At 44.3% G+C, this 72,089-nt stretch overlaps 1 long non-coding RNA gene across 1 annotated transcript; it reads right to left on the bottom strand.

Moving 5' to 3' along the window:
• Positions 1–11,961: 11,961 nt before the first annotated feature.
• LOC135099478 (uncharacterized) lies at positions 11,962–56,493 on the bottom strand. The gene is made up of 2 exons (XR_010267990.1): positions 55,281–56,493; positions 11,962–12,645 (listed from the first exon to the last, which is right to left on the bottom strand). It is a non-coding gene; the product is annotated as an uncharacterized LOC135099478 (long non-coding RNA).
• Between the last annotated feature and the right edge of the window lie 15,596 nt (positions 56,494–72,089).

The raw sequence follows: 72,089 nt of genomic DNA, 5'->3' as shown, positions 1-72,089 counted from the left end.
TTTAATTACTTTTTTTTTCTATTAATTTCTGGTTTCAACGGCGGATTGACAGTCGATTAATATACTTCATAGGTTATGAGAGCAAAGACTTTCTTGTTACTTTTTTTTTTTTACTTTTATCTTTTTTATCTTTTTAATTTCTTTTACGTCATTATTTTTCATTTAGTGTCACGAATGTTCTTGTTCCTCGCTGAAGAATCACTCAGTTGTTTCGTTAATAACAGATAGATTAATATTTCTTTTTTTCTTTGCAAATTTTAAGCGCTTTATTTTTTTGTCATTAATTTCTGGATTTCACTCACCACCTTGTTCCTCAGTGGAATCACTTAGTGTTCTTGCTCCTTAATTAATGGATGAAAAACTTCTTCTTTTGGTCTAATTTCGGGTTTGGATTGACAAGCATGTTCCTCAGTAAAGAGCTCAGTGCTTAGGCTTCTTAATCCATAGTTAGAAAAGCTTACTTTGTTTTTGTACTTTTTTTCCCAATTTAATTCCTCGGTTGCACTGACTAGGATGGTCCTCCAGTGCGAGTGACTCAAAGGTGTTTTAGCGGACTTGCGACCCGTGATGGAGGCTCTGCGCAGCGCCTTTTCGATCCGCTTGCCTTTCTTCTGTTCTCTGTCTGAACGCAGCAACGAGCTCTTAAGGGGCAGGCCACCTCTCGGGCCCATTTCACTCGCGCGGGGCCTGAGGGTGGCGAAGCTGCCAGATTCCAGTACCTTCAAATCCCAAGATCAGGTTTATAATCAGTAGGTAGGCTGTAATGGGTGTCGATCTTACAGCGGACGGATTTCAGATTTATTTTGTTGTAGCGCTTTTTCTTCTCTCCTGACATTTGATTGTTTCTTTTTCAGCTGGCGGACATAACGGTAATGGCTACACGAGAACGTCTTCTTTCTTAACTCCAGTTCCTTCTTTACCTTCATTCTCGCCGTCATGTTCTTCACCGGTGTTGGTGGGGGAGGCCTTCCACCACCTCCACTTGCTGCTTACATTGGCCATCGCGGTGTTCTTGTGGCGGCAAGGTCATTACCTTCTTTTTCAAATGTTGATCCTTCCCTATATTCTTCCGCGTCGTCATTTTTTCCACCGGTGATGTTGTCTTCACATTGCCAAGCGACACACTCTCTCTCTTCTTTCTTAAAAGCATTGCTTTCCGTATCTTCTCTCTCCTTGTACTGTTCTTCACGATGACTTTGGTTAAAGACAAAAGTTTGGTTATAGAGGGAAGGTTAACTTTCTCAATAACGTCTTGTTTCTCAGCTTCCTTCTCAAAATTTTGTCCCTCTTTAATTTCCTTATCTGCATTGTCTTTCTCAGGAGAGGTACTTTTCACATCTTCAACAACCACTTCCTTCTTTCCAGTGTCATGCGCATCATAGTCTTCCGAAACACTAGTCTCCTTTCCTTCAAGAGTATTAGCTTCCTCGCCTTCATGATATTCATCGTCTTTTTCCTGAACTAGCTGCATTTCACTAATTTTTGCTGGTTTCATTTCCTTCTCGGTAACTTTTTGTTTCTCAGTATCTTCTTTCTCTTCCTCATCTGTCTTCTCTGTTTTTGTAGGGACGCTTTGCACATCTTCGGTGTCTCCTTCAGTCTCTTCAGACTCATTTTTATCATATTCTTCCCAAACTGCGCTCTTCTCTTCTGCTGGATTCTTTTCGACACTTTCCGCGTTTTCATTGTGTTTTTCGTGAACTAGCTGTACTTCACTCATTGTTCCTGATTCTTTCTTCATCTCTGTATGATTTTGTTCCTCTGTATCTCCTTTGTCTTTCTTATTAGTCGTATTTTCATCAGCATTATTCTTTGTCTCGCATGGAATGTCTTTCTTGTGTATTTCCTGAACCTGAACGATCTGTTTTTCTTTGTTTGTTTCTTTAGGCTTCATAGACGCCTGCTTATCGCGACGGACGGTACGAGGTGCGCTGCGCTGCTGTTGGCGTGCAGCAGGAGCGTCTTTGTTGAATGACCGCACGTTCTTGGTTTGCATGGGGATTACTGGCGGCAACTTTACAATTTCTGGAGTTGTTATGATGTTAACGGGTTTATCTTTCTTCTTAAAACTGTTGAACAAGGAAGTCGCGTAGTCGATCTTTACTTGGTTTTCGTCATCCCCGCGTTTAGCGCACTCGTACTTATCGTTCTCTTGTAACGGCTTATTTTTCTGTTTCTCAGCGGCATCGGTCTCGTCGCCGCCTGAAGCCGCTTGGTCCTTTTGAACAATTTTGAAGCTGGTTTCCGTGACATAAAGAACGAACTTTTCTGAATTTCGGTTCTCCATCTCTTGAAGGAAGGTTGCCAGGCGGCCAAAGAGGACAACCTTCTTTCCGCGCCGCTGCTTGATGGAGACCTTGACGGCCGTCTTGCCTGGCGTCCAGTATTCGCGGAAAACCATGCCGTCCATGTACATCACAGTCTCCAGAGACGTGTACTTCTGGAGACTGGGTTCTTCTTTATGCGGTTTGAAAAAGAATTTGGCTACCTTCTTGAAGCGAGGCCCTCGTGGCCAGCAACAGCAGAAGAAAGATTTCGCGTCGGGATCTCCCATGGATACTTTGACAGTGCGTGGGGGGCCGCGGAGAATGTCGCCATTCTCCACGACACACTCCCCACGCATGTATGTGCTGAAGGAGCGTCTACCATCCATCCTGTCTCCTGTCATCTGACAGACTGAATGTCCCACTAGGGTACACTAGTATTTAGGATAACTGAGGTGCTTGGAAAGTGCTTCACACTGGAGAGTTTGGAGTTGTGAAGAAAAGCACACAGTGTTGCCGCCTTGCAGAGCACCGTCTTTAGGGTTCACAGGCAGGGATGCACGTGCACCACGGATAGGGTGTTGGGGCTCGGGAGGTGATCCTGCACTGGCAACTGTGATCGGGCGCGACCAATAGGAAACTTGAGCTGCATTGCAACAGCCAATCACAAACCACCTTTTATTATTATTATTATTATTATTATTATTATTATTATTATTATTATTATTATTATATAATAATAATAATAATAATAATAATAATAATAATAATAATAATAATTATTATTATTATTATTATCCCTCCACCTCCATGACTGTTCATCCAAATTATTCTCTACCTGCAAATACCAAACTTGCGTCACCTAATCTGGACACGACCCGCTAACTCTTGCCTAACGGGAACCTCGCAGCAGGGGAGGGGGAGAGGAAGGGCAGAGGTTATTACAAGGCCTTGGAAACACACAGGGCGGGTCAGGTTAGGTATTATCTGCGCTCACTAAAGTTCACGTGAAGTCAAAGAAGTGTGTGTGTGTGTGTGTGTGTGTGTGTGTGTGTGTGTGTGTGTGTGTGATTTTTTTTTTTACTATTGTATGGTGTATTTTTAAGCCTCTCTCTCTCTCTCTCTCTCTCTCTCTCTCTCTCTCTCTCTCTCTCTCTCTCTCTCTCTCTCTCTCTCTCCCTAGCATTTAACGCAAGCGGATTCTCTTGTGTGAAATGTTGTATGGTTGTATGTTACGAGAATTTATTTACACACACACACACACACACACACACACACACACACACACACACACACACACACAGGAGGCACATATGGCGAGTCAACAACAAATATGCTAAAAAGAACAAAAACAATCATACAAACATTTATATTCGAAAAGGGAAAGCAATACAACTAAAAAAAAAAACAATACAAAGATAAATGTACAAAGACACACAGAAAACAGCAATGGAGAGACAACAGGTACGTAGGAGGACAAATTTGTATAGATGGGGAGATAAGAGGGGAGGGGAGAGGACAGGAGAGAAGAGGGGAAGAGAGGAAAGGAAAGGAGAGGAGAGGAGAGGAAAGGAGAGGAGAGGAGAAGAGAGGCTAAGAGAGAAGAGAAGCGAGTTAGGACTGAAGTGAAACGAAGTGAAATAAAATGAGAAGAGGGAGAGAAGAGAAGAAAGGACAAAAAGAGAGATAAAAATTAAAGTTGAAGAGAAATGAGGAGACAAGATAAAGGAAAAGAAATGGAGATGAAAGCAGCATAGGAGAAATGAGAAGAGAAGAGAGGAGAAATAAGAAAAGAAGAAAATACCAGAGAAAAGGAGAAAAAAAATCTGAAATGACGATACGTGAAAGAAGATAAGAGAAGAGACGAGATGATGAAACAAGCATAGGTAAAAATAGCAGAGATAAAGAAAGAGAAACAGAAGAGAACAAAGGACACTTACTATCAACACACACACACACACACACACACACACACACACACACACACATACACACACACACACACACACTTCCCCTTAGCCAGACGCAGAAGGGCGCGCGATATCAACTTGCCTAACCTGAACCTGAAGCTGCTGCTGTTACCGAGCCGCCGCAGGTGTGGTAATGACAGGTGTACTGGTGAGGGACGCGACACTGGCGAATCATTAGGTGGTGGCGCGGAATGTAGCGAGGTAGAGCAGCGGTAACAGTGCTTGAAGTCCAGTAAATGAGACGCCAGTGTGTGTGTGTGTGTGTGTGTGTGTGTGTGTTTAATGGGCCGTGAATAGTATGCATTCGTTCGTGTTGATTTGACTTTGTTAATTTGTAATGTGTGTTTCTTGTGTTTCGTGTGAATTCTAATTTGTTGTCGGTATCTATCTATTTATGTATCTACCTATCTATCTATTTATGTATCTACCTATCTATCTATCTATCTATCTATCAATCTATCTATCTATGAATCTGATAGAAAGCATTCATGTGTTGAGCAGAGAGAGAGAGAGAGAGAGAGAGAGAGAGAGAGAGAGAGAGAGAGAGAGAGAGAGAGAGTCTGTCGTCCCACATCTGCCTCTCATTCCAAAGTTATCTGCGTAAAGTTCTTTCATTAGGGTTTATTTTACGCCTCCGTGCTCCTTTTTCCTTCCATACAATGCGGCCGTGAAGAGGAGATAGAGAACATGAAGTGGAGGGAAGTCGATGAAAAAGGAAGAATAGAAAAAGTTAGGAGAGGAGAGGAGAGAAGAGAGGATAAGGAGGAGGAGGAAGAGGAGAAAGAGGATAAAGAAGGGAATATGAAGTGGTGTACTAGGAGTGAAGGAGAGAAAAATAAATAAAGAGCGAATAGAAGGTAGATGAAATGATAAAAGGAGGGAAAGGAATGTAATAATGATGAAGTTGATATTAGTGGTTGTGATGGTGATGATGGTAACTTGATAGACACTCGTGGTGGTGGTGTTAATGGTTGTGATGATGTATGTGGTGGTGTATTGCTGTTTGTGGTAAGTCTTCAGGTGGTGGTGGTGGTGGTGGTGGTGGTGGTGGTTCTGGTGTTGGTGGATGGTGACTGTTAAGAATAAAGAGACCAGAAATGAAATCCAAATATTTACGAACAATATTGGTACATTAGAGAGAGAGAGAGAGAGAGAGAGAGAGAGAGAGAGAGAGAGAGAGAGAGAGAGAGAGAGAGAGAGAGAGAGAGAGAGAGAGAGAGAGAGAGAGAGAAAAGTGGAGGGTAGGGTGCTATAATTGGCTTTCATTTCACTTCAAACACTCATTTACGCAAATGTCCGCCAATTAAAGAGGAGTCTCCCGCCACGACGCGTCCGGTGTTCATTATCACTGAGTAAAAACACCGCGTGGCTGGAAATCTATCACCTGGGCACAGTAAAAACACCGCGTGGCTGGAAATCTATCACCTGTGCACAGTAAAAACACCGCGTGGCTGGAAATCTATCACCTGTGCACAGTAAAAACACCGCGTGGCTGGAAATCTATCACCTGTGCACTGGAAAGACAAAGGTGCGAAAAAAAAAGTGCAAGAACCTGAAATGGAAGCAGTTATCGTACTTACAAGTTAATGAAACAAAAAAAAGATAAAATAAAAGACTATTCAGTTTCAATAAATGGAATATGAAGTTATGAAAAGAAAATAATAAATGATTGTCTAAAATTATTGCGCTACTTCTATAAAAATTAATTAAACAGAAAGGATGAAACAAAAAGACAATTCAGTTTCGGTAAATGGATACGAAGTCATAAAAAGAAAATGGTTAGCGATTGTGTAAACCATTGCTAAGGTAAGTTTACCACACCCCAATACAAATTAATCAAGCTGAGAAGGTAAAACAAAAGACGATTCAGTTTCTGTAAATCACATGTAAAATTCCGAAGAGAAAAAGGAATAAATAATAAAGTAATGATGCCGCTAAGATTGCCCAACTCCAATACAAATTAATCACACAAAAATATAAGAAAAGATTAAATTAAATGTGAAATTCTGAGAAGAAAATTAACAAATGATAGTCTAATAATACATTAATACGGTAAGAAATTATACATGGACTTGAAGGGGAACACTTAAAGAAAGATAGATAGGCAAGGCTTGGATAAAGCACCGAATACAACAATACGTATGGCGTCTCCTCGGTCATCCTTTCAAAACTGGAAACACTGATGACAACTGCGCAGTTTCATACACGACAAAAATGTTTTCGAATCATTAATCTCTCCTGCATTGCCTGATGAAGGGAGCTGCGGGAAAAACTGTACTGCAATACTTTTACGCATTTTACAATCGCATCTGTTCGGCATTTGAGGAGTACAAATATTGGCACAAAGCCTCTGCGGGGGGTACGTGTATGGATTAAAAAATAGATGCAATTGCAAAAATATTTGTAAATGGTGAAAAGAGCGCGTTTTCTTTCATGAATATACATATTTCAGACGGAAATATTTTGTAGATACGCTTTTAGTTGAAGGTAAAATCTGAAACTTACTTCAGTAACTGGCACGACTAAGGGATCAACACGCGCCGCATCACTGACAACAGCAGCAGCTATTCCCTCCTGTGACTCCCGGTGGGCCCCAACCCAGACGTCCTTGGCATTCCAAAAAGTGTCGGCAGAATATATGAACAGACCTCGAGGGCTTGTCTTTGGTCTTTAGTTGTCTCTTACGAATAATGAGCATGATCGAACCCCAGGGAAGAGTGGCACTTATACCTCGTGATTCATGTCCTGCACGCGAGCACGGGTTGGCGGCCTGAGGTATGCAGCATTACGTTATGATTGGTCGCACGGAATTGATAAGTTGCCTCTCCGCTAATATCTGTGATTATGCGAGGGCAAGCATTATCGAAGGGTTTATTTCTCTTCCCTAGGTTGTTCTTCAGTGTCTGTCACGCAACAGCAAGGCACGGCAAGGCACATAGACGGACTGAGTCTCCTGTTCTTTGTCATGTGGCACATATATCGACAACGCCAAGTGGTGCTGAGCGAAGAGTTTTTATCCTAACTCAGCACCGTAGCTTCCACGTGTGTACAGCCCCGAGACTAACATCTCTAAGAAGCTACGAACTGGACACCAATTGCTGGAAATCCGTCGACAAGTTAACAGGCCAAAGTCTCGTTCGTTATCTAAATTAACCACATAAATCGTTCCACTAACTAGAAACAGCCTTGCACCACCCAACAAATCGAGGAAGAGCTCTCAATCTGTTAGGGCCTGGCGCGGCTCTTCCTGGGTCTGTGAGGTGAATGCAGCCCAGTGGCCGCCCGAGTTACGTCCACACTGGAAGAATGGAACAGCAGCTGGTGCCGTCTTTAGTTATTACAGTGATTATACCCCCTGCGGCTACCCGAGTTACGTCCACAGAGGATGCATGGAGCAGCAGCTGGTGGCATATATAGTTATTACAGTGATTACACCCCCTGTGGAAGAATGAAGCCGCAGCTGGAGGTGTCTATAATTATTCTCCTTAAGGCAGGAATCCTCGCTCCCTCCTGACTGATAGAGGAACGACTGCGCTGAATATCTTAATGCACCTAAGGAAATTATGGGGATTTCAAGAAAATAAAAAAAAAAAAATCACGTTTGCGTGGCGTGTGCACATAAACACACACACACACACACACACGAGCAAGCACAGCAAGCACAGCCCAGCATACACGAACAGTCTCCCGCCGGCGGAACATGCAATCATCACGAGCGGACGGAGAGCAAAACCCCTTCCCTCCCCGCCTCGCCACGCCGTTTTTAAATATCCATCTGAATGTACATCACACCGGCAGCAGGACGCGCCAATATTCATGGCTACTGCAGTGACGGAGAGGCGTGCACCACCTCACGGAGACTGCGCCGCCACGACAACTGAATAAATAAGCAAATAAATATATACATAAATAATGAGACCTTGAGATTACGTATATAAATGCATAGTTTCCACCTGTTATCTTTATCTGTTCTTAGAGACGTAATATGCTCACTCATTTTTTATTCTTTATGATGTTTTTATTTATTTTTTTTAGACAGACACATATTCTCTCTCTCTCTCTCTCTCTCTCTCTCTCTCTCTCTCTCTCTCTCTCTCTTGCCCTCCCAATTCAATGATTTAATTTGAGCCAGGCCAAAATATCTCTCACAACAATTGCTGACAGACAGTTTTAGTTGATAGGTCCTGGCGGTCTCTGCTTCATACTTCCATAATTTTCTATTACCCAGCAGCCTCCTACCTGCCCTCCTCTCCCAGCTGGAAGTGACGCGAGTATTGTAGAATCAGTTCACAGAAGTCGCGGTGCCTTTCATTCAAGTAACTGTGCATTCTGTCCTCGTGGAAGTTGTAATATCATCCGTGTCTTGCCTTTATGTTTTCTGTTATTTTTCTTGTTATTTTTCACTTGTTCCTGTCTCATATTTCTTTTTTTCTATCTTAGCCACGTTTTCCTCTCTCTGGTCTTCGTCTGGTCATCTTTTTCTTAGGTTGTCTAGTGTCCGTCTTCTGCTTTTCATTCTCTTCTTTGTTTTATTTATAGTCCTCCTCCTCCTTATGTTTGGGTTTTGTATGGTTGTCTTCTTGTTCTTTGTTAAGTTGTGTTCCTTCTTGGGTCCTCGTCCTTCATCTTCGCCTTGTTTATTATCTTTCTCCTCCTGTTTAAGTTTCGTCTGGTTTTCCTCTTGTTCCTTGGTTACTACGAGTAATTTTCGTCTCCTACCTTTCATTCTCCTGTGCTTTATTTAGTCTTACTGCTGCTCACTAGTGCCAGGAATCCCTCTCTACCTCTGACTCAAGGATCGAGACGCGGCAGACGAACATTTTCCACAAAGGAGATTAACAAACAAGAAACACGCCTATGAGAAGGAAAATTGGCCAACAAACTAGATTAGAATGGAAAATTGAACAGTGAAAAAGAAAAAAAGACATGGGGAGAGAGAAAGACAACGAGACAGAGAGGAAAGGGAGGGAGATGGGGAGGAAGAGAACGAGGAAAGGAGGGAGGAAGGAAGCTGATTGCGGTCTGCTGCATCAAAAGCTCTCAATTTGTCATCCTCAATGGGATAATACCCGAGTTTAATTGTTTCCCTCTCGGCACGAATGCTGTAGACAGGGCGGCATGCTGCTCTCGTAGGGAATGGCAGCGGAATGGGAGAGGACGGGGAGTGGGGGGGACAGACTGCTTGGGTTGACTAGAAAATGGAGGAGTGTGGAGTGCAAGGTGGAGTTTGGCAGGGAGTGGAATGTTAGTGGGGAGAAAGTAAGAAGGACAGGAGGTTAAGGGAGTGGAATGTTAGTGGGGAGAAAGTAAGAAGGACAGGAGGTTAAGATCTTTGCTGCAAAGGGTGGAAGTGAAAAAGGTGATAGGGTGTGGAATGCAAGGTGGAATTTGCATTTACGGAGCAGATTTAGGTGGATAGATGGAAAGAAGACTGATGGTGTGGAGTAGAAGTGGAGGTGGGGAGATGAGAGTGAAGGGAAGATGAAGTGAAGTGAAGCGACGATGGGGAGATAGTAGATTGATTGATACAGGAGGAGGAGGTGCAGCGTGGAGTGCATGGCAGGGGTGTAATGGGGAGGAGGCAGACAGCTGGAAGGAGAAGGCAGAGTGTGGGGAGGAGGAGGGTCTGGGAAGAGAAATGTAGGCTGAGCATAGTGGTCGGGTAATGGTAAATACATGCACGAACTGTCCTCGTCTCCCCGAAATTGCCCTAATGACCCACTTACTGCCACACAAGCCGCTGCTCATCTCTTCTTATTTCTTGCCTTTTACGCACGCCAAGGAATGCACACCACGAACATTCCACATGAATTTTACACGCGATAAAATAAGATCTTTGGGTCAGCGTGCTAACTATGGGGGATCCCTGTCAGAGAATATATATATATATATATATATATATATATATATATATATATATATATATATATATATATATATATATATATATATATATATATATATATATATATATATATATATATATATATATATATACCTGATAAATACAAGAATATACTCGTATATACCATGAGCATGCACGAGTTCATATTATGGTCGCATTTTGAAGTGTTTTACGACATATGGAAACCGTACACACAAACACACACACACACACACACACACAGAGGAGGACATCAATGCATAATGCAACATATATATTTTTTCTCCTTTATATATAAATATTTTTGCAATCGTTGTTTTGCATTACATGTATTTCACCGACCTTGAACAAATCACAATGTCGGAGCTTAATTATTGCATTTTTACAATAGATTGCAATCGCTGGTATCATTATCATTATTATTATTATTATTATTATTATTATTATTATTATTATCATTATTATTATTATCATCATCATCATCACCATTACCATTATTTTCGCAAACAAGATACCAGTAACTATGAAGGTCGTTTAAGTTACGTTATGGGCACGGCAACAAAACACACACACACACACACACACACGTCCAGGTACTATTTCGGTGTATTGGTGTGCTCTGATGTGGCCTAATTAAACCTACGCGGGGAGCCGAATGATCACGTCTCGAAAATGGACACTGCACATCATTACTATCTATTCACGTCAAAGCAAGTCCGTCAAACTCTCAAGATTTGTTCAAAGGTTATTCGATACACTGGTGAAGCGCTTCGTTAATCATCACCATTAAAACTACAAGATTCTACAGCAGGAAAATGGTCTTCAATGCTTAGAGAGGGAGGGATTAGACAGCGCTCGCTACACTGGTACACCGCCTTAGAAGTACTGTGTTACATTGTCGATACATTTGCACAATTCTTGGCTTATATCACGTGCCTATTCTTTGCGTGTCCGATATGAATTAAGATTATCAAAGTTCCTATAGACATGCACATATAAAGAACGTCTGGCCTTATAGAATGATACGGCTGGGTAAGTTCAGAGGCCGGCCACTGGTTTAATGCATCATATATATGTAAATTGCCTATACTGGGAAATTGATGTACAAATGCACCACTACATCATGCCGCCAGTCCCGCCAGCGACCCCGAGCTGCCAGGATGGTGTTCGTGTGGCGAGGCGAGGCAATTTGTTGAAGGCTACACTGATTAGTTTCTACGTTAAATATCACTTTCATTCACCATACTCTTACTCTCATTTCACTATCCTTTCCATGTTCTTCCCGCTAATTCAATAATCGTATCAATAATGCGAGAAAGGAAATGAATTATACATGTTTATCTATCGTGACTGCATTCCAGAGCTTCAAAGATTCCACTCCAAGTGAATCATCTCATTCACTTCACGCTTCTAGAAACATGAAGCGTCTGTGTATCTATGAATACGAGAAAGAAGTGCAACATTTATCACTATATTCATGATGACTTCATTCCGGAGCTTCAACGATTCGACTTCAAGTGAGTCAGCTTCGCATTCCTCCAAAGCTCTGCAGCTTATGAATTGGGGTGGTGGAGACGTGTGGCATCATCGGTGGCTACTCCTGCAGGATGAAGCGTACACCGAGTCGCTGATATACAGAACAGCCAGCAAAGCTTTCTAACTGAACTGACCTCCAAGCAGTAATCGTTGCATGAATGAAAGAGTCCTTAAATATTATGTAATAAACTTATTACTCACATAGTTGCCACGTGTCTCCATACGCTCTCTCTCTCTCTCTCTCTCTCTCTCTCTCTCTCTCTCTCTGAGCAACATGACGTGTCACATATTATAAGATGCGAAAACATATCTTATACTGAGTAAAAACCTTATATAAACATCTACAAAGGGAGAGGAGGAGACGGTGAAGAGAGAGGATTACGTGAAGGAGTGGGAGAAGGGGAGGGGAGGAGGCGAGGGGGAGGAAGACATTGAGGGAGGAGCATAAGATGGAAGCGCGGGAAAATTTATCCTCGACAAAGTGGTATGATTCATTGCCTTCTACATAATATATCGTGTGTACTTCACCAGTAAGGCTTACTGTGGTGCGCGAAGACCGTGTTTGCAGTGTGAGAGAGGATACAAAGGAGGCACAGCTGATATGTAAGCAGCTGATACAGTCATGGCGGGGTGGCGGGGTAGGGAAGGGAATTTCCTGCTACAAGGGCAAGTCTAGTCACTTCATATAAACACTAACCTCCTTTTGTTGCAATGACCACGTGAGGTGTTGGGAGAAGCCAGTGCCTGCCTCAGTACAGAGTTGTGTTCGCTGTGTCAAGGGTTGTGATGTCTTCCTCAGCGCTTCCGCAATGCTCCTAGTGTCCTGAGGCGGCAGCAATCCCATGTTTACTTTTAGTTTGCTCTTCTCTCGTCCAGCAGCTCACACACCTCTACATCAGAGGCCACACTGTCACCATACCCACGCACTGCACGCCGCTGCATGCCCTGGCCCATGACGTCAAGTTTGCTGCTGGCGGAGTGATACACCTCCCTGACGGTGAGAAGGTGCCACCTCATCATTAATTTCCTGCATTATTTTAACCTTGTATGTAATTTTTTTTAAGTCTTGATGGTTTGTGATGAAAGTTAGTGTTGTAATAGTATGATTTATGGTTTTAAAAGTACAATGGATGTACGTATAGTTTAGCAACAGCACCAACGCCTCATCTTAAATACTACCGCCCTCCGCCCCTCCCTCACTCCCTTCCTCCTCTCGGCTCTGCGTCCGTCCTTGTGTAGTTTTCGTGGCCTTCGTGATGAAGTATAGAAGGTTTTGATAACATTACTCAAGGTTTTAATCATAATAGATCTCAGTACACTTTAAAAATCATTGTCTTTTTATGTATTGTTATGTAGAACTAGCGCTCCCTCCCTCTTTCTGTCCAACCCACTCTCCTTTCGTGTCTTCCACGGTGTCTCCCTTTCGTCCACCTTTCCACCACCACATATCCGGCCATCTCCGCACACCATAACGAATCTGACAACGGTATATCTGTGAGCAAGATTTTTTATTCACAGTAAAATATTTTCTAAAGTCAGAGAATCCGTGAAACTACGCGCATTGCATCCTGAATAGTTTAGTAGATACGTATTTGAGGGAAGTCTTTTTGAAATACATGTAATACTCAAGTGAATGTAGATGGACGAACCTTGAAAAATGTATATATTTGTAAGAAACTCGATATTAAATATTGATATGTTTGACTATTTCAAACTTAAAGAGGACGAACTCTGGTATCACTTAGGTTAGAAAGGCAAGTACTCAGCCGCTACCAGCGCCACCTCAGCCTCACTATAACTAAATTCGGGAGTTGGAAGCAATGCGTGAAGGAAAACTTCTATAACCATGTCGTGTTGCCCGCGTCATCTCCGCCACAAGTGTCTAAAGGGATGCCACTCAATGACCGAGAGGAAGACGTAACGAAATGTAAAGGCGGCAGCTAAACTCTGCAAAAATAATGTTCGCAACTTTTCGTCACGACGCACCGCCGGAGGAGCGTCTCAGAATTAAAAAGTTTAGGTATTAAAGTTCAAAAGTGGTGACGGGCGGTAGTCCCTCGCGACTGAGAGAGAGAGATTATTATTATTATAGTTTATTGACAGAATTTTGCGATTACAAGGAGCTTAAAGTAAAAATCATTTCACTAAAATCATTATATCATATAAAAAAGAGCTACAAATAAAAATCCTGTCCAGATAAAATTAACCAATTCACATTGCAAAAAACAAACTTTCTCCAAACTTAACTCCTAAAAAAAATTCAAACTCCCTTTCTTTTAAAAAACAAGAACATTTTAGCCGTAAAGCTTTAACACATCGCAAACATAATCACATAAAGTGCCTAATAAAAAATTCAAACTCCCTTTCTTTTAAAAAAACAAGAACATTTTAGCCGTAAAGCTTTAACACATCGCAAACATAATCACATAAAGTACCTAATTTACCCTTATACTTCATTAAACTGGTAAAACTACTAAAATCCAACATATTATATCTAGCCCTACAGTCCCTTGACAAAGAACAATTTAACAAAACATGAGACTCATCTTGTACTGCATTACTATCACACATACACAGTCGCAACTCTGCTGGTATTCCATTCCTTCTACCTGTCTCAATTTTTAAATCATGTGACATTAGTCGAAGCCTCGTAAGGGCCTGCCTTTTGTAGTCCGGGACAAACTCATTGCTGACATAAACTGGATGTACTGATAGTTCAGGGTTAATTACTGATCTGTACGCCACATACTTAGATGCCGTCTCGGGTTTTTCTCTAATTTTTATTTTGACTATATCCAGTGGATTTACGTTATCTCTATACTGTAGTGCCTTCATCACAAATTGATACCCTGGAGTATTAGCTACTCTGCACAACTCAAATGCAACATAGAATGGTTCTTCAACGTTCGGTTCCCTTAACTTTGATTCTAGAAATTTCCTTCTCCTTTTTGCTATGACATCAAGTACAGGTGGAATACCTGATTCAATAAGACACATGTCGGGGCTTGTAAATTTCCTTACCCCTAGCAAGTTCTTTACTGCTCTATTGTATTGAACAATTATCTTTCTAGGATTATTTGTCAACCATGTTTCTGAGCTATAAAGAAGGGCAGAAGTGACAGCAGCATCAAATACTTTGCGCTTGTATGTATATGGCATAATGTTATTTGCTGCACAAAAAATTGCAAATTTATTGAGTTGCATCTCATTCACGGTTTCGTGAAGGTCCAATACTGTGTTCATCTTTGCATCATCACAAATCCATGCCCCAAGGTAAAGATACTTATGAACACAGTCTATCTTGATGTTACGAACAGTTAACGGCAATCTGTCTTCATCTGTACCTCGCACTACCATAAGTTTTGTTTTCTTCTCATTAAGTATCATTCCATATTCTTGGCAATAATCCAACACTGCGGTTAACTTTCTCACACACATTTCTTTAGAAGTAGCTAGTATTACCATGTCATCCATAAGAAGGAGCGTATGTAGTTTCCCCAAGAATCCATCTGTATCTACACACCTGTTTATCATCCTAACCACCTCATCCATGTATGTGGTGAATAAGAGACAACTCGATGGAGATCCTTGGCGGACTCCAACAGTGGCATCAATAGTTGCAGAACGTAACACACTTTGAGTACAGGAATACATAGCTTGTATAGCACGCAACATAACCTTACCACAACCACGTGATTTAAGCAATTCAAGCAATTTACCTCGAGGCACTCTATCATATGCTTTGCTGTAATCTATGAATAACATATACAGCTTCTTTTTCTTATAATTAGCCAGGTCACATAATATAATCTTAACGTCATTATTTGTTCGACACATCCTCGACCGCTTTGAGCACCTGCTTGACATTTATCAATACTTGTCCATAGTTTTAATCTGTTCAAAATTAAGTAATCATACAATTTTGCCAATGTATTCATAATGGATATGCCTCTGTAGTTTCCACATTCAAGTCTGTCTTTACCTCCTTTGAAGAGTACAAAAAGTTTGCTACAACCCCATGAAACTGGATAACACACATTAAGAAAAACAACGTTAAACATATGTAAAAAGAACATGATCCAGTTAACAGGTAAAGCTCTCATAATTCCTGGACAAATACCAACATAACTTTTTCTAACATTCACATCCTTGAGTACTTTATCTAATTCTTGTACAGTGAAAGGTTCGTCTAATACGGGTATCGTTGGAGTCGAGTCATCTATACATACAGTGCGAATACTATTAGTGTGACACTCATTATTTAACAAGCTCTCGAAATGGGTCTTTAGTTGATCGTCTTCAGGTTGTCTGTGTTCGTGCGTATCAATATTCCCTGACCAGTTAATGGCCTTCCATATGAACTTAGCATCATTTGTTTCTAATATCCTTCTCCAGCGCGGCAACGTTCTGTCCCACGTTTCTTCCTGCTGGTCGAGACGTTCACATCTGTTCCTACGAGCAGCTTCATGAATAATTTCACTGCTCGATCTGAAGGCTTCAGAAATATTTTCAATACTAACAGCGTCCGGATTCGGTGGATCGAGACTTAGCAATTCGGTACTGAAATCATGTAAGTTTACTTTTCCACATCGACTCGTTTGCACGTATTCTTCGGTATGACTCACCCAGACCGTTAGCTCGCTCTAACAGCTCTGTCGGGGAAACTTGAGTCATTTCTTTAGTAGCGAGATCTACGCAAATTGGGGCGTGGTCGGAACCTTTAACTGACTTGTTTACCTCGACCGAACTGACAAATCGTACGCAATCGGAAGTAACCACGCACAAGTCAATCTCCGATGTCCATCTTGATCCTCTTCTAAAAGATAAGTCACCTCCTAAGGTAGTTCCTTTTCTGTTCAGGTGATTCATCACAACCATATTGTTACTTCTACACATGTTACGCAACATACGCCCGTGACTATTCACTACCGGATCCTTCACACCATCATATCTATAGACACTTCCATCACCACACGACAACACATGTGATCCAACTCGTGCATTAAAATCACCTAAAACAACTACGTCACGAGTGTTCAAACACATCTCACTTAACGCTCGAAACGGTGAAGCTTCGCAATATAGTGAGTCTTCTGGAGGTATATAAACACCACCGAATTTCACATCTTTACACACCGATAAATTCACCCATATCATGTCATCTTCCTCCATGTTTACATTGGTCACATATTGCATCGACGCACATTTGATGAGCAACATAACACCACCTCTGTTACAGCCTACTCTTGACTTATTGTTATACATATAGAAACCAGGTACGCTTTTTTCATACGCACTTTTAACCTCTAACAGCCAAACCAGATCATATTGCATTAAGAACTTAAGAATTTCCGGATCATTCAATTTTTCCCTTACTCCACATACATTCCATGAACATAATTTCAACACACTGGTATTTTTCTTTGTATTCAGAAAAAAATATGGTGAAAACTTATCGATTACATTGCCATCCCTTAACAACACACGTCTTTTCCAATCATAACTAATAGACACACCCACATTTCCTGGCTTTTCTTTTTCTTCTCTTTCACGTTGCCTCAACCGCGCCATCTCCTTCCTCACTGCCGGGTGGACATCCTTCTTGACATACACAGAAGAGAGAGGTCCTTCAACTGATTTCAAGTTCTTTGCCATCCTCACGATCTCATTACGTTGATTTCCGTCTCCCACCACGACAAGAAGCGGTCGTTTCCTACGCTGGTCCTCTTTTCCGAGTCGTTTGATTTCCCACGCTGCAGGATCAACGTTTTGCTGATATCCAGTCGCTGCTATCACATTGCGTACTTTCTCAGCATCGTTGCACCCTGTTACATCGCTCTCTTCTCTCAACCCAGTAATAACTAAATTTCCCTTCCTCTCCTTGTTGTCCAAAGATTCTAAAAATAACTGTTTTTGTGAAATAATCTGGAATGCTTGGTCCAACTTATCAGACAACTGCTCCACTTCTTGTTCAATGCTGGCCATGCCTTTCACTTCCTCTTTTAAGCTTCTTATTTCCTCCAATAGATCATTATTAGATGGTTGTGTAGAGGCATCAGCTGTTAGTAGAGTTGCAAGCGCTCTCTTTAGTTGTGGGTTTGTCATTTTATTTATATCTGTTGGAGCCAACGCTCTAACAGTAGCTGGATCTTCATAGGTTGTCATGTTCACTTTGTTACGCACTTTATGACCTAGGTGCTGGGGCTTAAGTGCTGGGGGAGACAACAACCAGAGAGCAGGGATTGTGGGCAGTGTAGTGTCGTCTGCTAGTAAACGATCTGCGCATGCGTGGTTTCTACTTGCACAGGCCAGGAGGGGGTGATATAGAGGTGTATGTAATTTCTCTTATAAAAAGTCTATCATTCAGCAAGTTCGGCATTCACATACTTCACTATTCACTTCCCCTCACCTTTATAGGCAATTCAGTTCCAATACAGGGCTGTAGGACTAGTCTTCCCTTCAAATATCAGCGTCTTTTGTGGAGCCGTTCACAAGGAGTGTTCACGTTACGAGAGAAAAATAGAGAGAGAGAGAGAGAGAAATCTAATGGTTCACATTAAGCAGCCATTACTAATAACATTTTCCCTCTCAAGGCAGCAGCGGCGCCACAGAACATCCATCTAATTGCTGAAGGACTGCAGTGAGTCGTGGTGCTCTATTCACCGCAAAGCCTCCCCGGTGATCCTTTAATAAATATGCAAATTTCCCCAAACAAACACACAAACACACAGGGGTCGCGCCTTCCCCTCCGCACACAACTTGTCCTGACTGGTTCACCATGCAACAGTGACCTCCTCGTGCTGGCGTGAGAAAAAGAGCCGCGCTTCCCGGCGTGGGCGGCCTCCTGTCCCTGAAGACACCCTGGCCTTCACTTCCTGTCCCTGTCCCAGCGGTGGCCCTGACCACCTGTCCCTGGGGACGCCAGGCTGCGTGGCACTAACCTCTTGTCCCAGGGAACGCGGGACTGACGTGGCCCTGACCTGCTGTCCCTGGAGACAAGGGATTGGCGTGATCCTGACGAGCCGCTTGCTCGGTCTCAAGCTTCAATTGGGCGAAAATCAGAAGGCGGCGGCAGACACTTGTTGGTCTGCGAGGCTGGGGAGGCCGGGACAATCTTTCGTAAGTTTTATTGCGAGTCTGCTCCTCTCCTTCAAGTCTCCTGAATTGCAGCACGCGCATTTCTCCCGTCAGTCAGGCGCTGGCATCGCGAGTCGCGGCGGCGATCAGGCAGGACGGGGAAGGGAAGAACCGACTGTCTGGAGGGAGCCAAAATAGCGAAGCTCAGACGAGACGGAGCACAAGAGGGAACCAATGACGGGAGCGGCCGAGGAATATGCATACGGCATATATAAAGGCCGAGCCGCTGCCGGTCAAGGGCCACGCTCTGCTCGCGTTTCCAGGCACATTGTGTGGCCGACGAGCGCACGCAGGCAACGGCAGGACGAGGCTTCCTGTCTCGTGTTCAGCATCGCCTACCGTGCGTGCAGCCACAGTGTTTTTGTGTCTATAAAACATTGAGCTCTGCGGGGCGCCATCAGCTCCAACGGATGGATTTTCATAGACAGACACAAGTAGGAGCAACTGCTGGTACAAACACGCGCGCGCACGATGAAGCATTTGGCTCTCATGAACAGCCTTTCATTCGTTAGTATGAATTTGTGTTCTCTCACATCCTGTCAGCCATGTCCTATTGGCGCAATGGCTGCACTCGTCTTCCAATCCTGCCTGGGCGCCATTCCTCTTGATGACTCATGAAAGGAAGAATACAAGCATTCCTCTCAAGCACTTTGTGCATCATGGAAGGAGCAATACATTTCACCATTATCCTTACTATAAATGTTTTTCTTTTATCAATACGATCCTCTTGACACATTGAGACTATCATATTCCAATCTCACGTCACAATGGTTCACTGGGAATATGATACTCGCACAATATCAACAAAGACCAACTCTCGACCGGCCCACATCCTGTCAGGTCGCGCTCCTCCACCTCCCGCCTCCCACGCCACGCCACGCCACACCACACGCCACACAGCCAATTCAGCGACTTCCTCCCAAGCCTTCATTACATATAGGAGGCCATCACGGGGTAAATGTTAGGGTTTCCTGCCAAGCACAGCCACTGACACCACCGAGACCAGGATACGGGGCAACCAATCACGATTCCGATCCAGGCAGAGAAAAATTGTATTCTCTCTCTCTCTCTCTCTCTCTCTCTCTCTCTCTCTCTCTCTCTCTCTCTCTCTCTCTCTCTCTCTCTCTCTCTCTCTCTCTCTCTCTCTCTCTCTGTGTGTGTGTGTGTGTGTGTGTGTGTGTGTGTGTGATCGAAAGTACTGGTGAAGTAATGATAGTGAGACACATGAAAGTATTGCAGTAAGCTGTTACAGAAGCCAAAGTGGTCAATACAGCAAGACACAGAGAGTGGCATCACCTTGCCGAGCTGGCCACGCATGCAAGTCGTGCCTGAGGAACGAAAAATAACGGAATCACGCATCGAGCTTGGTGCTGAAGTAATGGTACTTAACTGAGACAAGGGCTGGTTAATTCAGGCGAAGGGGAGACCAAAGAGCAACTCCTCAGTCGACAAGTTCTAAGTAGAGATCTGCAGAGTCTCATCAGCAGGTTAATGGGACTAGGAACCGTCTAATGTTGCGGTGATGAGAAGGGCGTCCGACTGTTTCAAGTACATCTGGAGGGGCGAGGAGGAGAGGGACACGCCGAGAGGTTTAAGATGACAAGGAAAGGGAGAGACTGACGAATGTTGGCAGAACAAGCACTGATTTGCCTCTCAGCGACCTCTGGGATTCCACGTGAGGGAGAGGATAAAGGTGTCGACATTGTTTTCGCTCTCTTCGGCTGATCAGGGCTCTGGTGCATGTTGGCTTCCCTTGGCTGATGAAGCCTGGATGACTGTTGGCTTGTCTTGGTTTTTTTGGGACTTATTTTCATGGGAGGCAGCAGTTTCTTTTTCCTATTATTTCCAGCTTACCACCAGCGCACTAACTTCGCCTCATTAGTCAAGCAGGTGTGTTCCGGGTTAAAGGTTCCTTCCCATTCCAGCTAATGACACAGGTAGCCTACTGAGCGGCTCCGTCACCCGAGACCAGGCCTTCGTCGCCCCCTAGGCCGCCAAGATTCTGACCGCACGCTTCCGGATCCCTTACGGCAAACAGTTTATAATCACACACACACACACACACACACACACTAAGATGTTGGCTTTAGACCAGTTAAGAGAATCTACTAACTCAGTAATACAATACTACTGTTGAATGCTCTTTTTCACTTTCCCATTCGCTATCTAAAACCGAGCACTCTGTCTTCACCTTCTGTCCTGAACACCTGCAAGAACACCCTCAGATTCCATTTACCTTCCCCTGCGTCCCTTATCTCATAATTCTTTTTCCTGTATAGGGTATCTTTTTTCTTCACTGCTCTGGCTAATTTAGTACACCTTTACCTAAAATGTATTCCCCCTTTTGCTTTGTTTCTTGCGCAGACCCTTATTCATTCCTGTTCTCTTTCAGCTCAGCTCATCCATCATCCTTCCACCGGGAAATACTTCAACGTTGATTACTAAATGTACTCTGCCTGGCCGCTACATTATCAAAGATACGGATCTGTAAATAAAAAATAAATAAATAAATAAATAAAAAATTGTCATCACACACACTTGCATGAGGGAAAGTATTTTGCTTTGATAATTACCGAAATTAATTTTTTATAAGGCTCGCCAAGAGGATTATGCTGAGCTGACTTTATATAAAACAACAAATAAAGTACTGCAATACTTAATATGAATTACGTAAAGCACTCACTTACTATATGGAAACCCCCATTGTGACGATGCACGTGTTGAATTTTTCCGTCTCTGGATAGGACACGATAACAGTTTGTATCATGAAGGACTTCGCAAAGAAATAAGAAAAATAGATGAATACTGAAAGAAAGAAATGCGGAAGATGGGAGAGGCAGTATAGAAAATGAAAAATCAATGTAAAAGAATGAAATAAGAAGAAAAAAAAGGAAAAAAATACATAAGAAGAGGGACAGGATAACATACAAAGGACTAGAAAGCAGATCTACAGAGAAATGAGGAAGGGAATGATGAAAAAGAAAACGAAAATTTAAAGAGAGCCGGGAAAAAAAAAAAACAATCATTACACACGAAAAGTGAGAACTAAAAAGGTGTGTGTGAACTTACACACGTACATGCATCAGTGGTGCACATGAAGGTTACACAGTCACGCACACACACACACACACACACACACACACACACACACACACACACACACACATATACACACACAGTCACGCACACAGTCACGCACACACACACACACACACACACACACATATACACACACAGTCACGCACACAGTCACGCACACAGTCACGCACACACACACACACACACACACACACACACACACACACACACACACACACACACACACACACATTCAAAAAGAAGTCAGGTTTTCTTGGCGTTGTTTGTTGAACACTTCAAGACGCTTTGCTTAGAAAATGGACTCTGCTCTCTTGTTAATCTTGAAAGAAAGGAACCACTTTGTATTCATCATGGAAATCTCGCCTCACAGGTGGTGGTGGTGGTGGTGGTGTGTGTGTGTGTGTGTGTGTGTGTGTGTGTGTGTGTGTGTGTGTGTGTGTGTGTGTGTGTGTGTGTGTGTGTGTGTGTGTGTGTGTGTGTGTGTCACAGTGGGCACATCGCAAGGTAATCTATTTACAGATACACTTGGAAAAATGACTGGAGGAAATAAAGGACGTGTTTTCGGGTAGTATTCGTAAAAGAACAGTGTAGCGATATACCGAAAACAACACAAACCCACATCCTCTGTTTTCTAACCGCCACCAGGTGAGAGGAACAACAGCAGCAGCACAAGGCGGGTGTGAAAGCCAGAAGGAAATCAGACAGATACCCATTAAAGATTTCAATAACACACACATATACACAAGAAAAAAAATGAACAGAGCAAGCATCATTTAACAAAGCTTCAGTATCACCACACAGAACACTGAACAACACAGCCAGGCATCAGTTAGTAAGGTTTGAGTAACACCACACAAAGGCCTCAACAGCAACAAAGAGTGCGGCACACCAGACCTAAGTTTGCCCCCGGGGTCCTGAACACACATCCCCGTGATATACAAACGCCTCTGTCTCATTTTCGCCCCCTGGGGAAGGCACATGAGCAGCGAGGCGCCTTCATTCCCGGCTGCAGGAGCTTTACGGCCGTTGAACAGTCATTCCCGCTGCATTCACTGGAGGTGCGCGCCGTAACCTGCCCATCAACACCACCTTGATTCCTAGACACAGTTTTTGTTTCCCCAGAATTGCATAAGGAAGAATGGTGGTGGTGGTGGTGGTGGTTAGAGAGAGAGAGAGAGAGAGAGAGAGAGAGAGAGAGAGAGAGAGAGAGAGAGAGAGAGAGAGAGAGAGCCAGGCCTCAGCAAGAGATCTGGTCGTCCATAGCAGCCGATTCTCTTCCTCTCGTTGTCGGTACACACACACACACACACACACACACACACAATGAAACCATCAAACCGCGATCAGTGAACGTAAGGGCATTGCAGGACGCTCCTCAACTCCCTCCTTCCTTCACGCAGCGATGGTATAAGTTTGCTGGTGTGTGGCGGCAAGCTGCTTATTCTATATTGAACGCTCTCACCCCACCACACAATAATCCTTCGGTTTATCTCCTCTTTGAAAGGCTTCCACTTGCTTCTTATTTAGCTGCAAGTATTCCAGTGATCCTCTCGCTCTGCATCAGATGGCAAGGAAGATTTAAGCACCAAAGCGTACATACTTAAAAAAAAATCACATCAGGTGGCGCACAAAGATTTACATTCTTTTCGATAAATGTTCCTTAATTCCCGCCGCATCTTATCTGATGGTTGGTGTTGGCGGTCCCGAGGAATAACATTTATTTATAAACTAAGGTGACTGATTTTTTTTTTTTAAACATATACATTTTTTCTTCCCATAAGTAAGTGTAAATAACAAATAAATCTAGGCAAATCAATTTGTCGTTCAGGTGAAATGGCAAGCGGCAGTGCAGCCTCATTACTACAACACGACACGCACCAAGACATCAGCAGTGCCGGGACTCAATACCGGGAAGCAAGTATCAATGCTGGCGAGTGACGACGACCTGCAGACACATTCCCCACGTGACTAACACACTGGAGGAAGGGAGAGGAGTGAGGCTGGAGGGCGGCACCACCTTCCCGCCGCCAGTTCAGCTTGGGCACTGCTGGATCACCGCCAGGACGCGCCGCCAGAATTAAGGCATATGTTCCCTCTGGTCACAGCTTAATACAAACGCGGCCATTAATCACTGTAACACCTGCCGTTCACACACTCCATTTACACGTGAGAGAATTGCACTCCAGTGAGCCAGGGCGGTTAGAAGGGAGAGAATGTGAGGACACGTCTTGCTGTGGGGCGCAGGAGGGGCGAGATGGGGTGGGGGAGGGAGAGGAGTATTGAGAGTGAGGTGGGGTGAGAGGTGAGGCAAGAGCTGGTTGTGTGTTTTACGGAAGTGAAAAGTGATGCTGGGAGTGAGGTGAGGTGCAATGTTAGGAGTGGAGAGACACAAAGGGAGAAAGGGAGGAGGAGGAGGAGGAGGCAACTGCAGACGACCATCACCAGTATCTCCACTACCACTACAACCAACCAGCTTCACCACCAGGGCCACCACCCCCCCCTCCCAACCACAGTCGTCAGCAGCACCCCTGATCGGTATAGAAACTTCAACTGTACTTGATTTTATGAATATGTATGTCTTGCCTCAACACTCACCCACTTCACCTCCATGGCATCATTGTGTGTCGTGGACGAGGAGGAAGGAAACTGCCGAGAAGAAACGACGTCCAGGGAAGGGGAAGGCGTCAGAGTGTGTGAAGGGTCTCCTTGCCTTTTGTCGTGATGGAGAGAGAGAGAGAGAGAGAGAGAGAGAGAGAGAGAGAGAGAGAGAGAGAGAGAGAGAGAGAGAGAGAGGTGGTTAAGTGCATATGTGTCTGCCTGCCTGTTCGTGTGTACCAGCTTGTGTGTACGTGTGGGCGGGGGCGATTCACCATAGTGGCCACAAAGAGTCATGAGGGGATAAAAATCGTGAGCGCTCGGGGAGGACACGTGACGCCAGGTAACCAGACGCCCAGTGATGGTGACAGGCTGACAGAATACCCTCCCAGACTTTCCATCTCTCGCTCTCACGCGGTAAAAAGACCACGACGACACGAGAACGAATCACACGCCTCTATTTACACCGAAAGGGCACGAGATACAAAACTAAAGACTTCCTCCTCGGTGCACTGCCCTCGGAATTACATACACATCGTATACTGAACTGTAAAGATAAACCTGAAATTATTTTTAAACGTGTAAAGAGGACAGTCATGAGCTGCATGAAAAAAAGGTTGGGGGGGTTAATTACAGCTACGCGGAAAAAAAAAGTTATGGAAATGGGATTCCAGTCGCGGAGGTTAAATGAGATCTGGAGATGCCTTGATGCTGCGCTCTTCAAATCGTTCAAGACAGTAGAAAAAAGAAATGCCATCCATATAATTTACTCGTAGCTAATCATAAGAAAGAGAACTACCAATACAATAGTTTCTCACCCACACAAAAAGAGAGCGCATTAAAACCACATAATGGTTAACAAGATTAAACGGATTAGCAGAGGAGGGAGTGAGCAAACCTTCCCCGGCCATGATCTTACCCAATACTGAAGTGAATGTACAATAAACGGACACTCACTCTCCATCACACCACCACCACCACCACCACCACCACCACCACCACCACCACTGACACGGATATGAAGCATTGCCCTGATATTGGCAGGTCTCAAGTTTTATCATCCAGGAGGGAGGAAGCGAGCGGAGCGGGGAGGAAGCTGAGGAAGAAGTGAGGAGGAAGCAGAAAAGGCAAGGTGGGATGGAAGAGAAGGATAGGGTCAGGAGAGGAAAGGAAAGGGACGAGAGGAAGGGACGGAAGGAAAAAGCTGGGAGGGAGGGAGGAAGGGAGGGAAGAAGACTACTCGCATTTCATGCGGGTGAGTGAGGACGGCGCCTCAATTTGGGCGCCGTGGACCTTGCAGTGAAGAGCGCGGAATTCTGGTTTTATCCTCCGCCCTTCTCTTCTCCGCCTTGTACAGAGGAGCGCCAAAGGTGAAAGAAAGATTTCCACAGTTAATCTGCTTCCTCCACACGAGTTATTGGCTACACGAGTACATGTCCAACACGCGTTTCCGAAGACAGGTGACAAGGATTGGGCGAATAGCAGCACGTATTTAGATACTAGGCGGTCTCTCTCTCTCTCTCTCTCTCTCTCTCTCTCTCTCTCTCTCTCTCTCTCTCTCTCTCTCTCTCTCTCTCTCTCTCTCTCTCGCCTCAGTAGGCAGGTCCTAGGCAATGAATCTCTCATACAACCTGGGGCTGTGAGACCACCGCTGTCCATACATAATTTAAATTATTTTAAACTTTAAATAAATAACATATTTCAGACTGTAACTGTTGAAGATGACACTGTAACAATAAACTTGAAAAGACTTGACAGTGGAAGGTGCAGAGGAAAGACTCCAGCAAATGTCAACACGGAAAAAAATCTTACAAGATGACCTTTGAAGGTGTGAGAGGAACAGTGAATACACAGTTTAAAAGAAGAGATAAAAATTGACAAAATAAAACTGACAAATTAATTAACAAGGAAAAGACCAAGAAAAAAAATATATAAATGTTGAAAATATAAAAGTAAAAGTCATTCAAAATAGTCAGAGATTTCCTTTCAGTCAAACGAAGACTGGTTCTGAAAGACGGAGAGGATGAAGCCATTGACCATAAGAATGAAATGGCAGAAAAATATGCACGCATACTTTCAGTGTTTTAATATCACGGTGAGAGCAGTAAACATTTCACCAGATGACAACGAACGCTGTAGCCTCTGCCCTTCAAGGAACGAAGCAAGAAAGGCCCGGGAGAGGACGGAATATTGGTGGATGTTTTGAAAGACGCGGGAACGCAAGCTCATTTATTTCCCCAGCACACACCAGGAGAAGCTTCCTGAATCTTGGTGCACTGCAATATTAATCATGATTACCGACCCCCTGGCTTAGCAATTATGTACACTCTTTTCTGCTGGGTTCCTACCAACGTATTAAAAATTAATATAATTTACATACGTTTCTGCAGACCTCTTAGTAATGCATTAACACGCAAAATTATAATAAAACAGCCACTGCACCGAGGAAGACTAAGGAGGAGGAGCGGTTCACCCAGGGATTATCTGTATGTAAGGAACAAGATGGCTGAGAAAAACCCGGACTTGTACTGTGACGCCTGGCTGCTGTGCTCGGCTCCATGATCCACTAGAACAGAAAACGATGCTAAGAACTGACTACAATTAGCGAACAAACACTAAACAAGCCCCTTACCTCTCGTCAGACGCCACCACAGCGCCACCGCCACAAAGACAACACAAAATTAACACCAAGAAATTAGTTATTGAAGGAGATAAATAGCAAATGGAGACTCACAGAATGGCAGTACGCGTGCAACACCTCGTCCCCTACAGCAGGATCAACAGAAAGGTCGCCAAGTACAGCCATATCCACAGGTCTTCTTTCCCTCCCCTCATTTACATCTGAACGTCTTCCCCTCGTATCCTCTTCAGCAGTATCTTGGCACGTGGCACTTACTCTGTCCCTTCCCTTTCAAACGTTGCTTCTATATACTTTTCCCCTTTGATTACCTCATCCTTGTCTTTTCTTCCTAAACAGTCAAACTACCTCACAGTATTTTTCCTCCGCCACTCAAACACTCAGGGTTCCCGCGTGCAGTTTTCATTGCAACTGTTTCAACTCTCCTTTTCGAAGTGTATTACTTTGCGTCTCTCTTTGAGTCATGTTGCTTGACTGAATAATATTACATTGTTTATCAATATTATATTCACCTTAACGTCTAAAGTTCTCCCCTTAATGATAACACAGGAAGTTTTCATGACTCGTATCTACCAAGCCAGTTTTTCCTCCGAATCCCTCCCTCTCTTCAGAAGTAATGTAAGATACATATCGCCACTAAGTACACTAATACAGAGTGTTTTAACCCTTAGAATATCTCAATTATCTCCTTTACTTTCACTAATTCACTCGCTAGCAAAAATATATGGTAAAAAGAAAAAAAAAAACAGGAAGCAATAGTGTGAAACACTGCGTTTCTTGAAAGTTCCACCGCCACGCTGTTAGTTACAAGCTTTACGGTGGCGCAGCAAACAGCCGGAACCAGCAGTAAGTGGCCCAGGGCTTCGGCGGCAATGAAAGCAAAATGGGTGGGAATTAAGAGTACATATTTCAGCAGGGAGGCTTGGGCTAATGTTCGGGAAGCAGTGGTGCGCAGGAACGGCCGCCGTCAGGAGAGTAACAACGCCGCTGCCTCGGGAGCCAATGGCGTCATTGAATTTTATTATACATCTCTGTGAGCGGGGCAAACTCAATTCAGGATATACACTTTATTGAGAAAGAAACTTGTGTTCTTACTGAAAACAAAACAGCTGCACCAGGTTGTCATGGTCACTTGTACGAGTAAACTTGTGTGCTGCTTTTGTCGTTCGCAGCAGCCCCGCAGCTGCAGGTGTGTACCAGTGCAGTCCCGCAGCTGCAGGTGTGTACCAGTGCAGCCCCGCAGCTGCAGGTGTGTACCAGTGCAGCCCTGCAGCTGCAGGTGTGTATCAGTGCAGCGCTAAAGCTGCAGGTGTGTACCAGTGCAGCCCCGCAGCTGCAGGTGTGTACCAGTGCAGCCCCGCAGCTGCTGGTCAGGCCAGACTGTTCATGCCGCGCCACACCTGCCAGTCACTGCTGTGGCTGACAGCTGTGACAGGACGCTGGCAATGTGGGAAAAAAAAAAAAAAAAAAAAAAAAAAATATATATATATATATATATATATATATATATATATATATATATATATATATATATATATATATATATATATATATATATATATATATATATATATATATATATATATATATATATATATATATATATATATATATATATATACACATTGTGATCAGCGATGCCCTCGTTTGATCGGTGTGACGGGAACACTCCAGGAAAAGGAAGGCGGTGCGGCGCGGCAAATGTTGGGGCAAGACTTACACGAGCGTCACGAGAGATTGAAGGAAAAATAGGAGGGAAAATGGAACGGCCTATGGAGTGTACAAACAAGTATGTATTAAGTTTTCACATTACCGCAGCGTAGCCACGTGGATTCGTCAGCAAGAATTCTTTGAAAAATATGAAGTTGAGTTGCTCACATTAACAGTTCTGGATCATTTTCTTCCATTACTATTAAGTAAACACCACAACACACTGCCACAGAGCCACGGACACATCACATGACCGTAACTCACTGAAACATGGCCACACAAAACACACAAGAATACATGCAAGCAATTCATGAATGTGCTGACATGCCCACACTAAGTCAAAACCATAAACTTTGTGTGGCCGCTGCAATTATAATTATAGATGAAAGACACGATGAGGGAATAGCGGGAGGCAGAGGTCGAAGTGCTAGAGAGGGACAGGGCGGGGCTGGAAGGAGCTAGGCGGGGAGTGACGAAGCGATACAGGTCAGGGCAGGAAAGGGCAGGCTGGGTGAAAGGAATAAAATCATGTTTCGATTACAGTTTTTTTCCGTCCTTATATTGTCCGTGTGAATTTGAGACAAGAAGTAATTATTTTACTTCCATCACGAGCTATGCGTCCTCATCACCCCAGGCTCGTCATTCACTACGCTGTACCCATAAAACATAACTCTACATTTTTTTATGTTGAAATACACACAAAAAAGTGTGTAAAATTTCACACACACACACACACACACACACACACACACACACACACACACACACACACACACACACACACACACACACACACACACACACACACACACACACACACACACACACGAGCCACAAATGCAGGCCATCATGCCGCATGCAAGGATGTGATGCGCCAGACTCATGACCAACACAGGATCACCAGCAGCGCACTTGTGATCCTCGCCGCGCCCACCAGCGAGGCTCACACAAGGGTGAGGGCAGCGGCACACGCCTGTCACTCCATCTGACGTTGTTGTTACCCCCGCTGCTCGGCTTGGGGGGTTCGCAGCGTGGCGTGAGCTACATTACAGTAATCAGACCCATTTAATTCCCTGCAGTTGCACCTAAACACATTACGTGGTGGCTCGTGTTCTTGTCACTGCACTGTGAATAATGGTAATTACCCAGTCTGAGGTGTCAGGTGGGAAGCCTTATGGCCGCGTGCACTGCAGGGAGTTATGATTGACCTCCGACAGGACCATCCAGGTGACTCTCTCATACCAAGAAGAAACATCCAGCAGAGCAGGCGGTGTGGAGACGACGAGAAGCACTGCGAGGGAGAGGTGATGGTGTGGGCGGGTGTTGGCGGGGGAAGCGGATATTTGGTGGCAGAGCGGGGGCGATACGAGGGCGACAGAAAATGCCACAAGTAAACATGTGTACTTTAACTACATATTCTTTCTTTTCTCTGATTTGATACAATCTGTGTTCTGGAGGCTGCAGTTGTGCTCCTGTCGTGTTGTGAGTTGTGGGATTCTGTTGAGCGAATGACCTGTGCTAAGCATGACAGTTCCTTTGACACAATATTATCACACTCTAGGTGGCTGGCCTTGATGCTGCAGTATTGGCTTGCTCTTCTGGCTTCCGTCCTCTTCTACCCTCTCCTATTTTTTTTTTTTCTTGAGCTTTCTAGTTACAGTATCTGATTTCCTGCCATGTCCTGCTCTGGATTATGAGGGAAGTATTGAGCATACACACACACACACACACACACACACACACAGCTAATTCACAAAGTAAGCAACAATCTCGAGGAATGTTTCAACTATGGCACGGTCGAGGAACAATAAGCAAACTGATTACTGTTTTACACGGGCGAGAAACTTTAAGATTTGCTAGTCACGCCAACTCGTGTGTGTGTGTGTGTGTGTGTGTGTGTGTGTGTGTGTGTGTGTGTGTGTGTGTGCCATCGCGAGTGACACGTGGTTTTCTCCGTACTCCTATCACCACCACCACAACACCCTTCCGTTGCCACCGCAGTCCACGTCTTCCTGAATCCATGACGGGGGTGGTGGTGGCAGTGCTTTCATCCAAGGCAGTCTATGGCAACACCCTGTCCTCACCAGCGTCTCGTCCAAACACCACTAGCAGTCTTCCCAACATGTGTCCGCGAGCTTAAGTTACTGAAGAAATAACTACTTCAGCTATCATTGAAAGTTTCCAGGCCCTCACATACCTCCCCTCCTCCCTCCATCCCCGGCGTGTCTCTCTGGCCGCAATACAGGAGGCGAGTTTAATAATAGTCCAGCTGCATTCTTTAGCCACAAAGGAGAAAAGTTGTTGAGCCTTACATATTTACATTACCATTTTATTACAGAAACACCTCGGCCATAAGGATAAATTTTGCTGTCAAGTTCCAAGATGAATATTGGATTTACTGCGAGAACTTTAGCAAGGAGATTAGGAAGGAGTGCGTCGGAGTGGAGGGAGTGGAGAGGTGTGGCAGGGAGAGGGGAAAGAAAACGTGGTGGTGGAGAAAAGATGAGGAAGGGAAGGAGGGAGGAATGCAGCGCCGTGAGAAGGCTGCAGATGTGAGGCGGTGAAGGGAAGGACTCCACCGGGGATGAACAAGTGGGCAGATATTATGACATGTTTCAGCGCCTCTTTTTCGACCGTGAATATACATACGAAAGACTGTGAATTACGTGACGCTGGTGAATCTCGAGACATTTACAAGCTTTACACACTACAGGGAGGGCGATGTGTGTGTACAGGTGTGCTTCAGTGTGGCTGCGTGAGTCTCTTCCCTCACCAATGTGTTGCCTGCGTCGTGAATGTGAAAACAAGAGGCTCGATGGAGTTTGATGGGGGAAAAAAGACACGGGATGAAACAGCAGCAGCACCACACACACACACACACATACACTCTCTCTCTCTCTCTCTCTCTCTCTCTCTCTCTCTCTCTCTCTCTCTCTCTCTCTCTCTCTCTCTCTCTCTCTCTCTCTCTCTCTCTCTTCGATATTTTGATTGTCGTTTCTTCAGAGAATGACAAGTAACAAAGGCGGTCGTCTAAATATAAGAGAAGAACTCTCCTGGTTCATCGAGTGTTTCCTCGCCACCAGAATCCACTCCCTTGTCTCTCTAACACAAAGGATTGAGTCTTGCTGGAGCTGCCGTCACTTACAATACACAAGATATGATGCAGTTGTTCGTTGTTCTCCTAACTTGTTATTACAGAAGCTTCCTCGCTCATTGCCACGAGGTTAGTGATACTCGACACAACGACAATGGCCTGTAGTCCTACACACATTCATATGGGTTGATTAACAAGTATAACAGTTAACTAGGCAGGCAGGGGGGAGGGGGGAGTCAGAGGAGCTAATGGTAGTGTGTGTGTGTGTGTGTGTGTGTGTGTGTGTGTGTGTGTGTGTGTGTGTGTGTGTGTGTGTGTGTGGTTGTGTGTTGCTTCCATCATGTGACGCCTTTGCTCAGCCTGCAGTATAAGCTCACTCAGTCTCAGCACAAGCGGTTTTCCTGCCAAGTCTTATACATCATTTGGTGTGGCTTACCCGTGCACTGTTGTTTTACTGTTAATATTAGTATCACTAACACTCACGCCGTAACATTCAATATATTAACACTGAACCAAAACAGCACAAGGCAGCAAGGCACACCGCATAACAAATCATCGTTTTACTTCGTGAAACCTTGTATACTAAAACAATTATGCAAAAGCAGAGCGTAAGCACCTTCACAACCTTTTGCCGCGCCGCTCCTCCTTAACGACGCTCGGCTGCCTGTGTTTTTCCTACTTGCCGCCTCTTCTTTCCCTTCTCACACGGGATTACCCTTCACACCAGCATCACTTCCTCTTCACACACACACAAAAAGGACAAATCCTTCCTCCTCCCCTCCTCACCGCATCCCTCCTTCCCTCCCTCCCCTCCTGCCTGCACGCCCCCCCCCCCCCACCTCCTCCCTCCGGCAAGTGTCTCCCTGCGTGCAGTCCTCGCCGCGCCTTATTTCTGCCTTACCGCAAGACGTCTCCCTCAGCGGGACGGGGATCGCCGCCCCGAACAAACACCCACGCAATTCTCATTACTGGCAAGGTGCGAGGGAGCTTTTTGTGGCGGCGCGCAAGACCCCGCTGGTGGGTCAGTCTGTGCCTCCCTGCTGCTGCTGCTGCTGCTGCTGCTGCTGACTGCAAGAGGGTGATAACTTAGCGTGACATGAGCGCACAGCCATTGGCGCGTGTCTAATGGCTGGAATGTATCACCGCCTCGATACCAGAGCGGCCTGACATGTAGCTCTCGCGGGGCACGCTGACCCCTGCATGAGCCAGGCCCCAGCGCTCTCTTTCTCTCTCTCTCTCTCTCTCTGACAGACACGAATTAATGAATATGCAATAATGTGTTTTTAATGGAGGTGCAGCAAGGGAGGGGCGGTGAGTGGCGCCATTACCCGATGTGAGGACGCGGCGGCAGCAACACACGCCGCGCCCCGAGACACAGCAAACTCAAGTCCCTCACTGCGCGTCCAGCTTCTGCTGCTCCTGCCACTAGCACTACCACCACCACCACCACCACTACCACTACCGCCGCCGCCGCCGCCACCTCCACTACCACCACCGCCGCTACCACCACCACCACCGCCATCATTACATCTTAAGGGGAGGGAGAGCGAGGGTGAAAGGAAGAGAGAGGGAGGGGAAATAATACGTTCTTGACGGGGAATTTATACTCGGTGCCGCGGTAACAAAGTCTTTGAGTTGGTTGGGCGGAGCGTGGTATGGAAGAGGAGGAGGGAAGGAAAGGCAGCGTGTGGTGAAGCTCTGCGGGAGGATATTGCACATTTTCCCTCCAGTACTCATGAACAGAACACCGTATACTACTTTTATCGCTCCCTATATGCTGAAAAGATATCTTTTTAATATTTAAAAAAAATTCAAGTGAGGTTTTGCATCCCAATCTGTGTGACTAAATTAGTTTGTTAGGTTTACGTCAGGTAGTCCACGGCGGTCGTCTGTTGTGATAATAAGTAGTAAAGAGAAGAGGAAAAGAGGTGATGGCTTGGCACTAAGCCCCGGTGAGCAAAAAAAATGTTGGTCAAGCAGCAACACCTGGACGGCTGTGCAGGAAGCGATGTTCTTCCAAGGTGTTCGCAGCGAGGAGCAGACTGGACTGAGCAACGGTGCTTTGAGGCTTGAGTTTCAAAGACAAGTTTTCGTAAGATGACACTGGGTGAAACTGTGGACCAAAAAATCAAGTCGCCTCGTTTCAAGCGGCTGGGCGAGCTGGACGAGGCTTGCCGAGACCTTAGTGAGCGGGAACCACTCAGAGCGGGGCCTGCTGTCTGGGCTCCAGCGGTATCCCGGAAATGATCTGTAATTACAATGGAGGGCCATGCTTTTTCTTTCCTTTCTCTGTTTTAACCTGCACAGCGAGAGAAAGGGAAGGTGCTCCGCTTACGAGAGGAGAAAGCACGAGCTGCGTTGAGGCCCTGGATGTGGACGTGGACGCGGGTGTGGATGAATTGAATACTCTTGCAAATATAATGCTAACTTACGCTCAGAATCCCATCTTTTATGTCAGGTCATTACACGGAAATAAGAGTGTTTACAACGGCGCAAAACGTTCGGTGCTCTGTATTGTCAAAATATTTGGAGAAAATACGCAATGGCCACAAATCTTCGCCCTGGGCACAAACATCAGTGCGTCAAGCTTCTCCAAACACAGTGAATCACGCGCAAGGTGACACTGGGCAATTCGTGCAGTGAAACAGATCTCACTCTCAAAAGCTTAAAAGGTCAATAAATAAATCAATAGATAAATATATGTAGCAAGGAAAAAAGAGAATAATAAATACCATTGCCTTGATAGTTTTTGGAAGCGTACCGCGACAAACTACATATGATGCAAACCACACCAAAGAGTTATACAAGATAAACAACGGAAGGGGAAAAGGTGCCGCAGGGAAAGAATCCACAGCAATCTTATCACGAAAATACCTCCTGTTTTGAGCAGTTTTCATGCAGGGACGTTTGCATCGTCATGTAAGATCGCATCATATAACACGACTTTTTTTTCGAGTTTTCTAAAGTTTCATTGCCGACAGAAACAAAAGCGCTCGTTACTTCGTTAGATATTTTCCTTTATAGCTCTGTTACCCTCCAGTATGGCCTGAAAGTTTGGCAGACGCTGTTTACTTTGATTCTGTCACGTCCATTGGTGCATTGTGTTAAAGACGGGGGCGGAAAGAGCGCATTGTTTAGTCTCACGCCTGATGTGGACCACTGTACCACGGGCCATGGACCACCTGTGGAGCTTGGGTCAAGGGTTGAGGCGCCTGAACTAGTAGGCGTAACGAACGACCTGTGAACAATACAATAAATTGGTTAAAGCAACGGGCATGCAGGACGCGAGGACAGTGGATGGCGAGGACAGTGTACAGAGAGGACACTGAACAGAACCATTCAAACTACCGTGAGAAAGCCTACAAAGACTCATCCATACCTCTATGTGTATTTGTTTTGGCATTTTTCCCCCGTTGCGAGTTTCAGTAGGCAAGACACACACCTGCACCAAGGACGAAACGCAAACAGCAGTCCTCCAGTGCGCTGTAATCCAGAGCCCCCAGAGACAGCAATTCGGCGGTCTGATGTGCAGTGCGACCGTCACGAAGAAGGAAGAAGGTTCCAGCCAGGCCAAAAATAACCCCATATCTATGACAAGTGTGGCCGTAGGAACGGGAGAAGCGCATGCTGGCTCTATCACGCACATGAATTCTCAACATAAAAAAAGGTTGAAAAAAAGCTAGTGCCTCGTGTTCTGTTCTCTAAAAACTCGTGTTTGGCTGAAAATAAGAGAAAGTGCTGGATATGTTTTTTTTTGGGGGGGGGGACTGGAAACGCGAGAAGGTGATGCAGCCACCACCACCACAACCACCACTACCACCACCACCACCACCTCAGCGTTGCGTGTACCATTGCATCAGTATACTGTCATTTTTACTTTTTCTTTTTCCTTTCTGTGTAAAGTTGAAGGGTACGTACAGATGGTACATTCTAATATATATATATATATATATATATATATATATATATATATATATATATATATATATATATATATATATATATATATATATATATATATATATATATATATATATATATATATCGTATTTTTTTAAGCAGAGAAGTAATTTAGGAAGTGTTGCATATATATTGTGTTATTGTGTTGGTGGAATGGCAAATGAAAAAAGTAGAAGCTGTAGTGAATAGGTATAGAAACAACTAAGTCCTCTCTCTCTCTCTCTCTCTCTCTCTCTCTCTCTCTCTCTCTCTCTCTCTCTCTCTCTCTCTCTCTCTCTCTCTCTCACCGCAGCTACACCTGAATAATTACACGTCACCTGGTCACTCCATCACAAACAAAGGCCGTGGCTTCAAAGCGGTCACGGTCAGCATCACTGGGCTCCTCGCCGCAGCTACACCTTGCAAACTTTGTCGCCGATGTTCCTTCATTATTGCAAACAGTTTTGTGATATTTCCTTGGAAACACTTTTCTACGTTTGCGTTTCTCGTGACATGACAAAAATTTCCTGCGGGAAACAAGTTTAGTGGTGTAGCAATACTAATGTTTTCACCGACACCATCACTCATCCAGCCAAAACTGGCACAGCAGACACTCCGTTATTTTGTAACAGACCACACCAATAACGGTGCAGATAAGGACGTGACGCTTCAAATTAATACGTTAAAGAAAACTGAAAAGAAAAAAAATTGCAGGTTACAAAGTTAGTTCATTGCAGATTGTATAAGAAGGCAGCAATGTCCCTCAATGACTGAGAACCAAGCATGACATATCGAGGGTAACAAGATGGCGGGAAGACACGAAGAAAGCTTCACAACCAGTGTGGAGGATTAAAAGTAATAATCTTAGCACTAAGGTCATACTCAGTCCCAGACAGTGCTTGTGTCGGCTGCTGTATGCCGCTGTGCCGACAGATACTTATGGTAAGAGTTGCCAAACGCTAAAGTTAAGAGAAGTGGTGGTGGTGGTGGTGGTGGTGGTGGTGGTGGTGGTGGTGGTGGTAGTGGTGGTAGTAGTGGTTGTAGTAGTGGTTGTGGTGGTGATTGAAACTGCAGCATTACTTCACAGTAAATCATATTGTCTGGCAAAATATAATTTTCGAGTGTTTTGTCGTTGTAAATTACGTAAATTGGAAAGGGAACAAGGCTATTAATTACTGTGGCCACAACGAGCCACTACTCCTAGCTTATATCAAATAAGTAATATTTTATGAAGTGAACTCTTTGCAGTGCTGCGAGAAAGGGCGGGAGAGTGCAGCAAAAAGAATGCTGCTGGTGGTGTTTGTGATCCTGCCAGAAAAGTTCCGGCACGAGGCACCATAAGGCCCTCGCTGGCACCGGAGCAATGTACCTGAATGCTGTCAGGCTGGCAACAAGTGGCTTGTCGGTGGAAGGCATGCTTTATTCTGATAACAAATCCAGCACAAAGGAACTACAGATATGATAATGTGTTTGTTTAAATCTGTCGTCCTTTTTAAAATGAGGGAAGTAAGTTTGGCAAATGACGGTTGCTTCATAAGCATTCTTTCGGTGTGAGCTGATATATATATCGTCTATCGACTGAGTATTGTTATTAATCTAAGACAAGGGTTATTAGATAGTGTGTGTGTGTGTGTGTGTGTGTGTGTGTGTGTCGGAAAGAGGGGCGGAAAGCAAAGCGGAAATCACGATGTCGCTGCAGATCATGGCAAAGTCTCACAAATTATGAGCATTTTCATTCCCTGCCCTGAGAATAACTAACTACCTGACTCACCTGTGACAAGAGAATCGATCATGTAACTTAGAGTGATCATATACGTGATAATTTTTTAACGAACCCTTAGTCACCAAGATTACTTACTTTCTTGATCGTAATTAGGGAACGCAAACACTAATATCTGTTATTGTCAATTATTATCTCTATAAAAAGATATTTATGCTTTCATTCCAGCTGGACAGTGTGTGTGGGAGGCCGCCGCCAGCACCGCAGTGGCAAGGGATACCTCGCCTTAATGAACATAATTGCTGCAAATGAGACTGCACGCCACCGGGAAAACAACACAGGCCTTTTAGTTACCCTCACACGCGGCGCCGCCACGCGAGGGAAGTGTATGTGGTGTGTGTGTGTGTGTGTGTGTGTGTGTGTGTGTGTGTGTGTGTGTGTGTGTACGGTGGTGAAGTGGGAAGGGAGGAAGGTATACCTGGAGTGAGTGTGGCTGGTGTGCAAAGAGACTGTTACTGCAAGCCCTGCACGTTACCTCAAACATAAATATCATGGCGCCTCTACTTAACAATTCCTACCGTAGCTTGCTGGTGTGTTTGGGGGAGGAGGCGTTACGCGCGCCCCCACGCTCCAGATAACTCAAGGCATGTGTACATTTCTCGAGAAGCAGAAATAAAAAGGTGTGTAATGGAGTTCCTGCTGCGGCGCCGCGTCAAAAATACACACATTACCAACACGTGGCAGCAGGCGGGGATGTGCAGGACGCAGCCGCCGCGGTGATTGACTTGTGTTGCTTGGTGTTCATTACAGGTCATGCTTTGTGTTCAGGGAAGCGAAGGTCACTGCCGCCCCAGGAAAACGACTGAACAAGACAACATATTTTTTCAGTCTTTTAATCAACTGAGAAAGCTTTTTTACCATGTTTAAAGCACTGTGACAGACGGAAAAGAGGCATAAAAAGACAAACAAAAACTGTGTATAAGCTTCGAGGAACATGGATTAAAAGTAATGTGATGAAATTCAGTGTAGGTGTAATCTGGCAGGTGCGTTGTCTGTTTGCCGTGTACCTGCGTGCTGGACATTTACACGTCTGTCAGCCACGCCGCCAGACTCCTCCACGCACCCACCGACAATCACCACTACCCTTTTTCTTTTTGGAAAACACACACGCGTAGAGAATAACAATCCTATTTTCGAATGATTTGCGTGTGACAGGCGTGTCCACACTAGCAACCTGTTTTTGTTCCTCATAATTTTAATGCATTGAATGATATGAAAGATTTACAGTGAAAACATTACAGTAAAATAACTAGTCAGTGAGGAAATGTGGAAGCGTGAAATTCATCATTTGTCGTCTGCTGGTGAATAAAAGTCTCGCTCACATAAAACACCGGAAGACGTGATGAAGCAGAGGCTTGATGAGGAAGAAGACCCCAAGAACACAAAGAAAGGACAAGGAAAACTCAAAGCTAAAACAAACAGAAAAGACCAACGAAAAAGGATGGAGAGAGAAAAAGGGCAGATGGCAAAGAAAGACACAATGAAAACTTCTGCTCTCGTCTGGATATTTTTCACAAAAAGTTTGCCTTGTCTATACCTGTCCTCGGGGGCCTTCGTCAGTGTGTGTGTGTGTGTGTGTGTGTGTGTGTGTGTGTGTGTGTGTGTGTGTGTGTGTGTGTGTGTGTGTGTGTGTTTGTACGTGCTTTACTACAGGACACAAGAGGGGAGGAGTTTGGTGAGTGGAAGGGCGTGGCTGGATAGGATGTGGTGGGAGGGAGAGAAAAGGTGGAGTGAGACAGAGGGCTTGTTGGATGCTGAGAGAGAGAGAGAGAGAGAGAGAGAGAGAGAGAGAGAGAGAGAGAGAGAGAGAGAGAGAGAGAGAGAGAGAGAGAGAGAGAGAGAGAGAGAGAGGGAGAGAGTGAGTGTGTGTCTGATGGTAGCCTCGAAATGGAAGGAGAGTGGTGGGAAGGGGCCACCGGTGACATGATCAGGAGGGTGGTCACGGCGGTAGCAGGAAGGAAGGAACACAGTGAAGCAACACCGCCGCGAGTTCCCTGGGAGAGTACGGGGCAACGCGAGGCGAGGCGAGGCGAGGCGAGGGAGGTAATGGGAGCAAATTTCATAGTGGAAATCACCTGAGTGGCTTCCAGGAATACTGAATGTGCGGGCGTCTCCTGCCAGCCGTGAAAATATGCTGCGTGTGCATGGCTGAGAGTATTAAAATATGCTTAAGCTTGCGCGCACACACACACACACACACACACACACACACACACACACACACGTGAAGGATAACAGTTTATGTACATCATTTTTATATTCTTCGTTTTATCCTCTCTATAAAAACTTTCTTATTATTCTTATTAATACTATTATCAATGTTGTTGTTATTATTATTATTATTATTATTATTATTATTATTATTATTATTATTATTATTATTATTATTATTATTATTACTATTATTATTATTATTAGTATAGACTCCAGCAGTGTCCTCGATAAGGAAACATGGATATGGAAAATCAACAAAAGTATAAAAATAAAATAAGATAAGGAAACACAAAGAAAACAAATAAGACAGGTAATAAAAAGAGGATAAACTTTGCCTTAAATTTATCGATGGAAACTTCAGAAAAAAGACTCATGAGGAAGTCCCTCGCACGCTTTACTTCCATTAGAGATAAGCACAGGAAATAATTGTCTAATTGAAGAAAAAAAGCGTCTGAATCGTAAATTATAACGTGTTCGGCGAAGCAAGTCGAGGTGAACCGGTAATGCGCTGTGATGAGGGTGTTCGTTATTATTGGCAACCTTGTTAGTGTACCCACCATTAGCCGCCGATGAAGATGAAAATGAAGCTTATGCAGTAAAACTTCAAAAGAACGATCTGTGAGTTTTAGACGAGATGGAGCAGCCGTCATTCAAACAGAAGTACATTATTCAAGAAGTGCAGAATGAAAGAGAAACAGTAGATTTCCATTTCAAGCCTTGTGAAGAATTGAAGCAGCAATTCTAATACGCATACGATCTCCTTAAATCTACAAGGAGTTTAAAGTTTCCCCAAACAAACAAATTACGAGTTAAATGTTCTTTTATTTATTTATTTTTTTTTACTGTTAATTATCATATCAAAATGAGGAGAACTGGAAGGCTGTCTGCTTGTCAGTCACGTAGGAGTTTAATACAAAATAAAACACTACTCTTAACTTTATAGGAAAAAAAAGATGTTCAAGTTTTTTCTCTCCCTGTTCCTCCTCTCTCCCTTTCTCCCTCACTCACTGTCCTAACATGGGGTCTCCCGTGGCCATCCTCCCTACTACTTACTCCCTTGAGCTTCCTGGCCTATTAAGATTGCCTTACATTACCCTCACCAGTCCATTTCTCCCCCAATCCCACTGCCATCAAGAACATCCCCCTCCTTTTACCTTTAACTTTTTTCACCCCTCTTATCTACTCGCTACCCTCCCTCCTGGGCCACCCTTTTATTCAGCTCTCATATTCACGTGGCAACCCACCACCATCAGGAGAAGCATCCACAAAACGGCCACACACCAACCCACTAACCCAGTACCGCGCCTCACCGCCGCTCCCCGCCCCATAGCAGCCCCGCAGCACGCGCCGTTAAGGGAGAGAGCACAGTGCGATGCGATAAAGCTCAGGTGCGTCCCAATTAATGCTGGCGCCGTTTGTGTAGGGAATTACCTGTATGTAAGGATGAAGACCGGTGTAAAACTTAATGTCCTGCGGCTTTGTGCTCTGTAATTACGCCCAATCACAAAGAGCGGTTTTAAATGCATTTTTTTTTTCTTTTACTAACATGGGCGTCTTTGTTTCTTCCCTCCCTTATTATCAACTCCGTCCTCCAGGTCCTTTCCATTCGAGCTCCCTACCGGCTCCCTTCCCTTCCTCTCAGCCTCCTACGCCTCCTCTTCCACCCCATCCTGTGCCTTGAATAATAATTTGTTCATTAATGCATCAGTCTGTATAGTTTCATATTTTTGTTTTGTTTCTATTCATAGTGACGTTCGCTTCTGGAGTTTTAAAAATATTCTGGGGATTAAATGACCAGACTCGTGCTTTTCTCTTTTGCTTCTTTTTTCCTTTCTCTCTCTCTTTTTTTTTTCAGCATGAGAATTGGTGCAGGCAGCAGTAACATAAACACTGACTTGAAGTGTTTGTGTTCCTCGCTGCAGAGGAAAAGTGCGGGGAATTGTGTCGATTATATTCCTTTCTTTTCTTTCCTGGGCTCCTAAAAGTCCGAAGTTGGAGCTTGATTACTGATATTTTTTTTTTCCCCTATTCAGTACTTTCCAGGCAATAAGATGAACACACACACACACACACACACACACACACACACACACACACACACACACACACACACACACACAACGTACTATAGGAATTTAAATACACCCCAAAACTGTAACCACACGGAATAAGAGGAGGAGGAGGAGGGAGGAGGAGGGGGAAGAGAGAAATCCACTCCACGAGGTCCATCTGGAGTGTCTGGAGTGTGCATTCCGAGGTGTACTGATATTGAGCGAGCTAGTGGAGGCCGATAACAAACACCGCAGCAGCACGTCACCAGAGGAAGGCGTCCACACGTGTGCTCTTCTGAGTCTGTTTGTCAGGAAAGTCGCGCTCACTTCTCCTTACCCATGTCTTATTCACCTTAAGATTTTGAATCCGTCAGCAAGGGAGGGATGCGCTCTTATCGTCAAATCCTCCGCTATTATTACCAAGTCGTCTTTATTCTTATTACAAAACAGGAGAAAGTCTATTTTATCCAGATGCCTCGCAGGACTTCAATATGTTGTGCTGCAGACGAACCTTTGCTCCAATAATTCCTATGACTGTTAGCGCGGAGGAAATTAGTTTCAAGTTCACCCTGCGTCGAGATGAACAAATTGGCGCCAGTAGGACGCGCGAGACAGCGGGAAAGAGAAGCGTAGCGGGGAACGACGATTGAGTGAATAACAAGCAATTTCCGAACCAAACCGCTCGTCTCCCGGGAGTGAGGGACACGCCAGCATTCTCCTTCATCAAGACTCGCCGTGTGCTGAGTCACGCAAGCTGCTGTTCATGTTCTGCTGAGGCGTGTGTTCAATGTGTTCAGTGTGCTCAGCGTGGAGTGACTGCCTGTCCCTGTCTGCCACGTCTTGCAGCACACACTCGTCCCTTCCTCCTCCAGGCTGCCTCGCTCGTTCAGGATGGGCCGGGGCGCCAAGGTGACCTAACCCTCACCCGGCCCGTTACGTTTCCACGGCAGTTAAAGGCGAGTGGCTGAGCGCCGAGACGAGTGTGTATGTACGGCTCCAGGACACGGGAGAAGTAACAGGACCCTCGAGAGCAATCCTGACATACTCGTGTTGCGGCTAGACATACTTGACGGCCCGATGGCAATGGTGGATACTGAACTGACTGATAAACAAAGTAACACTCAAGAATGGACACAAATAATAGGAGGTTGAGGAACTAGGCATTATATGGTTGGGTTGTGTGGCAGGAACCTAACAGACCCTCGGGAGCTCAAGTTGCACAAAGTTCCTCTTGTTTCCCTTGGCTTATTAGAATATCAAAGATGGTCAGTGAGATGCCTCGTTTCATTAAGCTTAATTTCGTCTTTGATCTCTTGAAATCTTCCACCTACGCATCTTGTTAACGAAGGAAGAGCCTTCATTCAGATTTGCTCAGACTCCTCACGTGTTTTATTCATATTTTTTTTTCTCTGCTGTTCCATGACCTTTACTATCTGTACAGGTTTGGGTCACGTCGAATTATCCCTCAAACTCTCCAAATTGACTTTCCTTCTTTATAATAACCAAACCTCAAGAAAAGAAAATCAGTGAGCCACTTCACCGTTCCTGCCTGGCTCCCTCCCTCCCGCCCTCCCATCCTTCCTCCGTTCCTCTGTAACTTGGGAAACAAATAAACTACAAAGAAGTTTAGGATTGTGAGCGAGACTTCGACAAGGAGGCAGGGAGGGAAGAAGGGAGGCAAGAGGCTCAGGGGTCCTCCTTAAGAGTGACACAATTCTAATTTCGGTGAGCTGACATGGCACGCTCCCTGTTTGACATGAAAAAAAAAAAAAAAAAGGAAGAGGAAAAGAAGGAGAGGAAGGGGGAGGGAGAGGAGGAGCAGGATGAGAGGCGAAAGAAGTCCACGATTAGCGAGAAAGTGACAGATAACGCACGCCGTAACCCTGACATCTAGTCTTGCTCACTCTGACTTCCGTATCATTACTCGGCACACGCTGTCATTATCCACTTTCTCCAATGCAGAGAGAGAGAGAGAGAGAGAGAGAGAGAGAGAGAGAGAGAGAGACGGCGTGTGGGCGGCGAAAGCCTCGTCGTTCAGAGTTCGCTTCCAAACGATCTGTAGTGCCTTTTTCAAAACTTTACGGCGCGGCTTCGGCGTTCTAAACTCACCCTAAGTTGTTGAAACACGCTGCTGTAAACTGTGGAGGCCTTGAAGAGTTATGCCGCCGCGGCCTCGCGTCCCAATAAAGAGACAAGAAATACTCCATGACCACTTGTCACTCTCTCGGCGGCGAGGGCGTGCGCGTGGCAGAGCGCGTCCTCGCCTCGCCTCGCCTCGCATAGTTCACACTTGTCGCAAAACTGGACACTGATTGCAATCTTACCTTGACCCACATTTCATTACGTTTACTGATATGTTACGCTCCTTTGGCGCAAGCAATATGACACGCCCCGACACCAGGAACATATTGATTACTGAAACAGATACGTTGTTTGATACACTAAAGAGAAAATTACGAGGGTTGACTTCCCTTTTATACCACCACTTGGATAGTTTATTTGTTAACACACGTTCGTGATTATTTTTTCCCTTTTTCCATATAATATTTTGTTGTCCATGACCAATCTCGCTTACGTATAAGAATAATTACGCATATACCAACATTCATTCTGTTGACATTCTCTAACACACGTTCTTGAGTCTTATACAAACAGAGCACGTTTCTTCATGACACTGCTGGTGGGTTTGTGTTGCTCACAGATGGCACCACCTGAGTGTCTTGTTCCGCCTCCCTGCCGCCTTCTGTGCCATTACACATATCACAACTCATTACTTTCTCCCCTTCCCGCCGGCATGCTCCTCCAGCACCTCAGATGTCTGCTTTTATATTTACCAATCTGGGGGAGAGTCACCGAATAAGGAGCAGGATAATCTCACAGTGTGCTGCTACGCGAAGAAACAGACATGTGAATGAAAGGAATTAGACATGAGCGATTCAACATTTTTCGCGGGGTTCGTGGTGACGAGAAAAACAGCAGCAGCAGCAGCAGACGGTGACTCTCTTCTACAGCCTGCCGGTGAAGGCGCAAGACAGGTCTGGGTAACGCTTTCTCTATAAACGTATGAGATGTTTTTCCTGTCGTGCTATCTTAGTTCCCTTGACGAACGAGTTTGCACAGAGTTCTTCACCCACGATCCTGAGACGTGGGGTCCTGCATCTACTGGTCAACACTACTGGAAGTCACCTGTGTGGCATTGCATAAAAAAAAAAAAAACTTACATGAAGGGTAGAATCAAGGAGACTGGAATCATGTTGAGGTCACCAGCTGTACTCCGGATGACGTAACCTTGTAACATTTTCAATAGCAAGTTATTGATTTTTTTTTTTTTTTAAGAAAAGGTGACAACCTCCATATGGTGGTCCTCTTTCATGCCGTGATGCGCCCCTTCACTGGTGAGGTTCTGCCGGTGAAACATAATCTTATCGACCAACAGTATGAGCCATCCACTTCAGACCCAATAAATTCCACTGATATATTTTTACAGCCAGCCGCCTCTGAGGGAGGGCGGCAAGGGACCAAAAGAATGGTACTAACCAAAGCAGGTGTTTTGGTCGTGATATCTACAAAGGTGTGGAGCGCAAATCTGGAAGCTAAGTAGGTACAGTCATACAATATGTATTACTGTATTTGTAGCTGATCAGTAACGTGTACTCCACTATTTTACACGAGCAAGACACAAGAGCTGGAGCGATGGTGTGTAGAGCCACCTGGGTACGGGAGTTGTAACTTGTGTCCAGTAGTGGAGGTCCGCGATCAATGGAGGACATAAGGGGGAGGAGGCTGTAAGGAATAAAAGAAATGGTTCGTGGATGATCCTATCCATTCCTGCAGCGGTGGAATCCTTACAGCTGGGGGACGTACTGAGCAAAAGGAGTGGGTGGGTCGGCTATTCTTGGTCAGTTAGAGGCAGCCATGATTTTGCCTGAAAAGTGAAGGCAGTGGGGGGACGAGGGAAGGTTGCCTGCGTCATCGTGGCAAGGACTGGCAATGACACTGCTCTGAACTAAGCCAAGGCAGAGAAAGATGTTAAGAAGCCAGTTCTCAGCGTGCCCGCTATCGATGTCACCTGGTATAGCTCTGTGTGCCAGGTCTGTGTCTGGGTCGAGGGGCTGGATAGTTTTACTTGATTACTGATTAAAGTTGTAGCCATTTTCTGCCTCTATTGTGACCGCCGCGTTGACGGGGAAAGCCATCGCTGACTGGTGGTTTTAAAGGCTCCGTCAGAGGCTTGGGAATGGTATGGATTTCTGTGCTTCTCCGAGTCCCTCTGTGCTGGGAACGAGGGGCGGAGAAGGATACAGGGCGACTGGACAAAGTGATCACGGATTACTGCACGATAAATGAGAGAGAGTAAACGAGGAAAAATGACACAAAATGAGAGAAATCTTTCATATAAGAAGCAAAGTAATTTATTTAAGCTTTTAATACAACAATTCACACAAAACACTGCGTATGTATTCTTAGAATCAGTGTTGCCAATCAGCCGTTGAGACTTGAGGCAATCAATGGAAAACAATGCACTCTGCAAGTTGAGAGAAGAACAGTAACCATGGGGATGATAGGTGGAAATAGGTAGGTATATTTCGTACAGGGACTGCCACGTGTAAGCCTGGTCGCTTCTTGCAGCTTCCCTTATTTCTTTTGTTTTTATGTTCTCAAGAAACGTTACACAGCAAAAAGAGACGAAGCACTGAGGCAGCGGCAGCACCGGGTGTACCTTGAGCCATAACCCAAGAAGCGGCTGTACAATGCAACACAGTACAAAAAATTGAACACACCCTTGTTATCCACACCGTGCTCTCTCTCTCTCTCTCTCTCTCTCTCTCTCTCTCTCTCTCTCTCTCTCTCTCTCTCTCTCTCTCTCTCTCTCTCTCTCTCTCTCTCTCTCCCTCTCTTAGCGTTAGGGTAAAGTTAAAAGCAAAGACGGCAGGCGGCGCATCCCTCTTCATCTCCCTCACCTGGTTAATGCTAATTGAACCTTAACTTAAACACGCGGCCAGGTGTACTCTGACCAAGAGATAAGCTCACTACTCAAAAAAAAATCCTCCCCACCTCCTCCTCCTCCTCCTCCTCCTCTCCAAGCCCCTCCCCTCACTCATTACCATCCTTCAGCCGCCTGGAATGTGCGCACATAAATCAGCGTGGGTGGACGTCGGTGGGCTGCGGGAAAGTTCCTAGAGGCTTGCTGCTGGAGGGCAGAAGGAATGAGGGGTGCGGTGTGGTGGTGAGAAAGAAAGGAGTGTAGGCATGGTGAGTTTGGTTTGAAAATTGTGAAAAGTAAGAAAGGAATACGGATAATGAAATATTAGTTAAGAACGAAAATAAAAAAAAAAATTTAAAAAATGAATAAAAAAGGCACAAGGATGAAAAATAACGAAATCTGAAAAAAAAAACAAGGGAGCAAATGTGGAAAGATGGAACAGCACTGTGAGTGAAGCTTGGCAGTGATTCCCCGCGTGGTAATTCGCATTAATTAATTAATGGAAGGTGTTACATAATTCTGTCTAAAACACGTCTGCTTGGAAAAATACATATTCTCTCTCTCTCTCTCTCTCTCTCTCTCTCTCTCTCTCTCTCTCTCTCTCTCTCTCTCTCTCTCTCTCTCTCTCTCTCTCTCTCCTGCGTGGCCAGATAAGCTGTAGCCAGTATCACTTTACTAAAACACTTGTTACGCAGCCTGGAATGTTCAGGAACTCATCACGAGGCAACACAACTAGCGAGGCAAGGAGAGAGGCAAGGACGGACAGACGGACGAACGGAGGGAGGGAGGGAGGGAGGGAGTCTGGTGTGTAATTGGGTGATGTACTATTCATGCCTAGACGCTCGGGGACTGCTCCTGCTGTTGCCGTGAAATTCTCCGCCACACCCCCACCATGTTCGCTTTTGCCGCGACTTTCAGCTGTAGGAATCCCGCCTCACGCCGCGATGAGGTATTCACCACTGTAGTATTTGCGTCCTCTCCTTAGACCCACACACACACACACACACACACACACACACACACACACATGCAAATAAAAAATAAAGTCTCACTAATTTGATTGATGCATTAATAATTATAAATGTTTACCTCATTCCTAAGCAAGCAGGAAACAGCGAGCCCCATAATTAACGTAATTGGCTCCAATATTCGTACCTATGTTTGTACCGTGAGTATTATTACACCAATATGACCCCCTTCAATTATGTTGTTGTTATTATTGTTGTTGTTGTGTGTGTGTGTGTGTGTGTGTGTGTGTGTGTGTGTGTGTGTGTGTGTGTGTGTGTGTGTGTGTGTGTGTTTCATAACAACAATTTGACATGCCAGGATGAAAAACGTTTCTCAGTAATGAGCGTGTTCACATCCTTCTTCCCGCCACGGAAAAATAGAACACCTAAGACGCCACGGCAGTGAGAGAGAGAGAGAGAGAGAGAGAGAGAGAGAGAGAGAGAGAGAGAGAGAGAGAGAGAGAGAGAGAGAGAGAGAGAGAGAGAGAGAGAGAGAGAGAGAGAGAGATTTCTACGTTTTCATGTCGTCATGTTGCACAAGTTATTCAAGAGTGGCAGTCACTAATTCACCAGCACGACCTGTCAGTACACCGAGCACACGCTTCCTGAAAAATGCTGCAAATCCTTCCCATGATACTACGTGTTTATGAAAAGCAATGCTTCTCATCAGCAGCAGCCCCTTGCTTTCAGATTCATGTGGTGGGTTTGCATTAACTGCTTCTCCCGAGCGAACGTGTTTCCATTACCTCATATCTAACTCAAGCAGTCTCCACCAATATGTTAACACTTTGCCTAATTTGTGGTTCATTACTTACATCGAGCAACTGTCGCCACACAATGAAATGTTCCCGTCGTTAAATGAAAGGTTTGCATTACATTTTACATTATTCTAACCTTTAACAGAGAGAGAGAGAGAGAGAGAGAGAGAGAGAGAGAGAGAGAGAGAGAGAGAGAATGATGAAGCGAACAGCCTTGCCTTGGGCCTGTTCAACACTGCCGCGTGGCTGGCTGGCTGTGTTGTGTGATCCGTGTATGTGTTAGCGGGTCTGGCGCGACACGTTTCGCTTATATACTAGTTTATAGCCGTGCCTGTGCCTGCAGGAGGTCCACGCCACACGCCGTGTTCGTTTGTATATGAAACTGCAATGGTTTTTTTTTACGAGCACATCAAAGAGCCGCGCGTCTCATTAAGTGTTTTTACAGGGGACCACTTGCAAGGGAGGATTGCTTGTTTACAGCAAGTAATTTAATTAAAGATTCATGTTATACCTTCACTGTTTTAACTGAATCATGGTCATAAGAGTTGAGGGTAATGAGCAGCATGCACGTGGCTCTTTGTGTGACGTTCGGTGAGACATGCAACACTGTCTGTCTGTCGGTAGTGGGAGTTAACACGATACTTAGGAACACTGCGCCGCCTCCTCAAGCAGCGCCGCCTCCTCAAGCAGTCAAAGCCAAAGTGAAACACGGGATTCATTATCCGAAGCACCAACGACACGAGATGGCAACCCAAACGCACCCAAACACACACACACACACACAGACACACTCAGATGTGGTAATAATGGCTATCCCGCCCGCCACATCCCAGGAAAAGTTTGTTAGCAGTTAATAGGCCGCAATTTTCCTTATGTAAAGTCGTCTTAGTCTCGTTCGGAGCAAATCACCATCATCGCAGTAGTTTGTAGTTTATTTTTTCATCCAACACTCTCTGACTTCCCCACACGTCATATTGGCAATTCTCTCCTTCCCCACCATTCTCTCTCTCTCTCTCTCTCTCTCTCTCTCTCTGCCGGCAACCACAAAGTGCACACCTTCCCTCTTCACTTCACCTCAGTCTCTGTTGACTCTGATACCTAGCGTGCTTATTTTCCCATTGGTTTGTACCGGAACTCCGCCAGTCTCTACACACCACAGATGACAACTCTGCTGACGCCTATCAGCCTCCAGTGATCCCTCGTTACAAACTTTTCTGGACCCTGACCGGAGGAGGCAATGACTGCTGCGGCCTGACTTAAAGAAGTGTTGTTCTGTCTGCCTGCCTGGCCGTGAATAGGCTGCTGAGCTGCCCGCTAGGTATCCTTACAGACCTCAGACCTTGCCGTATTGCTCGAAATTAAACCAAGTACTGCTAGTTAATTCAGACGGGTCGCAATTACTATGGACTCGCGGAAGACCAAAGCTTTTCCGCTCGAATCAAGGTCTTAACGAAGACGATGAAACACCTCCACCGAACCCAAGTGAAGGCGAGCAGACGGAGTGGCGGGCAGGAGTGGTGGGTCAGTGGCTTCTTACCTTGACCTCCGTGAACACAGGTGACGGCACACTTACCTGCAAAGAAAAGGGATTATCAGCATGGTTGTTATATTCTACCTTAGTACAGCCTTAATGTATATTTTTTTTTTATGTGTGCATATTTATTGCATTGAGTGTCGAGCTGATGTTAAGGCAGCTTTGACCTAAATAAAGCGTAGAAATTGCACTGAAAGGAATATGAAAAATACGAAGTTAAACTACGCAAGGTATCAAATAAAAATCAAGGAACGTCTGTCCGCCATCTTCCTTTCCAACATCACATCCACTCTTTCAAAAAATAGCATTATAAAAGCCATACTATAACTTTTTTTCCTCCCGTCAAATAAAGTCGCCATTTGCTATTTCAGTGGAGAGCCTGTGAGTTGCAAACACCACAACTTCACGGCGCCTTTTTTCCCCTCGCCTGGCTGGATGTCTTGCATCTCTCCGACACTCCAGTTCGTGACTCAGCCACCATAAGATGGAGATAATTAATTACAGTTGTCAGCTAAAGCAAATGGTGCACTCACACACTCTCATTCGCGCACCACACCCACCAATCCACACTCACACTAAAGCAACCGATGCCACGCAGGGCACAGGGTATCAGGAACAGGCCCCCTGTTGCACTGCCGGACTTCACCTTTGGTGGCAGCGTCATCCCCCTATTCTCTCAGTACAGCTACCTCGGAGCTCCAGTCAAGATCTCAGCAGTCCTCCCTGCCCGGCGTCAGCCCCATCCCATCATTAGTGACCTATTGGATCGTCTCCAGCGACGACTTCGCCCTCTTCAGTGGCTCACCAACAAGTCCTCCAGCATCTGCGTTTTTGTGACCAGTACTATCTCTGTCACTTTCATTCGCTCTGTTGTTGATTATCTCTCCCCTGCCTTGATTCAACTACCTCAGGCTGCTTTAGAGCCTCTGCAAATTTTTCAGAATAGAGCGATGAGAATCATTGTTGGATGCCCCGTGACCACCAGGATTGTAAACATGCAGCGTGAATTGAGGCTCCCGCCCTTAGTTGATAGAATATATTCAAATGTTACTTGCCTCACAGTCAAGTGTCTTCACTTTCCACTTCTCTCGCCACACTACACGCAGCTGATCAGGAGCTCTCTTGGCCCTACTCCACCAGTCCCTCCTATTCTGCCCACTGGTCGCCGACTTATTGTGTCTGTTTCCTCTCTGCTCGGGAGCCTTAATTTGCAAGTTTCTGCCGCTGCCGTGTCCCCAGGCCCACCCCCGTGGATGCTACCAGCGCCTGAGGTGAGCTTTACCCCTACAACCAAGTCAGATCCGCCTCCTCTCCAGCTGCAGCTGGCCTTGGAACACGTGGCGACAGTGACGTCCTCCATCACAGCTCATCGCCTCTACACTGACGGGTCTCTCCAGTCGGATGGAGCGGCTGGTGGTGCGGTTTTCTCACCTGACTTGGAACCACCTCCAGGTGGCTGGGTCGGCCGTCGGCTCGGAAACCACTCCAGCTCAACGTTGTGTGAGCTCTATGCTATCCTGAATGCTGTTAGCCTCGTGTGTCAGAGGGGAGTGAATGCAGTTGTTATTTGTGACTCAAAGGCCCTTCAGTCCCTTTCTGCTACCCGTCCCACCCACCTAATAGTAGTTCAACAGATTCTTTCCTTTTTAGCATTAATGACTGCTCGCAATGTGTGTGTCAAGTTTATATTGGTAATATATCATGTTGGTTTACGTCACAATGCTACAGCTGACCGCCTAGCGAAGGATGCCTGCCGCCTACCTCCGCATGGTGATGGTCGTCCTCTCTCCCTGCCATGTCACCTCTCCAGGGTCCGCCCCGCCGCTCTCCTACCTATGCGGCGTCGCAAGGATACTGACAGGCCCCACAGTATCACCATCAACATGGTCATGGTCAACATGATCACCATCATATCATGGTCTGCCGCCACAAGTACACGCGTCTTATGGTTCCACGGCACAACATTGTCTCGGCGCGTCTGCGGTTGGGCTACCGCCCGCCGTGGCAGATTGCCGGGGTACAGGACGAGCCTCCCTTCACAGAGTGTCGCTTGTGCCGCACACCGCTTGCCAACACCATCGAGCACTACTGCCTGGTGTGCCCCACTGTTCGGCACCTCCTAACCCAAGGTTTGCCGCTGGATGCTGTCTGTCGTCATATTCTGGTGCCCGATTATCTCGATGAGATTCTCGTGCGTTACCCTCGATTTAGTGGCTTTTCCTGATGCCCTGTGCCCTGCGTGGCATCGGTTGCTTTTGTGTGAGTGTGGATTGGTGGGTGGGGTGCACGAATGGTGAGTGTGTGAGCGTACCATTTGCTTTAGCTTGCAACAGTAATTAAGTTTCTCTATCTTATGATGTCTGACGTTATTTGCGTAATAAATTAATCAAATCAAATCACCTCTCTCTCTCTCTCTCTCTCTCTCTGATGACAAAGTGTGTGTGTGTGTGTGTGTGTGTGTGTGTGTGTGTGTGTGTGTGTGTGTGTGTGACATTCACTGTGGCAGAGGGAGTGCTAGAAACCGGAAGGTGAAATTTACGCCTTTGTTTTCTGGCGATGATTCGAGGAAGAAGATTGAATACATTAGTAAAGGCTCATTGAATCAATAGGCGGCACGTGTACATAAAGACGCACTTAATCTGCATACATAGGTACATTCAATACAGTCTAGATTTATATAATTATGTATTATGACAAAGACCACGGCGGCGTTGACTAGGAAGTGCTCCATCACCACGGCCAGGAGCAGCACGCCGCCCCTTGTCCGTAATTCTCCAGTCTGGCAAAACATTGCCAAAACTTTCCCTCTTTCCAGCCCAAGCTTAGACGGGTTCAGTGTGTGTGTGTGTGTGTGTGGATAGCTATGATTTTTGTCCCTTACGTAGTTTTCATCCTCCATTTGTCTTTCATGAACGCAACATTCTAGTCATTTGTTAATAAGAACATCTCGCTTCTTCATATTTATTACGTTGCCTTAGGCGGAAAAAAACGCTATCAGACTCACTTCTGATTCCTTCCCCGCTACAATTTCTCCATTGTCCATAATTCTTTTCAGTGCACACACACACACACACACACACACACACACACACACACACACACACACACACACACACACACACACACACACACACACACACTGGCGGCAATAATAAATCTCACAAAGGATCTCGCAGCTTCTCCGCCAATGGGGCCAAGGAGCACCAGCTTTCCTCTCCAATAGCCATGCCACCTCCTCCTCCTCCTCCTCCTCCTCCTCCTCCTCCTCCTCCTCCTCCTCGTTCATTAATCACTCCCCTTTTCTTCTCGATTTCATTCTCAATCACCCCATCACACCACTGTCTCTCGTCTCATCCTCTCTCTCTTACTTTCATTTCAATCCCGTTTTTCCCTCTCCCCCGCCATCTCTCCTTTTCTCAGCACAACTCTTGTCCTTCATGAAGTGTTTCGAGAGGCCAAACAAAAGCTGAAGCTCTGGATTTTCTCTCGAAGCAAAGAATTAATGTCCAACTAAATCACTGCCTCAGACGAGACGAATGAAGGGCTGACTTTTTTTTTTTTCTGCAAGGAAGCGAGTGAAATGAACAGCCTCGTCCTTCACGCTTAACATCGGAAGGAAAAAATAACGTAAATAAAACGAAAAAAATATAAAAAATAAATAAATAAAAAAATGAGGAAAAGAATATTGCCAAACTTGGTAGCAAACAAAAATGTTAAACAGAGAATATAATTTCTTTTCCCTTTAGAATTAATTTCCCTTCTATATGCAAGTCACCATCTCCTTCGCCGAGTTGTATTTACCCTCTTTGTGGTGTAATCTTTCAGGAAATTGTAAGTCTCGTGAAGAGTAACTGGATGCGAAATTGTTCAGCAGACGACTTGTGAAAGAGAGGAGCGGGAGGGAAAGTGCACAGCCTTCAGGAAGATGAAGATGTGAAGTGAGATGATGAGGACAGGAAGGCGCAGGTCTGGCCGAGGAGGAATGAGGGAAAACAATAAGTGTAAGCTAAGACAACAACAACAACAACAACAACAACAATAATAATGATAATAATAATAATAATAATAATAATAATAATAATAATAATAATAGAAATGGGAGTAATTACGAAAACCAGTCAAAATCACATTAACGCTACAAAACAAAAAGAAAAAAAAAAGGATCACCTGAAGATCCGCCACCCCAGATTGTCTCACCTGAAGATCCGCCACCCCAGATTGTCTCACCTGAAGATCCGCCACCCCAGACTCTCTCACTTGCTTAGGTTAGGTTAGGTTAGGTTAGGTTAGGTTAGCCTAACCTAACCTAACCTAACCTAACAACATGAACGCATTAAAAAACTGAGTGGATATAAAAAATGCAGAAAAAAGTTTACTTCATTAAAAGTATGGGATCACCTGAAGATCCGCCACCCCAGATTGTCTCACCTGAAGATCTGCCACCCCGAGTGCGGCTGGGGTGGCGGATCTTCAGGTGATCCGAAAAAAAATTACTTCATTTTGCCTTCAGTATCCCATTTCGCTCTGTATGACAAAAACAAGGAGGAAGAAAAAAAAAAAGACGCAGAAGAGAAGAAAAAAGAAACCTGATCGTTTTAACTTTGAAGACAACAAAAACCTGTTCAGTAAAAAGTAGCAAGTTTCCGATCAAGCTTCACTAGGATCAGAAACTTTCTGAAAAGAACAGACGAGCAATTTGGTTCACGAAAAGGGAGAGATTTACGCCGTTATTTGGCTCTTAAGGATCACAGCTGTGTGTGTGTGTGTGTGTGTGTGTGTGTGTGTGTGTGTGTGTGTGAGAGAGAGAGAGAGAGAGAGAGAGAGCATTACTGTCTGTTGTCTCATCCTCATTCTTTCTTTTATCCTGTTCTCTCCTCTTCTCCCCAGCCACTCTCTCTCTCTCTCTCTCTCTCTCTCTCTCTCTCTCTCTCTCTCTCCCAATGATGACATAACGTCGTCTCCCCTACTCCACCGGACGAGGCGGGCGCCTCATGGCAACCCAACGGCAAGACAGGCGAGGCCACACAGCTACGAGCACACATCCATCTCTTGGCGTAATGGCGGCCGCTCATCTGAGGCACTGTACCTTTGTCTCTTCCGCGAAGCAAGATGGCCGGCGTGTGACCCCGGATGGCGAAGATAAGCCGCGACCACTTCCGTTCATCACGACGTCGACAACACACACACACACACGAACCACACAACACTCGACTGCTGCTGCTCCTTCCCCGGTGATACCGACTTGTGATTGGTTCCCGTGCCGTCCAGCCTCTCTCTCTCTTAGTGTTCCACAGCTCCGTCATCTTCCTGTCACCATTACGTGCTGATAACTACGCAATATATATTTTTCTAGCAAGAACTGAACGTGTTATATAAGCGTGAACACTTTTTACAATGCCAAGCCTCACAGCGGCAGAGTCTGGCATTAAGGGCTCGCTGGTGTGCGAGACTTCACGAGGCTCCGAACCAGTCGCCTCGAGCAATGAGCAACAGGCAGTGTTGTAATGCCATCTGGCGGCGTGCGGTGTCTTCCTGATCCAGACTGTGTGTGTGGGGACAAGGACTGCACGAGAAGAGGCGCTCACGGGCTGGAAAATAACCCAGTGTGCTCCTTATTAAATAATACTGTGACCGGCAACCATGACTGTACTGCGCGCAAGAGAGAGGGAGTGGGAGGGATGAAGCAGGGAGAGGGAACAGTGGAGAAGGGAGAGGGAGAGGGAGGAGTGGAAGGAGAGGGAGAGGAAGGGGTGGAGGGAGAGGGAGAGGGAGACAGTAACGGAAGGAGTGGGCGAGGTCCTATTTTTCCGTGGTGAGAGGATAAGACGTGAGTGGAGGAGGGTGGCGGTGCTACTGAGGAGCTGGGAGGAAGAGGAAGAGAAGGGGAGCCATAACACCTTAATGGTTTAGGAAGGGACGACCTGAAATATGTATAAGAAGATCCAAGTGATGAAAGAGAAGCCAATATAATGAGTAGTTGAGAGGAAGGTTACCACGTAGACTATTCAGGAAAGTGTTAAGAGGAACAAGAGTGCAGGTGAAGAAGATCAGGGCAAGAGTTTTTATCAGGATTAAAGGAGACTAACAGGGAGGTGAAAGTGACACACTGAGAAAAAAAATGACTACAGAAGTGATTATCAATGCAAGGAGAGCAAAGTGCGGTATGATGTAGTCACTGGTTGAAAGGCAATAGGAGCGAGTCAAAAGGGACAACAATTACAAAGTGGTGAGCGGGACAGGAATTAGAAGGAAGAGAGACGGAGAAAACCCGGAGGAGGATAAAACAAAAGAGAGAGAGATAAAAAAAAAAAAAACAGGGAGACAGAGAGGAATTGTAAACCTGCAGAGGAGTGACGAGGCACTGAGGTGAAGGTCCCCGAACAGAGGCCAAGGCGGTAGTAAAAAATGACAGCATAAGTGTCTTGAAGCAGTTCAAGTCATAACAAGTGGAAATACAGAAGCAGGCAGGGAGTTCCAGAGTTTACCAGACAAAGGGATGAATGACTGAGAATACTGGTTAACTCTTGCATTAGAAAGGTGGACAGAATAGGGGTGAGAGAAAGAAGAAAGTCTTGTGCAGCGAGGCCGCGGGAGGAGGGGAGGCATGTAGTAAGCAAGATCAGAAGAGAAGGAGTTGATAAGACGAAAAGCTTTTAATTCCATCCTGTCTTAAGAGCGGTTACTGAGGGTTACTGAAAAGATGAGGGAAGAGGATGGGGAGTGAATGGGAGCCTGCAGAGGAGTGTCGAGGGTTACTGGGAGGTTAAGGGAAGAAAAGGATGGGGAGTGAATGGGAGCCTGCAGAGGAGTGACGAGGGTTACTAGGAGGTTAAGGGAAGAGGATGGGGAGTGAATGGGAGCCTGCAAAAGAGTGACGAGGGTTACTGGGAGGTTAAGGGAAGAGGATGGGGAGTGATCGCCCTCCAAGGAAACTTGTCTTCCCTTCATCCTCACGAGCCGCCATTCAGCAGTGTGTCACCCATCACAGGTAGAGAGAGAGAGAGAGAGAGAGAGAGAGAGAGAGAGAGAGAGAGAGAGAGAGAGAGAGAGAGAGAGAGAGAGAACCAAAGGGAGGTTCCCGAACTGTAAACGCGATATAAAAAAAGCTAATTCGATGTAGTGGAGGATGGGGAGGACTGGAAGGGAAGGATGAGGTGGTGGTGGTGGTAGTGGTGGTGGTGGCGGTGGTGGTGATATGCCTGCTTTATAGTGTCGGGCTGTTCATACATAACACTTCATGCAATAATGCTTTCTACTGAAAAGTGTAAGAGCCAAGACCGCAGTGCTCTTCAAACACATTCCATTTCATTATTTTGTTACTTGAGACAGACCAAATGCTGCACATTATGGAATTACTGACAACACTATCGATGCCAAATACCTGACAAAAGAAATGCCAGGCAAGCAAGGCGCACGGCGGCACACAGGGCCTGGCCTCGCGTGCCGCTCACACTGCTGCCCACGAGGCGTTTGATGAAATTCCCGCGACCACTGGGCGAGGCGCGCAAAGTGGCCCACGAATTGAATGTCCAAGCAGCGCCAGCTTGCTGTGTGTGTGTGTGTGTGTGTGTGTGTGTGTGTGTGTGGTTAAATAATAATGTTTTGGCGCGCCTCCACACGGAGTTCTCAGATCGTGAGAGAAAGGCGTGCATCATTTGTGTCTCAACAATGAAGTACTGTTTGTTTGTTTGTGAGACGCTTCCCTTGGAAACTCTCATACTGACCATAGGCTTATTTTCACCTCTGACACATCTATCTTTTCCAAAATATACCTGTAATTCAACGCCATTCACTGTCTCTACAGCACTTAAACATGTCCTCCTCCACTACAAGAATCAGCTTTTAGCAACCCATCATAAAAGAAAGGAAAGTTAAGTATTCCATCTCACACTCAGCGGCTTTCCGTCTTCACAACACAGCACAAGGCAGGGCCAGGCGCCCCCTGCCGCCCTGCCAGCCTGCGCCTGCAGGTGCGCCTCCTCCACCCTTAATTCATGAATGCTTCGCTACACCACACCACCATACCACACCACCACACCACACAATCATTTGCGTCCCCTTCATTCCTCCTTCCTTTTTTCTCCTCTCCTATTCGTCATTTTCTTCTTTTCGTCCTCCTCCTCATCCTCCTCTTCCCACTACTACTACTACTACTACTACTACTACTACTACTACTACCACCATCACTCCACCGTTACTTCCCTTCATTCTTCCTTCCTTCTTCCTCTTCCTCCTCTATTCCTCACTTTTTTCCTCTTCCCACTACAGCAATCTACGCATTTCATACTTGGGCCGGAAACCCCTGGAAAATGAGGGAAATGTTGACGAAGAGAGACAGACTGGTAGGAGGGAAGGTCTCGGTCTGGGTCCTGATTGTGTTGGTGGTAGACGAGACGAAACGCTCTGAACGGGACTGCACCTATATTTACGTAACGTAATTTTTGAAAATCGCGAGAAGAAAGAAGACGCCCAGACTGGAATGCACTACAAATTCTGACTCGCCGTTTACTTCAGCTAATACCCAAAATATAAAAAGATTACCGAACTCAGTAATAATAACGAAATATCCCCCCAAAATCTGTATTATTTACGAACGGTGCTACAAAAACATTATAATATCTAGAAACAAAACACAGCCAAACTAAATCCTATTATATTCTGAACACAATTTTTTTTTCCTTTCCAGACAAATAAAAAAAAAAAAACACGAATTGCTCGTCGTATAAAGAAAATAGTTTTTCATTTTTAGCAACGGATGTATGTTAAATTTGAAAATACGCATCGCTACACTAGATTTTATTGAATATCATTACTTGGTACATGTTTCTTATATTTGTTAAGTCTTAAATCCAATACCAATACAATCCTAGGCGTGCTAATTAAGAAAAAAAAAAGTAAAAATATATAAAATGACGAACCGGTTTATTTTTGACAAACAAAAACACATCTAGACTGGATTTTATTATGTGTCATTACTTGTTATAGTTTCCTAATAATAAATCAAATATCAAAACAATGCTAACTCCATCAGTAGAAAGGAAAGAATAATGATACCGCGCCGAATTTTTTTTTTTTTTTTTCCTCCTTTCCTCAGTACCTCTTCCCTTTTCTACCCTGCATACTCTTCCTCTACCCTTCACCTTTCTTCCCTTTCCTAGTATTATATATCCCGAGTCTAGAAAACACCTGGAAACTGCTGGAAATCCTGAAATTTACGCTAAATATTGACGGGGAGAGACTGTTACCATAGCAGAGACAGGGCTGGGCTGGGCTCGGCAGGACTCGGCAGGGCTGGGCGGCAAGGATAACGTGGTGTGTGTGTGTGTGTGTGTGTGTGTGTGTAACTGTCCTGTTTCTGTGTGTGTGTGTGCACGCGCGTTTAAGTGTATAATTGCCGTGTGTGTGTGTGTGTGTGTGTGTGTGTGTGTGTGTGTGTGTGTGTGTGTGTGTGTGTGTAAATATCTAACTGCCCTATTTGTGTGTGTGTGTGTGTGTGTGTGTGTGTGTGTGTGTGTCTCAGTACTGCAAGGCACGTCACCTTTCTCCCTTCCCTCCTACCCCCCGCACACTCAAATCCTCAATTTTCGCGCCTTTTAATTGCGCTTGCTTTTCAAAACACATACCACATAAGTTTTGGATGTAAACAAGAATTGGGTAAAAAAAAAATTGTTTTGTTCGTGTTGTTGGTTTCCCGTTGTCTCCCAACAGCCTGGCAACTTTGCTCTCTCACCATTATTGTTTACAATGGTCGCAATGAAGTGACACGAGTTTCAAGGGTTTTTAAGGTTATACTGACAGATTAAGAACACTTTTACATTACTAAGAGAAGAAACAAGCTTGAAAACCCGGGTCATCATCTCTATGACCTTGAAAATAGTCGTGGTGTGAAAGCAAAGCGTTTCTGATACACACCTGAGAATAAATGTTTGAGGCGCCGTGCCTTGTTGTTGTTGTTGTTGTTGTTGTTGTTGTATATGTGTGTGTGTGTGTGTGTGTGTGTGTGTGTGTGTGTGTGTGTGTGTGTGTGTGTTGTGTGTGTGTGTGTGTGTGTGTGTGTGTGTGTGTGTGTGTGAGGCAAAAAAACGGAACTACTGGTTGGATGGTTGATTACTCTTAGGTCATAGTTAACGTTACATGGACGTCACGAAAGAACGCTGACACTGGACGGCGATTATCCACTCAGAGATACAGCAAAGGGAAACAGCAGGGAGAGAAATTGCAATGGAACGTTTTCTTCACTGGAGACGACACCTGCATCTTTCCTTCCTCGTAAACACTTGATGATGCTGAGTGTTGGAGAGTATGAGGTCAGGTACCTTAATTAGTGGAATCTGTCTACGTATCAGCTTCACGTGAGGGATTGGAAGGTTTTTTATTCGCTGTTTGTCTCAATGTTTAACTCTGCGACTTGTTACGTGACTGACACTTTTAGGATTTGACATTTTTAGTATTTTTTTTTTAACAGTTTCCGTTGTCCTTGGCCAGAGCAGCAACTACATGAAAAAAGAAAAAAAAAGTAAGAGTAAAAGGAAATCGTGAGAACGTGGATGATATTAAGCTTTAGCGAACACGAAATCACATCTCACACAACAAAATACAAATTTGGAGCTAAAGGTTCATTATTGGCTAAGCACCTCACTCTGTAGCTGCGCGTGTCCGTCCCGACAAGCACGTGGGTGATATTGAACGTTACAAAGCATGAAATCAAAGGCTCTTAATTGCTGAGTTCCATCTAGGAATTCATTTCACGTCACGGACTCAAGGGTCATGGCTCCAGATCTCTTACGTTGTAACTGCACGGTTCCTTTCATGTAATGTAGAGTATGAATTCAAATAATCTCTGTTGAAATGCATCTGTGTATTTATTCCACGTTAGGGACTATAAAATTAACTATGAAATGTCAAACGAGATCCATTTAGTTAATATTTAGTTAATAAACACCCCGTCTACGTATTAATCAGAAGAAAACTGTGCTAAACAAGCATATCACTAGTGGCGATGCTAGCGCTATTGATGGTGGTGGTGGTGGTGGTGGTGGTGGCGGTGACGGATCCATGTTATCTCGTGAACCAATCAGTGAAGTCATACAGCGGTGGTGGTGGTGGTGGTGGTGGTGGTGGTGGTGGCGGTGACGGATCCATGTTATCTCGTGAACCAATCAGTGAAGTTATACAGCGGTGGTGGTGGTGGTGGTGGTGGTGGTGGCGGTGACGGATCCATGTTATCTCGTGAACCAACCAGTGAAGTTATACAGCGGTGGTGGTGGTGGTGGTGGTGGTGGTCGTGGTGGCGGTGACGGATCCATGTTATCTCGTGAACCAACCAGTGAAGTCATACAGCGGTGGTGGTGGTGGTGGTGGTGGTGGTCGTGGTGGCGGTGACGAATCCATATTATCTCGTGAACCAACCAGTGAAGTCATACAGCGGTGGTAGTGGTGGTGGTGGTGGCGGTGACGGATCCATATTACCTCGTGAACCAACCAGTGAAGTCATACAGCGGTGGTGGTGGTGGTGGTGGTGACGGATCCATATTATCTCATGAAGTCATACAGCGGCCCAGTTAGCGGGCAATAATGCTATTACTCACCCAACCAATTACGACAAAGGCTGGGACAAAGTTGAAGCCGTTCCCTCTACCCCGCGTCCCCACCACAGGCGCCGCTACCTGCTGACGGCGATTCCTGTGTGGGGCGGCAAATACTTGACAGCTTTTGTGCATTTCATTTGATTCATTTAGTGGAGAGAGAGAGAGAGAGAGAGAGAGAGAGAGAGAGAGAGAGAGAGAGAAAGAGAGAGAGAGTTAAGATTAAAACAAAAGAAAGAGCACAAAAAAATAAGGTGAAGCTGCAAGAAGCCATCAGGCCTACACGTGGCAGTCCCTGTATGAAACAAACCTACCTATTTATACCTATCCAAGGTACTCAAGATTCAAGGATAGAAAGCACTTAGACTAACACTGACACACAGCACCTTTGATAGTGGAGGTATTAGCCAGGTTACATAACATCACAATAGATAACTAAAGACTCTGAGTTGATAATTACGAAGTCTAACAATAATGCACCGCGGCTTTAATAGTGGAGTTACTAGTTACTATGTTAGGTTAGATCAAGTCAAGACAACCAAAGACTGAGGGTTAAGAAGTGGTAAGCCTAATTCTGATAGTTCCGCAGCTCTAACCTTGAGCGAGACAGGCTTGGTGATGCATTAAGCGGCACAGCGAGCGATGATCTCCTTTACGAGGGAATAAAACCATCAGGCGGGACGTTTGGTGAAAACCTTCATTCCGTAAACAGCAACTCGACGGCTGGCTGTCGGATCAGGGCGGAGGAGTCAACCTCTCGCTGTGACTGTTGTGTTCAGGCTTCACATGGATGTGTTAAGATGTAATGGATATATTTAGCGTATCTCTGTAATTAATATGTTTAGAGCATCCCTGTAGTAGTAGTAGTAGTAGTAGTAGTAGTAGTAGTAGTAGTAGTAGTAGTAGTAGTAGTAGTAATAGTAGTTAATAATAGTAGTAGTAGAAAAAAAAAAAAAAAGAGGAGGAGGAGCAAGACTCATTTACGTTCCTGTTTCGGATTCAAAAGTTATCATTAATTAGCCACTGTAAGAAATGTTTATGCCTGTTACGTATTAATGTTTCAGTACACGTCATGCTATTATCAATATAAAGACATGCCTTAGCAATACTAATTCAAACTCTAAGTTAACACACTGCAACGCTTCACTCTCTTACCACGAGTATTTTCAAAGGCCACAGATATGACTACCATGTTCCCAAGAGTGTTTCTCGTGTCAGTAATGTACCTCGTTGATCTATCACTAGCACTATATAAAACACTCTTAAAAACCAATGTAACTTCACGACGACTATTTTCAAAGACCACAGAGATGAGTACCATGTTCCCAAGAGTTTATCGTGTCAGTAATGCAGAAATCTTGTTAATCTGTCACTCATACCATAAAACACTCTTAAAAACCCACCTAACTTCATGACGACTATTTTCAAAGGCTACAAAGATGATTAGCTGTATTATGAAGCGTTTCTCCTGTTAATGGTGTGGAAATTGTGTTAATATATCACTATAAATATAAAAAAAAACCGTAAAAAAGCTCGTATAAATTCGTCTGTGTAGAGTCCTTTGAAAGTAGTGGAGTTGTGGCGTAGAAGAGTTTGGAAATATATTCCTTAGAGGGAACATCACTGCCATTTAACAATACTCGGGTTATTAACAGTAAATAATGATATCTATCACTGCGCCTGCCACTGACAACTTCACTTCATTTTCAGACTCATGAATGATTGCAAACAATGAATAAACAATAAAGTCAAGTGAAGTTTCGATCTCCACAATAATTACTACATTAAGAACATAAGAACATAAGAAATAAGGGAAGCTGCAAGAAGCGACCAGTCTTACACGTGGCAGTCCCTGTATGAAATATACCTACCTATTTCCATCTATCATCCCCATCCATAAACCCGTCTAATCTTCTCTTAAGGCTCCCTAATGTCCTAGCACTAACAACATGATTACTGAGTCCATTCCACTCATCTACCTCTCTATTTGAGAGCCAATTTCTTCCTATCTCTTTCTTAAACCTAAATTTTTTAAGTTTGAACCCGTTATTTCTTGTTCTGTCCTAGTTTCTGATCCTAAGAATTTTACTTACGTTCTCCCTGTTATAACCCTTATACCACTTAAAGACTTCTATCAGGTCCCCTCTTAACATACGTCTCTCTAAAGAATGTAGATTTAACAGCTTCAATTTCGCCTCGTAAGGAATACTCCTCATCCCCTGTATCCTTTTAGTCATTCTCCTCTGTACTGATTCTAATAGACCTATATCTTTCCTGTAATGTGGGGACCAGAACTGCACAGCGTAGTCTAGATGAGGTCTGACCAGCGCCAAGTATAATTTTAATATTACTTCCAGCCTTCTACTTTTTAACACTCCTAAAAATTAATCCTAGTACCCTATTTGCTCTGTTTCCGGCCTCAATGCATTGTTTTCCTTGACGGAGTTCAGAGCTAACTATAACTCCTAAATTTTTCTCGTACCCTGTACCTACCAGAGTTTGGTTGTTTATTGTGTACCTACTGTGTGGGTTTCCTCTACCTACGCTAAGTACTTTGCATTTGTTGATATTAAGCTGCATTTACCATCTGTCCGTCCGTTCATTCATCCTTCCTAATTCTGCCTGCAAGGGGATGGCATCCGATTCTGACATAATTAATCTACCTATCTTTGTGTTATCCGCAAATTTACTAACATCACTGCTAATTCCACTATCCAAGTCATTGATATATATTTTAGTTAGTACAATTTGCTGGTGTATTTATTATATTTCGTATGATAACGTTGGTATTTACAAATTAAGAAAAAACGTATTTAACTCAAACATTAGAGCAAAGGCAATCATACTCAGAATATGACTGTCACTGGAAGACTTTCTTGCAATAAACAGCAACATAATATCATCAGTACATTTATCACGTTAATCGAGAATAATGCTGGCGAGTGACGAGCCTGTAGCAGTGCTATCAATCCTGGCTTCAACAGTCGTCCTCAGAAGGCCAACACAAATAATAAATAAATAAATAAATAAAATAAATAAATAAATAAAATAAAATAAAATAAAAGTTTCCCGACCCTCCCGGAAGTGAAAAGGTAACAGGAAAAGATTTTAACATTTCCAGTGAACGCACTAATGAATCCCAGCGACTTGCATAACAGATTCGGTGCGATGGGTGGCGGAGGCAGCGAGAACAGGCAACAAGATCCCTTCCTTGAGTCGCCTCTTTCACTGTGACACCACCATTGTGACAGAGCAGAGTTACACTCAGACTTCCCAGCTTTAAGGTGAGATGAAGAGCGTGGCAATCAATGTACGCCCTCCTGCTGGAGACACACGGCTCTGTGATGTGCCTGGCGAAGATGATACTTGTTGGCAAAGTAATACTAGTTAATTCTAGGTAATTATGAGCTTGTCTTTGTGTTGTCTCCTCTACGGTCTGTTATCTTGCTTTTTTTCTAACAGTTTTTTGCCCTTGACCAAAGACATTCTTACATTAAAAAAACGGAAAATCAAAGTAAAGCCTTGGACGGTTAGAAGATTGTCACAAATACCTCCTCTGTAGTGGATCGAAAGACAGCACAGGCATGATAGGACCCCAAAAAAAAAACAAAAAAAAAAATAAATAAATAAATAAAAAATAAATAAATAAACGGACGGGAAAAAAAAAAAATAACGTTTGCATGAACCCAAAAGAAATAAGCTGAACCGAATGAACTCACCAGACAAGTGAACGTCAAGACAAACATAGTAATGAATACACCCAAGGCGGTTCATGGTACGAGCAAAGCGCCTTTCCTGGTGTTCAAGGTCAGAGAGGACAGCGAGGCCTAAGACTTGTCACCAGCTCAGGAAACACGACATCTGGAGCGGCTGGTGAAGATGAAAATTTGGAGATTGAAATTCATGCATACAGAGAATGTGTGTCGTGAAGATTTCCCCTCCTCGCAAGATTCATGTAGTCGATGGAATTAGGTGAGATATGACTGCCTGAATGTGACCAGGTCGCACTCCTGAAGCGGGAATACGGTGAATATGTTTGATATATTTACACTTCAACCTTCCCTCTGGTCTCCTCGATAATTCTCCTATTTGTGTCCCTCGATGCAATGATGATCACCTATAAACACCAAAATGACGCGGGTTATTTTACGTTGGATAGCAAAACGTGGCCATAATGCTACAATACGGTGCATATTCTTGGTACATTCAACCTTCCCTCTCGTCTTCTCTATAATTCTTCTACAGTAACACTTCAATGTCATAATTATCACCTATAAACGCCAAACCGATGTGGGTTACTTTACGATAAAAAGCAAAACGCTGCTATGATACTGGAACACTGTGAAAATACTTCAATCTTCATTCTTTCTTTCTCGATAAAACTCTCGCCCTTCGCTGCCACAACTGTCACCTATAAACAACGAGCGGGTTACTTTACGCTGGGAAGTAAAATAAGTGACCATCGTGAGCATTATGACAAACACTCATCTTCGTTCCTGGAGAAGGTAAGATAAGAGAGCGAGTGAGGAGGTAATTCATAGAAAGAGTGAGACAAAAATGACATACATTGAACTGCCATAAAGAAAGAAAGTAAATAGTGAATGTTGTCTTTACCTGTGCATAGATAAGGTAAGAAAATAAAGAGAAAGGGCTGCATTCACCTGTGCACAGAGAAACTAAGAAGGAAAGACTGGCAGCTCAGTTCATCTGCGCCCTGAGTAAGTATGAGAAGTAATGACAAATACATTCACCTCTGTAAATAGAAACAAAATAATGACGTTAATAGAGAAAGCAAGAAAAAAGACTAGCCCTGCATTTATTTGCCTCTTTGTAAAGAAAATTACAGAGGAAAAAAATTACAGCCATAAGGAAACCACGAAGAAAAATAGAGGAAAATGAATGAGAACCTAATTAACAAACACATCGGCAAAATGAGACGAAAAGCACTTCAAAGGAGCATTTAGAAACCATTATTTTGATTAGGTGGAAGAAGAAGAGACTTGAAAGGTAACAAATGTCGGGTCACAGGGTGCAAACTCCATCAAATTTCCTTCTTGCCGCCTAAACCATCACAGGGGAAGTGGGAGAAAGTACCATCGCCTCTGAGTGTTGGAGTGAGGCAACCTTCAGGCCAAAGACACTTCCGCCATTTTCCACGTGAGATTTCCTGACGTGTTTTTTTAAGTCGATCTCTGTGATATTTGTAGTGTGTGTGTGTGTGTGTGTGTGTGTGGTAGAGAGAGAGAGAGAGAGAGAGAGAGAGAGAGAGAGAGAGAGAGAGAGAGAGAGAGAGAGAGAGAGAGAGAGAGAGAGAGAGAGAGAGAGAGAGAGAGAGAGAGAAATAACCATATAGGGACGGTAAAATAAACAGACATCCAGACATAAAGACAGATATACATAGATACATACATACATACCTATACATACAAACAAACAGACAGACAGACAGACAGAAAGGAAGAAAGAAAAAACAGAAAGACGAACAAGAAGACAGCCACAAGCAGCCTGTAAGGAGCAGGTCTGGGCAGCTTTCCAGCATCACTAAGAAAAAGGAGGGAAGCTTTAACAATAAGAGGATAAACACGTCCGTCGCCTTTCACCAGAACATTAAGTACCAGCCGTGCTCCTCCTCGCCGCGTAGTTCCCGCCACCACATTCTCTGCGCGACAACAAAACCGTGGAAGCTGCACTGACAAGGCTGACAATGATCACAATTTTGTCTCTGGAAATAATTTGTGTTGTGTTGTGCCGTGTGTATTTTTGCCTGTTGTATAGATTTGTATGTGCTGTATATTGTTGCTACTTTTACGCATCTCAGTGCTTCGTGGGCCATCCTGCATGAACGGTTTCCTGTGTCTACCACATATATACTTACAAAGTGTGCAAGTTCTTCCAGCTGTCCGAGAACATCAAGTGGTGCCCAGTATAGTGTAAGTCTCTCCCAGCTCAGCCATCTTAACCAGGTCCATTCTCAAACGATTCAGCCTTCACTAGTTTTAATCTCTATCATGAAAATTACCGGGCGGTTTCGATGTTATTTTCATTATTTTTGTGATAGTGTAACAAGAACTCTTCGTCATCATTTGGAAAACACTCGTGAGAAAGACTTTATTTTTCTCTCCCTTTGACGTTTCGAAAGTTTATGAGATTCCACAGCGTTTGAAAACACGAGCCTTGGTTTTCTCCACACGACCGAGCCACGAAACACTTTTGCGACGCCGAACTTCAGTCATTCCTGCAAACTGTTGTTGACGCACAAACCAAGAAACAAAAATAGAGAGGTTGAGAAACACACACACACACACACACACACACACACACACACACACACAAAACAATGAAACACATGAGACAAGACACAAGCAAGAAAAAAAAACAAGGACGAGGGAAATAGAAAAAAGAGACACAGGAGAAGGAAAGAATGTACGAACGAGAAAAAAAAAAGAGACAAAGGAGATAAACAATAGAAACACGACGCATGAGAGAAAGAAAAAGACAAGGAAAAAAGGAACAAGGAAAAGGAAAGGAAGAAGCAACGGAAGTGAAAAATAGGAACACGAGACAAAAGTGAAGGAAAAGACGAGGAAAGAGGAAACGAAATAAATAAATAAAAAGAACGAGGAAATAAACAGGAAAATGTCAACACAATGTGATGATAGTTTTCCACGTACAAGAAAGTATCAGTGGTTGTTGTTGTTTATCGTGAGACAAAGACAAAGGTGCGAAATGTTGTCAGCGTTAATTAATTACTATGAGGAATGAAAGGGATTGTGTGACTTGCTTTTATGTTCACTCCATTATAGACGACCCTTTGTGTCCCTTCCTTCTGAGCCCCGCCACAAGACACACTCAGCTGGTAATAATGAGACGACAGTGTGTGTGTGTGTGTGTGTGTGTGTGTGTGTGTGTGTGTGTGTGTGTGTGTGTGTGTGTGTGTGTGATACTGGTTCGTATTCTGAAACACTTCCTTCTCTCACGCAGAATATTTTCAAAGGGCACAGAGATAAACAGTCGTGTTCTAACTGGTGGCTTCTTCAGTGAATGGCCAGAATTCTTGTTAAATTATCAATGCAGTCATAGAAACATCCTTGATAACCACCTTGCCTGTCAGTACAGCTTGATACAGCTTGATAAAAAAAAAAGTCGAGAAGAAACGAGGTCCATTACCGTACCACGAATCAGGCACTGTTAGGTATACTACTACTACTACTACTACTACTACTACTACTACTACTACTACTACTACTACTACTATTACTACTACTACAGTTATCATTATTAGAGACAAGTGTCATGAAGCAAGCTTTTTTAATTATTTTCGTTCTTGGTTTCTTTAGGGGAACAATAAATGTAACTCGCCTCAAAAGACACACACACACACACACACACACACACACACACTCTCTCTCTCTCTCTCTCTCCATCCCCAACCTGTCTGAGTGTCTGATCACAATGATTCCTGTGACTACTATCACGCTCCACGGCGGGGATGAGATGTGGCAATCACGATCATGCGAGAAACGCGAGGCCCACCTTGGCCAGACATGAGTGTTCGGTTGTGTCATCCAAACACTCAGGTAGACCGATTCCTTAGAGGTGACCAGACGCCGCGGGGTCATCTCTCATCTACATAAAAAAAATCCATTGTCTGCAAACTCTCTACAGGTACTGATTAGGAAGAAGAAACCAACAAGAATTTAACTATTCCTTACCAGCGTCATCCTTCTTCTTACGCCACATTAAATACAAATATTAAGTTCTCTTTGTTTGATTTTAATGCTGCTTGCTAAGAATATTAAACTTTTAAAATATCAACAGATTTTCTTAAAGCATCTACCCACAAGCATATCCTGAGCACAGAACACGGAATGCTCCTCAGACGTTGTTAACCTCAATGCAGCTTGATTGAGACTGCTACTTATAAGATATCAATAGATCTTCTCAATGCATCTGTCCCCACGCCAGTCCTGGGAGCTGACAATGGAATACTCCTCAGACTGGAGCACGTCCTTGGTGGTGAATGCTGACGGCGACCCTTGAGCCAGATGATCAAGGCATTTGCTGCGAGAGCTTAACATGCCCTTCCTTTGAACCATCTGACCGAGTCAGCGGCTTAACGCCGTCTGTTTTCACGGTGTATATAATACGTAACAACAGAGGAGCTCGAAATAGAAGGGTGGGCTAAAGCAAAAAAATTGGTAGTGACCTAAAATTAGCCCTGTATTCTGATCCCGAAAATAGCAGCTTAGGGTTTTCCCGCAATTCTAATTCCTCTAATATACTGTAAAGTACAAAAAATAATAAATAAAAAATATATAAATTCTCAAGTTTTGCAAGGAGGTTGTAAGAACACCAGGGGACTTTGGCCTCAAGGAAAATGAAACACACAAAAGGGAGTGCGACATGCCGGCTTCTGAACACTATACCACTGCAAATCTCCGCATTCCTTTCCGACAGGTAACTTGATCTAGACAGCTACAGACCAGACGGCAACACTCAGAAAACACTCCAACACCAAATGCGGCTTGTCACCACCACACACTTCCGCTGCCTCACAAAATCATCTCCCTCAGCAACTTAATTGATGCGCCTCGTCCACACATGTCTGGGACACGCCCCACCCAGCTCGTGTGAAATGACTAAAGAGTTATAATAGTTGGGAATGAACGGCAGCACCCACTCACTTCCTGCAGACTATTTCACAAGCGCGATAAGACTGACCACTGATTCCTCACTACCAGATGTTTGAGACGCAGTCATGCATTCCTAATTTTTTTTTTTTTTCTCTCTCTTTTAAGGATTATTTTCAGAGGCTACTGAGAATATTAGTTTTTTTTTTTTTTTCTGTTCTGTTGATGGTGTACAGCTCTTGTTCACCAATGACAATGATCTGGAAGACATCTCTTGTAACTCTATCGGTTTCCACTGAAGTCAATTAAAACCAGGTGAAACAAGACGCCGAGACGAGGGCGCGACCACACAAAACCCGCCAAGGAAGACGCGGCATTCCAGCTTTTTCTTGGCCCATTCCACCAAGGCAGTAATTACAAACATTAATTGAACCCACCAAACTCATGAACATTTATCATTTGGGTGAAGGAAATTACAGAGACCCCACGGAAGAAGAAGGCAGGTTTCCATTCCCGCGGCTGCGTCCCTCACGCCAGCGAAGCATCACGATTACTGCACATGCTCAATAAAAAAAATAAATAATAATAATAATAATAATAATAATAATAATAATAATAATAATAATAATAATAAATAAATAAATAAATAAATAAAAAATAGCTGCACATTGTATCTTGGGTAATTCCTGCGCTTTCCTTCCTTGGCTTCTGAGCAAGATGCCTAGATAAGTCAGTAATATTTTTGTTTGGAATAATTTCGCTACCTTCTGGCGCTCATTTACCAAAACCTTTAATTGTGGGTGCGCAATAAAGGTACTGCATTATACTATATATATATATATATATATATATATATATATATATATATATATATATATATATATATATATATATATATATATATATATATATATATATATATATATATATATCCACCTAAGCTTCCTTCACATATTGCTCACTTCGCGCTAAGGTTGCAGCTCAAATACAAATAATCTCGTTTCGGTAATAGGCGTCAAGTATGAAGAGGGGAGCATAACGCGCGTGTATTGTATTTCATTAGTAGCTTAATAGCGGGATTCAAAACCATCTTGCGGAGACTCCGCTCGTATTGAGGTCAAGCAGCGTACTTACCATCACCATCATCAGTAGTAGTAGTAGTAGTAGTAGTAGTAGTAATAGTAGTAATATTATTATTATTATTATTATTATTAGTAGTAGTAGTAGTAGTAGTAGTAGTAGTAGTAGTAGTAGTAGTAGTAGTAGTAGTAGTAGTAGTAGTAGTAGTTGTTGTTGTTGTTGTTGTTGTTGTTGTTGTTGTTGTTGTAGTGAGTTTTTGTATGTAATATTTAGTAGTTTAAAACTAATATAACAGACCATTGATGAAAGGATATTTGTTTCTATTAAGTTTAATTCTCAGCATGTAATATTAAACAATTTAGAAAATTAGGATTTAGCAGTGAGTTAAAGGCTAATTAATATTGTGGCAGCAGTTGCGGTTATACTCTAAGGTTGAATGACAATATATTGTTTATTGTTAAATGAACATATATTTTTTTTAAGATAACCTGAAAAAAAAAAAAAAAGTGCGCAAAGGTTGTTTCTTGCCTCTTTATCAAAACAGTCTAGTTCACGATATTTAGAGTCTAGCCTACTCACTGACAAAAATGTTAAATAGCC

This window comes from Scylla paramamosain, unplaced genomic scaffold, assembly GCF_035594125.1.
Source record: "Scylla paramamosain isolate STU-SP2022 unplaced genomic scaffold, ASM3559412v1 Contig131, whole genome shotgun sequence".
In the NCBI taxonomy this organism is placed as follows: Eukaryota; Metazoa; Arthropoda; class Malacostraca; order Decapoda; family Portunidae; genus Scylla; species Scylla paramamosain.
The sequence above is the reverse complement of the archived record's forward strand: the minus strand, read 5'-3'. Positions and strand labels throughout refer to the sequence as shown.